Genomic DNA, 54,504 nt, shown 5'->3' with positions numbered 1-54,504 from the left:
AAACATTTCCTTGATACACAGTGATGTAGACTTCGAAAAAATGGTGAATTATACCCGTGCTCAACATCCTTGATGGTTTTCTGAAAAGAAGATTGAATTATACATATTTGGTTCTTCAACATCATATTCACTGCATCCCAGCTTTTACACAAATCACCAAAACTAGTTTGCTGCATGTTTTTCAATCTCAAATGGGCAAACTCAACTCTACAAATAAATTAAATAATATAAATTAAAATAAATCACATAAACTAGTAAATCATATTTTCTAAAACAAACAAATCAAATTTAAAAATACCTGTTAGATGTTGTGTTCCCCAAATGCATCACTCTATTGGTCCAAACATTGACAAACCTTTCTTTGTAAGGTGTGAACCACAAATCTTTTACATAATCAACAAAAAGAATAATATCGGCACACACTAGCTCAAAATGTTGCAGGTGATGATCATACTCCTCCACACTAGTCGAATATACAATTTTTTTTCATAAATCCATTACTTCTTCTTGTCTATCATTTTTCACATATTGTTTGCATCTTGCCCCAACATTTTTTTCAATATGAAAACGACATAGCAAATGTATTGAAGTAGGAAACACAACACTAATCGCATTCATCATGGCAAGATCTCTATCAGTCACAATAACTTTAGAAATTAAAGTCTCAGATTTGAACAACTTTCGTACCTTTTCAAATGCCGATATGAAGTTATCTTGTCGCTCTTGTTTCAAATAAGCAAACCCAACGGAAAATATCAAACTAGTAGATGTGACACCGACAATTTCAAGTAGTGGTAACCGATATCTATTTGTTTTGTATGTGCTATCACATATCAAAACAAAATGAAACGTGTTTAACAACTTTATACAATCAGTATGCGTCCAAAATATATCTCTCAAAACATCAGAATTCTCCCGTCTTCTTGTCCAATGCACATAATTTTCTTGTTGTATTAACTTCAACAGATGCTGCATTTCTGTATACGGACCTCTCAACGATTGTAACACCCCGTTTTTCAAAGCGAGGGTATATTTTTTTTTTTCTAAAGGTAATTAAAAACGAACAAAGAAATAAATCAGGAAATGCTTTTGGATAAACAATTGAGTCATTACAATTTACGCAGCGGAAAAGTTTCTCCAATTATAAATCCAAAACATTTACACAACATCAATTGGTACATGGAACCCGTCCAAAGATGATATCAAACTGATAATATTTGTATAAGTACAGTTTTCCAAACTAAAAATACTTCAAACCAAAAAGAAGGACCCCTAGTCCCTATACATCATCCTAATCTGATCATCCTACCAAAAAGCTATACACCCTGAGTAATCTCCACGCGCCCCGTGAGATCCTCCTAACGTAACAGCAGTCAAGCGTTCCCATCTCCATCCCTGTCCGTAGGGTACGAACCAGTAGGGCCGTCCTGACTCTCATCTGAGGGCAAAGCCCAGATTTCCACAATAGTGTAAAGGGTCACCAACCCTACAAAATATGTTTCAAATAAAACATCAAATATATAGTTATAATAAAAAATTTATCCATGATGGATTATCAGTAATATTAATACCTGATCAGTGATGAATTTGTCTGTAGAATCTATTCTATTTCTTGAGGCAGGAACCTCAACTCTACTCATACCTAATTTCAAAAATAGTAATAAATATAAATAATAATATATATAAATAATAATAAATTTAAAAAAAAAAATTGAAATTTTCAAAACTTTCGAACCTGTGTAACTTCGAAAGTTTCATATTGATGAAAACCTTTGAAAGTTCTGGAAACTTACGTTTCAGAACTTTCATCTTCAACAAAAGTTCTGAAAGTTTGTGTTTCGGAAGTTTCAAATTTAACGAAACCTTCGAAATTTTCATCAAACTAAAGCTTCGAAAGTTTCAACTTCAACCAAAGTTTCGAATGTTTTGGTTTTTCTGGAAAAATTGCATTTCGAGTCTTTGATTTTTTGACAAAAGTTTCGAAAATATTGTTGAAATCTCACCTCTAATTGTTTCGAAAGTTTGAAACTTTCGAATAGTAAATTTTTTTGGATAACTTTCGAAAGTGGTGGTGAGAAAAGAGTGTGGTAAATTTGTTGAGGAATTTTATATAAGATAAAAAAGGGTAGATTGGTCAATAAAAAAATATGGGGGGGTGGGAGGTAAAACTGTGGGGGTGCACGGTACATTCCTCTATTTTTTGTGAGTTTAAGGAATGGGCTCATAGACCCACTATTTTGTTAAATTTGAGATTTTTTTCTTAAAATTTTTTCGAAATTTAAATCATTTTTTCTCAAAAAATTTTGTGAGAAAAATAAAATAAAAAATTCTCAAGAAAAACTGAATCTTTTGTTTCTCAAATTAAAAAAAAAAATTCGAGAAAAAATTGTAAATTATTTTTTATCAGAAAAAAATCGAAACTTTGTTATCAAAAAAATTATTTCTTGAAAAAAAATAATTTTTTTTTAAATCGAAATTTCCTTTTGAAAAAGTGGGACGATAGACCACACTAATCACACAAAATTTTAGAGGCTTTTTTTTTTATGACTTTGTTAACTATAAATTTTTTTAACCTCTCTAATATGTGATCTGAGACAAATAATTAGTGGGTTTGTCAAATTGACAGTTCTAACCATTAGTATAGCATACAAGATCTCATTCGTAATTGAGCAAACGGATCGAACACAAAAGGAGGTTTTGGTTCTTTACAGAAAAATAATAAAAAATAAAAATAAAAAAAAAAAACAGGGAAAATTTGTTCTTAAAAATAGTAGTAAAATCATGAACTAGTTTGGTTTATTTCTTTGTTTAATTTTAATTTAAATATAATAAAAGTAAATGGTATCCATCAAAATGAATTTTAAACAAAAACTGATCTAATTATGTATATTAAGAAATTGCCTTAAGTTATCATCTATAACTAATAAATTGGATAATAATAATAAATAAAAACTTTTAATTAAATTAGGAATAATTTAAATAAACTATCATTAAGAAGGAAATATGAATTAATTTAGTTTATATTTTATTCAAGATGGAATAATATTTTTTATTTATATATAAGATAGTAAATATTACTAAAAATTCATACACATGTGTAAAATTTCAAATTTAAATTTAAAATATAATATAAAATTTACCAATACTGACATTTTTACAAATTGATCTATAACTTGTAGACAAATAAAGTGGTACTCATTAAAAAAGAAAACACTGTTGGTTTAAATCGAAATAATAATACTTTTATCAATGGGTGTTTTTTTATGCCATATTTGATTTTTTTTACTATTTTAAATGTTGATTAGGTGAGGAAAAATAGTAATAGACATATCTAATTTTATCAGCTTTAATTTTAACCTTTTGATTATGTGATTTTAATTAATAATTACTATTTAATTTGATATGAATATCAACTCCACGTTCATCGAATTTATAGATTCATCTCTGATAGAGATGTACTCTCTTTATGGTTCAAATTATAAAAAAAGAATTTAGAAATTTATTCATTACAATTTTTTTTTTAATATTTTTATAAATTTACGTCTCATAAAAATGTATCTCAAAAGTCAAACATTAATTATCAAGGATAAAACATTTAATAAACATAAAAAGTTCTTTTAAATAATAAATGTATCTTAAAAATTACAACTTTATCTTATAATCTTATAAACAATGACAAAAATATTTATACTTTGAGACTAGAGGTTTCTAAGTATTGGAGGTGTCTAATATATTCCTCTCTTCATGTTTATTTGATCGAAAAATTAAATTTACTCACCTATTTTGCAAAAAATTGCCCTTAGTTAGCCCAACAGAATGTGGATTAAAGAGAATCCCAGCTATATATATTGCTTTTCATCCCATTTTGGACTTGGATTTCACTTCTTTTTAATAAAAATTCTTTTTGTTTTTCTTTAAAAAAACAATATTTCAACAGGAAAAAAATAAACATGAAAAGCGTTAACTTTAAAGAGAAAGTAAAACATTGTGTAATTGTCAAGTTTCTTATTGAATAAAACGAGTTATAGTAATGTCAAAAGAGAATCCTAATTCACTATTATGATTGTATCATGTAGTTAGATAATAATTTTGATTATTAATATAAGATTGAACGATTCAAAATATACTCATAAACTCTATCGAGAATCCTATTTCATGAGATTGTACAATCATCTCTTCATTTAAATCAAATCTTCGTTGTTAAATTAATCAAACAACTAATTTTGCTAAAGAGAAGATGGAGGAATTGGTAATGATCCAAGTCCCAGTTAGATCTAGTGGAAGGATTTCTACTTTCTAAAAAGTAGTTGATTTTTCTAAAATTGTTTTTAATTTTATTCAATTATTACTTTCATTACAAAATCGTCATTTATTAATTTTTTTACTAAAACAAACCTATATGTATTCATACAAATTAATAGAATATATTGACTGATAAATTCAAAGTCGTTAAAATAAAAAATATAAATATGTAAATAAATTCAATACATCTAAATTAATAGTATAAATTAACAAAAATTTATAAAAATAATAAAATTAAAGTGTTTCGATTCTATATTTGTAACGTTGACAAAGTTAAAGTCTTTTGTTGAATTTATAATAGATCAAAACAAATATACAATCTAAATCAAACAAACACCACAATAAAATAAAAAATTAAATAATATCATACCGAAACAATAAATAAAATACTACACTTATATAATAAAATTAATCAAATATGCGTGAAAATCATTTATTTGAATAAAAAAAAATTGACATAGCGTTTAGGAATAAAAAAAAGTGTTATATAAAGAAAGAAGAAGATGTAAGGCTAGTTTTATTTATTTTTTCCCAGGAGTGGGCTGGTAGGGTTAAGTGCAATAGGCTAACATAAATAATTCATTTTTTTAATCCATAATAATTTTTATAAACAAAAAGAATAAAGGGTATAGGGGTTAGGCAAATTAAATGACGAAAACAAAGAAAGCATCGACATTAATCTCTGCTATAATACCCAGAATCCTGTTTTATCTGCGCCAAAGGAAAATTGCAAACGGCTCTTTCCATACATATCATTTTCCTATTCTTCTTTTATCAAATCATAATCGACTCATTCACCTTTTTTATTTTTTACTTTTTATTTTTGAGCCACATTCAATTTTCTCATCTTATATTATTATCTTCCGATTCTCATATCATCAAAACCATCGCCAATATTCATTAATCCACTCTTCCTCTATTACATGGTACACACTTTCTCATTTTCTCTTTTCTCTTTTATGTTTTTATATTCTCCTTTCTATTAATTTCTTTGTATATAAATTTGCGATTGAAATCAATAGGGATAATTGATTGAATAGAGGTTAGTTCTTTATTTAAATAAATTCTGGTTAGAATCTCGATTGAAAGAGTTTTTCGTTCTTAAATATAATTATTTTCAATAGAAAGATTATGAAGAAAAAAAAAATCTTGTGACCGGAAAGAAAGACCAAAAGCTGTACTCCGAAACCTTTGTGTTTTTTTTTTTTTCAGAACTTTTTTGTTTTGTTCATCGTAGTTATTGGTGGATCGTTATTTTATTTCATTATTATATACTCTACATGTTATGCTATTATAATAATGATTACTCACTTTAGCATACATAAATGTACATGTGAACGTCTTAGTACTTTAGACTTAAGTTGATTCCCCTTTCTCTTTTCGTGCACTTAACGCTTGGAAAAATAATTCAATAATATTTTAGATGAATTGTTAGCATTCTTGGCGCTAGAGTTGAGCAGGAAGAGAAATCCAATTAGAAAGAGGAATTATTGGCTTGTCATAATAATTTACCCATAAATTAACTTTTGTCAAAAACTAATCGAATAAGATTATCTTAAATAAATAAAGTAGCATGTGAAAAACTAAAAAAAGAACTTAAAATTTTATGAACACTATTTTTTCTTGAAAAATATTGTCCAATTAGATGATTAAGATCCTTTTTCTGTCACTGCAACAAATATTAGTTGTTGTATTAATCAAATGACATAAGATATTACAAAGTATTAAATTAACTTATCAACTATAAGAATAGGTTTATATAGGGATGAAGCCGCGAAGAAGAACCTTATCAAATGACAAATGCATTGTAAACGCAATTAATTCATTCTTGCTTCATTAGATATAATTGTACACATAATAAAGTAGTTATTATTATTATTTTGACAAAATACATAGCGCGTGAGATAATCAATTAATGGGAATTCATATATAATTATTAACCCTACGAAGGCTATAAATAAAATAATAGATGTATGAATTTGTGTGCACCAATACCCTAATCAAATTCAAAATATCATAAATTCAAATCTTAGGATTCCAATTTATATATTATGGAGATGCAGGAGATTACAAACATTGTATTGACGAAGCCGTTTTCATTAAGAGACGATTCAGATTCAGAGGAAAATTACTGTGCTCCTAATCTTTTACAGCGTTTATTAAGTCTCCTTAAGAATGTGCGGCCAGGATCTGATCTCTCACGTTTCCAGGCAAGTTTAATTTCACAGCCATATTTTCTAGGTTTTTTGTTTTTTTTTTCTTTTTTATTTATTTATTAAATTTCTCTGTTTCTTTCAATTTAGAGAAGAAATAAGAACCAAATAAAATAATAATGTATGAATATCTGATGATTATTTTTTAGTGAATAGAAAAGTTAATCATCCAAATTGTAAACATGAACTTTAAAAATTGATAAATATATTATTGAATTTTAAAGTATGGGTCAAAATTTATATGTAAACTTTTATTAATTACATGTGACACAATAAATAAACACTTGGTTTCTCGTTAATCTATGTCACCTAAATAAAGAATAATTTATTTAAAGACATATTTACTCCAAAGTTTGATAATTTTAGAGATACAATTGTGAATTTTAGGGATGTTTATAATTTCAATATTTAATCCAATATTTGATAAGTTTTAGAGACATATTCACTCCAAAGTTTTCTTTCAACTATTGAGAAGAAATTATGAAACAACTATTGTTGAGAAGAAATTATGAAATAACCATTATCTTTTTCCGATGGTAGCGGTATTTCCTACTATGAATTCCACTATCATTGTAACTTGCTATCGCACCCCGACCTACTATTCTATTTTTAGGGTTTAACGCTTCACACAACTATCGAAAACTGACAAAATAGAATTAAAATAATGTATATGATGGATCTATTATTAGATAATAAACACTTTAAATTATCTTTCTCTTTTCTTGTTTGAAATCTTTCTATTTTTTAATGATTTCTAAATAAGTTTAGTTTGAGAATATTTATTTAATTTTACATTAATATTTTTCTTGCTCACATTTTACACAATCAAATAAAAACCAACATGACACAAGTCGTAGATGTTTTGTTTTAGTTTATTTACTTTCATTTTTCTCTTGCAATCAATTAATTAGTGTATGTTTGGTTCAAAAACAATTTTAAAGGTGTAAATTGATTTTGACATGTTTGAGTGTTTTTGCCTCCAAAATTAATTTCAACTTGAAACTAGAATACTAGAATTTGTAGTTTTTAAATTCAAACATGATTTTTACACTAAAATTTATTTTTCAATTCAGTTTTACATAAATCATTTGACATTTAATCAACTTTTAATGAAAATTAATTTTTGTCACTACAAACCAAATATACACTAAAAAGAATTCGGCTCCTCTAAAGTGATAAATTAGTAAATTGAATAGATCAGTTGTTGATATTATAACCACCTATAATTATACATTTACACATAATATTAACCGATCATTAGTTTATATTACGTACTTTCTTCTCTAAAATGAATTATTCTATTTAGTGGAGCCAAATTGCACTAAAAAGTATCTAATTTTTTACTCTGTTTGTCTTACATTTCTTTGTTTCCTTTTACTCATCTTTCATTCTTTTTAAAACCAATATAGTGTGTGCTTTTTCACTCAAACCAAATATAGTGTTAGACTTTAGTGGAAATGTTTTTGAAATATAAGTGATTTGAAAAGAAATATTTTGGCACAAATTGTGGTTTAAATTTATTATACTTTTGATAATAATGTTTAGTTTAAAAGTGATTTTAAAATAATTTATTATTAATTGGATAGTAAATCAAGATTGGTTTTTAGGTGTATATGTTTTTTTTTTTAATTTCAATGTTAAATTTTAATGAATTTTTTTAGTTCATTGGAAATCGATTTTTGATAGGAACCCAAATCAAAGAAAACTAGTACAGAAGATAACTTCACCAAAGTTCTCTTCTTTCATGCATTTTTTCTTTGAAACAAATGAAGTGCATGCATATATGAATAAACATGGCTATAGATAAACAAAAAATTTAAATTAAGATTAAGTACTTCAAATTGTTGTTTAAGTAGGTAGTTTGATCAATCAAAATAACCAGTAATTTATTAATATTTGACTATAAAACAAAGAATTCAAATTTTTAGTCTTAGATTTTCCTTTATTTTATGAATAACTGCAGGGTACATAAAAATGTTAATATTGTGTTGTGCTGGTTCCTAAGTGCAGCTACCACCTCTATTCAATTTTCCAAAGTCACAACTTCAGTGTTATGGGGAATCAATATATTCCACAGCTTCATCAGATAGATTATTAAGCAAATGTAACACTGGACAGAGTCCAATTGATAGACTCATATCTGTTGTAGCATGGAGCATTTCCACCACACGCCCTCCAATGTTTGGTACTGCTCCTTATAATCCTATTCTTGGAGAGACACATCATGTTTCCAAGGGTAATCTCAATGTCTTACTAGAACAGGTTTGTGTTTTTTTCTATTATGCTACATGCTCTTTATCAAAAAAAAATTTATAAGTAGGAATCAAACTCAATATCCTCCTGATGTTTACAACACTTACACTTACACCATACTACGTATTAACCACTTGCACTAGACCGGTTAGTACTGCATGTTTAAAATTAACGAAATTTTAAAATAATGGAATTGATTTTTTTTTTTTTGAGATTATTTAGGATTTTCATCCATTTTTTTACATCAAAGTTACTTGATTTGTCATAGTCATTTATATCGCACCGACACTTTAGATTGAAGGTTTGTTATGTAGATTTATGTTTAGGCTATAAACAAGTTTTACAAGAAGTAATATATTATGATGGAGAAATATGATTGGATATCTGCATAAATTTTACAATGTTAGTTTATAATTAAACTAATTTTGCATAGATAATTGTATTCTTGTCTTTGATTGTTTGCAGGTATCTCATCACCCTGCTTTATCCGCCCTTCATGCAACTGATGAGAAAGAAAACATAGAAATCATATGGTGTCATTACCCTGTTGCAAAGTTCAATGGTAAAATTCTTTAATATGTCATCTGTTTTGTCATAAGAGAAAGTTAATTATTGTTAAATGAATTACTGCCTTTACTAAACCTGTAGCAGATTTATAGAAATTACGGTCTGTGGCCGTATTATAATAATTTTAGATGTTTCTGCAACAGCATGGCAACTACACTTGTGGCAGTATTTTTTCTATATTTTACTGCAATATAAAAATTTGTAGTGTAACCGCAACTGCAATTTCAAATCATGCACAAATTTATGATTATCATTTATCTTCTCTTCTAAGCCTATGTTTAGTTCCACTACTGCAAATTAGTTATGTTAAGCTTCCAACTCTGAAGTTGATTTCAGCCCTAAAACCAATTCTATCCAAAAGTGTAGATTTCTAACTTTTGCAATGACATTAAATAAATTCTCAAATTTATTAAAAGTTGTACATACATATACACTCTAAAAAGCAATTTTGATCTAAATTATCTAAATAGGAATCGACAAAAATCAATTTTTTTGTGTGGATGTATTAAAATATAAATCACTTTACATTTATCTCATTTTCGACCGTAATCAATTTTACAAAATAAATTCTTTCAAATATGTAGGACGCTCAGTGGAGGCTCAGGTGCATGGAAAAAGGCAGCTAAAGCTCCTGAATCATGGAGAAACATATGAAATGAATTCACCTAATCTGTTTATAAGAATTCTTCCTGTCCCTGGAATTGATTGGATTGGGAATGTCAATATCAAGTGTATAGAAACAGGCCTTGAGGCAGAATTGAGTTACATAAGTCAATCTTTTTTTGGATTTGGTGGAAATAGAAGACTCATAAAGGGGAAGATCATTGATTCTTTGACATCAAAGATTTTATATAAAGTTAATGGCCATTGGGATAGGTATCTCACTTTCAAGCTTTGAATTCCTATCTCAAAAATTCCCTATTCTTGTTCATAGATCAACCTAGTTCCCTTACATTATCAATATTCCACAATGATATTTGGAATTGAAAATTGTTGATCAAGTTATCCTTTCTGTCTGGATTTGTCATCAAATTCATGAATAACATTATTCACTTAGTTTCAAATTCATCCCTGATACTACCTACTTTCATTCTAGTCGTTGCAAATGCTAATAGAGAGGGACGGATTTGATTAAAATTATACAATTTCAAGGATCATTTTGATATATCTATAATGTGAGGGAATAAATTATACAATTTCAAGGATCATTTTGAAATATCAATTTGGGTATTTAGTCTATTAAAACATAGTGGAGTCATCAATTTGATATTTGTAATATTTCAATGATACTAATATACTATGTTTCTAATCCTATCATATGCTGCAGTACTGTAACAGTAAAGGATACAAATAATTCAGATGAAAGAGTAATATATGATGCAAAAGAAGTTATTACAAGGCTACAAGCTCCTGTTGTCAAGGATGCAGAGGTAATGCATAATATGTGTGTATGTGTGCGCAATGTGCTCATGTGTTCAAATGACCATGATGTTGAATAATCATGTTTTATGTTTAAATATACACCTGAAATAGTGGTTATTGCTGTTATAAATAGTGGTCAATTAAGTTCAGTGGATGATTAATGATTAACCATAAATTTGAACTGTACTAACTATCTAAATTGTTTTTAAAATTTGTTGTCAAACTTGTATGTTAAAATATTATTTATGATATTATTTTCCTTGCACAGATTTTGATTTCTGTTGTTCCAATCAAAGTATGAAGATTTAGAGAATGAAAAGCAATTAGGGGAGTAATGATGTTACATGCATATGATCTACGATCCATTGAAATAGATATAGACACCGCACACGACACTAACACTTACATGTAGTCTACCTAGACATCAGTAATAATTAAAAAAAATAAAAATTATTGAATGTAATTACAAGTGACAGTGCCAAACTGAAACAGTACTTCAATCCAAGGTGTCATGCTATATAGCATATGATAGCACAATAACACCAAAAGCATAGTATTTTTGAAGTAAACTATGATTGTGAATGTGTACATCTTCCTGAATTTAATCTGATATTTCTCTTGTGCTTTCTTCAACAGAGTGTGTGGCAAACTGAATCAGCACTTATTTGGAGTGAGTTAAGTCAAGCCATCTTGAACAAAGACTGGGAAAAAGCAAGAGAAGCAAAAAAAGTTGTGGAGGAAAGACAAAGGGAGGTTATGAGAGAAAGAGAGTCCAAAGGAGAAACTTGGGTTCCTAAACATTTCATAGTGTCTCAAAGCAAAGAAGGGGATTGGGACTGTTTACCTATTCAAAAGTGGGTCCCACCCTCTCCTATTGTAACCTTGTAGTTTGTTATATTGTTTACCATTTCACCGTTACTATAATAAATATATTCTATTTTACAAACTATCAGTTGGAGAAATTATTATCAAAGTCATCATTAGTTGGCAAACCAATCTATCTATGAATTAAAGCAATTTAAATCTACCTTGTGATAGACCTCATATTGATTGTTTCTCATAAGAAACCAATATTTTATTTTATAAAAATTGAGTTGTTCTCGTCTTTATCATAATTTAAACTTTTAACTTTTTTATCTTTACTTCAAACCAGTTGAATTATTCAACCTCATAAAAAGAACCAATTGTATCTTTGATTACAAGTTTGGCTACCTTATACTTAACAAACACAAATGTTGAGTTCAATACTCTTTTATCCCTTAATTAGACTTAAAATATCATACATGTACTTGAAGATTATAAATTGTTTGCATATTCTAATCATGCAATCTACAAACTTCTTATTGTACCCAAAAAAGTTACAGATTCCACTAGCAGAAATTTTTCTTGATCTGACTGCTCCACAAATTATAATTACAAAGCACATAATTAAGCAGAAGACTGCATTGCTTAAGAGTTGTGAAATAATTCATGTCTCGTAAATCACACTTCACTTGAATCCAATTCTAATTATATAACACTTATCATGAAATCTCCAAACTGAAAAATCAAGAGCTTACACATTTACATCATAGTCTATAGGAATATTCATTGGAGAATCATACAGAAAGAAATTTTCAAAATCAAATGTGCCAACATGTCTTCAAAATCAAATTTTAAGAAAGTCAATCCAAACAGATTCATCAAAACCACCTAACATGCCTTATTTTTTCTCTCATGTGTTACCTTAATCCAAGATCTTCAAAACTTCAATGATTTTCTTGCAAGTCAGATTCATTACTCCTATTGAATGACTTCTCTCTAATAGTATCCAACAAAGGTCTCCATAGCCGCCCCCGACACGTACTCCCTCCATATGCCATACCGATTCCCTCGGCCGCACCAACTCGGCTGGGACTCATCAAAGGCGAACTCCAAACACTCCTCAACTCATTTTTGTTTAACAAAGGACTACCTTTCATTGTCTTCTTTTTATCTTCAAATCTTCTTGTTTTAGCCTTTGCAGTTAGCCTCTTTGCAAGTGAAGCCAAGTCAACAGGTGAAACATCAGCTTGTAGAATTGAGTAAGGTAGCATGAAGTACACAATTCCTGGTTGAAGTTGTGTATCACCCTTCAATGGTTTTGATGAAGATGAAAGAAGTTGAAGAGAAGTGCAAACAAAGTGAGTTGGTGGATTTCCACATGTGACTTGGTTTACTGTTATTGGTTGCTCAAAATCTTCTACATAACCACTTAGATGAACTAAACGGATAGTTTTTGATGTACATGATGGTCTTGAAGAAAAACACCCTCCCATCTTAGCTTCTTTGATGGTTAATGATATGAAGTAAGAAAGAGTAGTATTTATATATATATATACTTATATATGCATATATTAACAATTTAATTAATATAATAGTATAAAAGGAATAGGGACTAAGAATGCTTAGATGATATGATTCAAGTCTCTTCAAGCTTAACCAGAGATTCTGGGGTAAAATTCAGATCTGAGAAGTTTTACTGCCGTTTGTGGTCCTACCTGACTCGAGGGATTAGTCTATGCAGTTGCACGTAGAGGATAGTTGGTTTAAAAAAAAATAAAGAATAGGCAACAGGGAATTGACTATTGATGCATAGATGAATAAGAATGGTTTTTTAAGCCTTAGAAGACTTTAAGAAAAGGAAATGGAAGCTTGTTGGTTACCTAAGATGTGTTTTTTTGTGATTAATTATTCCTTTGTGTATATCTTCTTACTTAGAAAGTTAACTGCAAGGACACAAAAGGGTCATTTCTATTTTGAAGTGCTTATATTTTGAAACACAAGATGAAACCTGATATGAACAACAGAGTTATTTATAAGTAAGAACTTTTGCAGCAATTCAATGACTTAAGCTTAACTAAAGTCAAAAGGTCAATTTCCATTCTTTTTCAGACACCAAAATTTCTTACCAAACCGTAGGGAATGGGTCACTGACCAAGTATACCTACCAGGCCTTTTATTTTTTCTTTTCATTTTTGCTAAGCTAATAATGCTAGCTTTGAACCATTGATTTAGTCCAAGCATTTTACTAATTATAATGTAATCATTAATAATAATCAAGCAAGGGGGACATTTAGATGTAAAACTTATCATTAATTATTAATGAGGGTAAACTTATAACAATAAACTATCTTCAAGAATTCATTAAAATAAACTAAAAATAACTATGTGCATATAAGTTATTTTGATAACCTCTTTCAAATAATTTAGCAATTACTTATATCATAAGATATCTTAAATTAGCTCTTCCAAATGCACCAAGATTCTACTACAAAGCACATGATATATAGACACAGTTAATCACAAACATTATGTTCATTAAGTTCACAACAATTATATTTTGGTATTATATACAAGGAGAACTCGATCCAAAAGACTAATTTATTAGGTGGAATAACTTCATGACTTCACTATCCTGATGAGTTTTTTTAAATGTGAGATTCATAACACTGTCACCTTTTAATCTCGTTGGTCTATTAATTATTGGTTTATCTAAAAATATGTTAAATTGTGTATTGAAAGATGTTAATATGAAATAAGTCTATAAAAGTAAGTCTGAATCATTTGGTTTATCTAAAGATCAGTAAAAAAAAATATAAGGAAGTAAAAATACGTGAATTATCTATTAATTCATTTTTTTTTCAAAAGATATGTTAAATTATGTATTTGAAAATATTAATATGAAATTATTATGTTTAAGTGTTCAATAAGCTCTAAAATCTTCTTTATCTTGAATGAGCCTCATCTCTTCGCTCTAAATTTTATTTATAAAAAAATTCACTCTAAATTTTATTTATTAAAAAATAAGTTTTAAAAGTATGATAAATTAATACCTAAAAAGGTAACAAATGATAGTTATTAAGCCTTAATCCTTAATTTGTATGATAAGAGCCGTGATAGTTGGGACAGAACAGAAGGAACAGTGCATATTAATATCATATGGTAGACCCATTGATTAATATGTGAATATATTCTTAAAGCTGGACTAAGAACACGAGGACTTGACTAAAGTATAGGAAACGCAAACTTATTACTTTCCATTCATCGTGGATATGAATGACTCTATCATTTTGTTTCTTATGTTTGTTATATATCTTGTTGATGTGGTGTTAGGTTTTGTTTTGGTCCAACTCGACCTTCCTAGTGGTAGGTGCTGCTACCATTAGAGTAAGATGTAGTACGCGTCTATTATTTTATTTAATAAATAAATACATTTATTATATGCTCAAATGTCTAATAAAATATTGCACCTATTGCAAAATGCGGCATTGTATAACTTATATTGACTTCTTGTACCAACAAATATAAATAAATTATATTGACTTCTTGTGAGTCATTAAATTGAAACTCATCGACACCCATAACTGACCGAAGCATATCACGTAAAGGCTATATATTCTAGTTGTTGAACTTACATTCCCTAGACATAAAAACCCACGTCAAAAGGCTCAATCCGCAACAAACTACGGGTGGTAAATTTAGGTCCATTCACTATCGATTTTGCACTCAGTTTTGGCGGGTTCGATTCATCGGTTAGGTTGGATAGACAATATGATTTAAACTATTTGGACCGCTTTATATTCGTCTGTGGTTTTGGACTAATTCTGATATATTCTTGTTAATTTTTTAAAATTGTTAAATTCTTTACTAAAAACTGAATTTTTATATTAAAGATTTAAATAAAAATCTTCTCATATTATGTTCAATTATATTGGACCTAAAATCAAACTATTTCAACAAAAAAATGGAAAAATATTATATTACCATATAGACAATAGATAAACACAATTTGCAAAACTTATATACTAAAGATAAAACATACATATCCTATGTTAATAATTTAACCCAACTAGCATCGCAAGGTGCCACAAGGAAAGGCTAAAACTGACATAATTGTAAATTCACTTAGTCTCAACAAGGACATAATATGCATCAGACTGAGGGAATTAAACAATCCTCATAAATAAGTGTCTCAATAAGGTAAACAAAAATTTGTTGGCAACAAGCATGATATGCATCATATAGGATCACAACATAGCCATTACACCTAAATGACATAAAGAGATACAATTGTAAATATTTTAAATTACAACCCAAAAAGCTAAATATTTAAATTGGACAACAAATTAATAAGGGACTGTAATTTAGAATGACCAACTTTCACAAGTAAGATGAACTTTATGCAAAAAAGAGGAGATCATATTAGGTGGCATAATTAAAACAATAACACTAAAAATATTTTCAAAGAGAACATTAGTATCCAAATTTTTTTTAGCTCATAAGTAAAAAACATCTCTAAGCAAACTGGTGGATCATAAACTCCATCCATATTTATGTTAAATTGGTGGGTGAAAAACATTATCTAGCACAACAACACAACATAAAAGCAAGATGAAGTACAGTTGTCATAATAGTGATATTAAAATTGAATATAGTCAAATAGAATTTTGTAATATTAAAAATCATGCCATAAATAAAATATCAAAACATAAAAATAAGGTGAACCTACCAAGTCTTTGGCTTGTAGTCAGGTATTTCAAACCATCTCCAAAACATTCCATCATGCCAGTAAACCAAAATGATGAAGGTATGTATTGGCCCAACTCCAAATAAGTATCATATTGGAGTTCAAAAAATAATATAATTTCAAAACTGTATGCAATTAAATGAAACATTTCATCAGTACACATTAAAAAATTATAAAATACAACAAGTAAATAAATTTATAGAATTAACCTACTATTGGTAATTAAAACATACTCAAACACAACCAAGTGGTTGTGATTAAATTGTTGCCCTTCTTGATGTAACTATGGACGTTCCTCAAGAACTAGTTGATCCTCCATGAAAATTTGCAGTTAATTGAAGAAGAAAAAATTACTTATAAAGTTGTAATGAATTATTTATCATTTTATTTTGTATTTGTGAGCAAAAAATGTCACCTGTTATAGAAATCTATGATAACTCAAATTCTTCACTCAAATTGAGTTTTTTCAATTGGAAAACGAAAGACTTTAACCAATTTTGAGCACAAATTAAAGCATTTGTCATTGTTGGGTTAAGATGGCTCCTGAAAGTCTTTAATACTATCCCACTACTGCTAAATGCACTTTCAAATGCAACAGTTGAAATTGGGGTAGCCATCAAATCTCTAACTATTTTTGACAAGATTGGAAAATAGACATAATTGAGTTTCCACCACAACAGAAGGTCAAATTTGTCATCCTCTTCATGATTTGCCTCAAACAAATACCCTTCAAGCTCATTCTTCCTATCAATTGATCGAGTCTTTTTTCCTTTAAATGTTGCTTAAAAACATTTGTCCTTCCATATTGAGACATAACTTCAATAGCTGAAGCAATTTGACTTTGAGAAACATGATCTAAATGTCCATATGATGATGGATCAAATGTGTTTTGTTGCTCAACTAATTATAATAATAAATACTTGTTTTTTTTTTACCTTATATTCTTAAACAATTTTATCTCTAGATTATTTAAAAAAGATTATATGTGCATTTAAAAAAGGATAAATAAATTTATATAAGTTAATATTAATTTTGCACAACTAATTATAGGTAACCATATTTTAACGGATGTCGTAGGGTGCTAATATCTTCCCTAAGCATAATCGACTTCCGAACTCAAAATTTGGTTTAAAAGACAACTCTTCATTTTTTTAAAGGTTTTCCAATGTTTTCTCTTTTTTAAATAAAATTTGGTAGTAATTCCATTGAATTCGAGAAACACTCGAAATTTTAGGTCATGACACAATTCATGTCTTCTCATGTTGTCACAAGATTTTTCCTTTTACTTATGGGAGTACTCTTATTTCGATTATCAAGTAAGTTTGTGTCTAAAAGTGAGAGGTTTTAGAGTTAGAATAATGTGTACATTCCACCTGAATCAGATGCCCTATTTATAGGACCTCTTTTGTAGGTTTTAGAAGTAGTCGGTTTGCGCTATGAGTTGTATTCCATGATTCGCAAATCATTTGATTTCGAACGCATGTCCTTGATAAATGATAATCACTGTCATCGTGTGGTCGCGAGATTATGATTGTCATTGTGTGGTCTTGGAAGGAGATCTAAGTGAGTTTTGGTGTTCATTCACCTCAGATTCCATTTGTTTCATTGTTATGATATGATTCTTAGATGCATGATAATTGGGCTGAAGTTGGAGTGGATTAAGCCTCAGTCCAAAACTAATTTGTTGTTAGGTTTCTACTTCTATCTCATATGTTCTCAAATACACGCTCAAATATTTCAATTTAGACATATAAAATCTAACTTCAGATTGATCAATTCAAATAAAAAATTGGTGACTTCAGAAAATATGGAGGACGTATGAATATAACTTTTATTTTTTTAATTTGGTGATAAAACATGTTGTGAAGTTTGGACCAGATCATATGACGAAATTGGAGGAAAAATTTATCATGTACCCCTATTTTTTAACCTATACCCCCACAATGTTATGAAAATGGCAAAATTATCTTTTTTTTTTACTATTTCAAATAAATCATAGTCACTTTTTATTTTTTTTTATTTTTATCATTTTTCGGAGCCGTAAAAAAGATTTACGGTAACTTTCGGAAAACTTTTTACAAGTTTTTTGGTACAGAAGGTTTTTATCGGAAAACTTTAAAAAAGATTTCAAGTACAGAATGGAAAAATGTGTATACTGAAAAACTTTCTTCAACTTTTTTGGTACATAAGGTGTTTTCAGAAAACTTCATTGACAAGTTTTCCGAGAGACACCTATTTTTTTTTTTTTGAATTTTATTAATTTTTTAAAATGTTAACAAATATGGATAAACCGCTACTATTATTAGATAAAACATGCGTCGATACTACAAATATTTTTGACACAGATCAGGTATGAATAATTATAATTAATATTTTAAAAATATATTATTGTGATTAATTGTAATTTATTTTATATTTTATTTAAGATATTTGATACAAGGGACGCTGTTGTGACAATTAAAGTAATTTAGGGAGTTCACAACCATGAATTACCTGATACTTTGGAGGGGCATGCAATTGTTGGACGCTTAGATGAAGAAGAAAAAAATATGTGTATTGGAATAGAAAATGTGAAGACTCAAATGTTATGAGAGATATTTTTTGGGCGCATCTAGATTCAGTGAAGTTGTTGAATTTGTTTCCGATTGTGTTGATTATGGACAGTACCTACAAAACCAATAAATACAAAATGTCATTATTTGAAATTGTTAGTATGACATCAATAGAGATGACATTTATAGTTGGATTTGCTTATTTGGAATATGATCGGGAAGGAAACTTTTTCTGGGCATTAAAGAGGCTAAGAAAATGGTTTGTTACATAAAACAAATTTTCTCAAGTAATTGTGACAGACAGAGATCTTGCGTTAATGAATGCAGTTGGTATTGTATTTCCACATGCTGTTAATTTGTTTTGTCGATTTCATATTGACAAAAATGTTGGAGCAAAATGCAAGTAATATGTCTTAAAGGATAGACAAGAGTCAGTATTGAATATGTGGAAAGACATGTATTGCAGTGATGAAAAAGAGTATATCATGCGCTTGCACATGTTTGAGCAATCATGTGTCTATAATAAAATGTTTGTTGACTATGTGAAAGAAACTTGTCTAACTCCTCACAAGGAAAAGTTTGTTGGAGCATGGACAAATCGAGTGATGCATTTGGAGAACACATCGACTAACAGGTATGTCATGTGACTCTAAAACTTTGATTTTATAATTTTATTATATATTGTTGAATTTCTCAATGGTGACAATTTATATGTAATGATAGGACTGAGTCAAATCATCGGAAACTGAAGTTAATGTTGGAACACAACATGAATGACATATGTAAATGTTGGGAGGCTATGAACAACATGATAAGGTTGCAACATAAAAAAATTAGGGGCTCGTTTCAGAAACGTTTCTATGATGAAGTGCATGAACACGGAAATCCATTTTATCATAGATTGAATACATTTGTACTAAGAGAAGCTCAAATACATATTATTGAAGAATACGAGAAAGTTGAGTGGGTGAGTACTGACAAATCTGTATGTGGGTGCTCTCTTAGAAGGACATACGAGTTACCTTGTGCTTGTGAATTAACACAATATAAATTGATAGGTGAATCAATTCCTTTAGATTATGTGCATATTCAATGGAGAAAATCAAGCATGGAATGTAAACTCACCCAAGACACAACAGATGGATTAGAGTTGGATATGTCTACTGAGATGAATGCCTTATGAAAATGCTTTCGATCACTTGATGTTATAGGAAAACGGGTGTTGAAGAGTAAGGTGCGCGAACTTGCTTTTCCAACTACAAGTTCAATGTGTCCACCACTTGAAAAAGTCAAAACCAAAGGACGAGTGAAGAAGAGTAAGGGTAAGAAGGCAGATGGATATGATGTATATCGAGACTCTTCTTACTTTGAATGAAACATATTGTGAAGATCTTGGTTCCCAACCATCTTAATCATCAAAGAAGAGACAAGCCTCTCAATCAAAGAAACAACCCTATCAATCATCTCAATCTTCAAAGCATTTGTTATGGAGACAATTTTTTGATGTTATTCAGCCATACATTTATGACATATTTGATGTGGTAGCATATAGAAATTGTGGTTTTCGCGCTATTACATTATTGCTTAGACACAGTGAGGAGTCTTGGTCTTTGGTCCGCAATAGTTTGTACTAGAAGATTGTTTCTCATATAACTCAATATGATAGACTGTTCCCATGACACATTAGAGAAGTAAGAGATTTGTTGAAGATATCCGACTTAGGTCTTCAACCCATAGATAAATGGATGTCCATACCTGATATGAGTTACGTGATAGCGACAACATATAATATTATTCTCGTCATGTTTGGTCAGACATTTTCAATGACTTTCTTTCTATAAAGGGTTCACATTCAGGATCGACAAAAAGTGATTGTATGATATGTATTGATTTTGTTGATGGAAATCACTGGGTTCTAGTAAAATTATCTAATTTTCTTCTGTTTTAATTTTTTTTAAATAATCAAATGAATTTTTAAAATAATCAAATGATATTATTTTGCAGTTAAAGATGAAAGATAGATTTTCAATGCTAGACATTGCACCAGGATGGAAGCAATATCACACAGATGAAGCAACTTCTTGGGCAATAACATATACAAAACATCTACAACATTGATGGTATTTATTAGGTCGTTTGCCACATGTTACCCAAAATCCACCTACATAATACGTAGATGCAATGTCATTAGATGAAGCTTAATTCTTTAAAACAGTTACAAAATCACTTGTTACTAATTAATTTTAGTTTACGGTCACTCGATTTCATCTTGTAATTTATTTATTTTATTTTCCTTATATTTCATCACAAACAATATAATGTAAACAACATAACAATAACGCATAAAAGATAAAGTGTCTATAAAAGTACAAACACAATGTTTATAAAAGTAAACGACATAACAATAAGGCATAAAGTGTTTATAAAAGTGTTACTACATAACAATAATGCATAAAGTGTTACTACTAACTAGTGTAACTACATGATAAATACAAAACTTTATAAAAGTGAATATACAACTCATCATCTGAATTAACTTGATGTTCATTCAACCTCCTGCTATATAAGATCACCGATCTGTTGTAGGATAAGTGGCGGCTGTGAACTAGAAGCATTTGCACCGATGGTCGGGACACTATAATGTGGGACCTAGGCTACACCATATGGTTGCACTAGCAGGGGATGAGACACCTGATAGAACCACTTCAAATATCGCTCTTGACACTCAGATGGATATGTAGCAAGACGTAGGCATGGCAACGAGACTGGTCAGGGGCGGGTTTTTCCCTCCACCCCGCTTTCGACTGATCCGGGAAAATCTGCACCCGTTTCATAGTGGGTGTGAAATTTAAGCCCCCATCCCCGTCCACAATGGGGTTTGGGTTTCCCCGCCCACACCTGCATCCATTTATATATATATATATATATATTATTGAGTTGAAGCTTTCAATAAATTATTAATTTTATATTTGTACTACCAGATTGAATTTTTTAGTACCAAATCCTAAAATCTGATAAACTATCAAGAATTGTGAGGTAACATCACCTAAAAAGTTTCTATGGTGGACTGGACTCGTTCTTATCCTCAAGATTCCCCTATTGGGTTGGCTTTTTCAAAAAAAAAAATATTAAGTAAATTTAATTTGTATGTATAAAAAATTAAAAAATTACTATAATATTACTTGCGGGGCGCGTTCGGGTGCAAGTGCGGGGTGGATATCATCATCCCAAAATCCGTCCCCGCCTCCGAAATTTAATTTCGGGAAAAATTCGCCCTCGCATCCAATCAAAGCGGGTTTTCCCCGTCTAAATCAAACGAGTTTGGGTGGGTATTCGCGGGTGCGAATTATATTGCCATCCCTAGCTGGACGGATCTTGTGAAATATCTTAGTGACAGACGTCACATATCCCAATCATTCCACATCTACATCAAATAATTAATTTAATATTTTTAATGCACTATAAATAATAATTATTTAACATACCTGACCAAACCACAGTCTAGCTGAAACATGGTGACAGTATCGTGTAAGGACGGACAAATCATATGGTCCTCCAGGATACCGTGTGAGTTCACCAAGTCCCTGAACTCCATCATGCCCCTCTTCCATTTGCTCTCCCTCATGAGCAGGTGCGACCTCCTCCTGCTCGTGTACCTCCACCTGCTTATGTACCTCATCCTCCTCATGCGTTATAAGAGACTCCTCATGTTGATGTAGTCACATATGGATAAATCGATGATCATGTTCTCTCTCATCATCGTCTTCAATTATCATCCGTCTTCTTCTCCTTGAAGCTATCGATCGAATACTCTTTGGAGGATTCATCATGGATGATGTAGAAGTATCAGCGTTACGTGTAATTCGTATGATTTTTCCGTCTTTTCCTCGTGAGGTTCAAGATTTCCAATAACTATCGAAAATGTTAAACAAAGTTTCCTGGTATGTATATAGTTTCCGGAGAACTTAAATTAAGTTTTCCGGTACTACTGAAAAAGTTGGAAAAAGATTTTCGAAAGATGCTTCTATATCGGAGAAGTTGAAAAAAGATTTTTCGGAACTAGCTTCTAGATCGAAAACCTTGTTTTCAAATTTTCCGAAGTATATTTTGTATACCGGAAATCTTAATACAATTTCGCTGAAAGATTGTTGAAAGGTGAAATGGTGAAATCTTTAGAGTTTTATTATTTAAACGAAGACAAATAAATCATTTCATTATTTAAATGGGGATATAGGTATAATTAGGGGGTATGGGTAAAAAAATTTAAATCGGAGGATTTGGGCAGGCCCAATATGGGGGAAGAGAGAGAGAGAGAAGACACATTTCTTCTCACTCACCACTCTTCACTTTGGTCTCCGACGTAGCACCACCATCCGATTTTCCAACAACGTTGTAATGCAAAACAACCAAACACAAAACTCCCTTCCTTTTCCATTCTATGTTGTTCCCCCCACCAACACCAACCATCTCTTCCTCACTCAAACGTGGTTTCACACCCACTCCCAATTCAATCAATACCTTCATCTTCTTCCTCTTCAACCTCCGCAAATTCAACTTAATCATCAACCTCTTCCACCAATTCACCACCAACAAAATCCCCACAAATCACAATACCCACAATTTCTTCACATGGGCACTCCTCAAATCTCACAATTTTGAACAAGCAGAAAAAATCATGAAGAAAAACTACAAAACCCCATCTCGCGCGTGGGACTCACTCATCCGTGGTTTTTGCTTCACGCGCCAAGACCCAGATAAGACACTCTCCGTTTTGCGACATTGTTTGGTAAACCGTAACGTTTTCCTCTCTTCCTCAGTTTTTTGTTGCGTAATTCAAAATCTTTGCTATTTGGGTCATGTGAGTAAGGCTATTCAGGTTCTTGAATTGATGGCTGAACATAGAAAGGAGTACCCTTTTGATGATTTTGTTTGTAGTTCGGTGATTTCGGCTTTTTGTAGGGTTGGAAAACCAGAACTTTCGCTGTGGTTCTTCGACAATGTCGCGCGCTCGAGAGGCGCGTGGCGGCCTAATCTTGTGACTTGTACTGCTATTGTGAATGCTCTTTGTAAGTTAGGGAGGGTTCATGAAGTTTATGATTTGGTTCGTAGGATGGAGGAAGATGGGTTGGGTTTGGATGTTGTTTTGTATAGTGTTTGGGTTTGTGGGTATGTTGAAGAAAAGGTTTTGGTTGAGGTTTTTAGGAAGATGAGAGAAATGGTTTTGGAAAAGGGTATATCTCATGATTCTGTTAGTTATACTATACTTATAGATGGGTTTTCTAAGTTAGGTGATGTTGATAAGTCTTTTACTTTTTTGGCTAAGATGATTAAAGAAGGGCATAGACCTAATAAGGTTACTTATACTGCTATAATGTCTGCATATTGTAAGAAGGGTAAAGTTGAGGAAGCATTTGGTGTTTTTGAGAGGATGAAAGATTTGGGAATTGAGCTTGATGAATTTGTGTTTGTTGTTTTGATTGATGGGTTTGGAAGGATAGGTGATTTTGATAGTGTGTTTCGATTGTTTGATGAAATGGAGAAGAGAGGGATTAGTCCGAGTGTTGTAACATACAATGCTGTTGTAAATGGTTTGTCAAAGTATGGAAGGACACAGGAGGCGGACAAGTTCTCGAAAAACGTGACTGCGGATGTGATTACGTATAGTACGTTGTTGCACGGGTATACAGAAGAGGAGAACGTTTTGGGGATTTTGGAAACGAAGAAGCGGCTTGAAGAAGCTGGTATCACTATGGATGTTGTAATGTGTAATGTATTGATTAGAGCATTGTTTATGATGGGTTCTTTTGAAGATGTTTATACACTTTACAAAGGAATGCCAGAAATGGATCTGGTTCCGAATTCTGTTACGTACTGCACGATGATTGATGGGTATTGCAAAGTTGGTAGAATTGATGAGGCACTTGAGGTATTTGATGACTTCAGAAAGACATCAATATCTTCGTATGCGTGCTACAATAGTATTATTGACGGACTTTGCAAGAAGGGTATGGTAGAAATGGCCATTGAAGCATTACTTGAACTCAATCACAAAGATCTCGTGTTGGATACAGGTACATATTGGTTTTTGATGAAGACGATTTTCAAAGAAAACAGTTCAAAAGTGATTTTAGATTTGATTTGCAGAATGGAAGGGTTGGGGCCAGATTTATATAATGTGGTATGTAACGATTCCATATTTTTATTGTGTAAAAGAGGATTACTCAATGATGCAAATCAATTGTGTGTGGCAATGAAAATGAAAGGGTTACCTGTCACATGCAAGTCTTATTATTCACTTTTGAGAAGGCTTCTTAGTGTTGGGAATAGGGAGCAAACTCTGCCTCTTTTGAATTTTTTTTTGAAAGAGTATGGTTTAGTAGAACCAAAGGTTCGAAAGTTACTTGCACGTTACCTTTGTCTGAAAGATGTTGATAGAGCTGTTCAATTTCTTGGAAAAATGTTGGACAATTCTTCAGCAGTCACTTTTCCTGCCTCCATTCTCAAGATACTCATAAAGGAAGGTAGAGCTTTAGATGCATATAAGCTTGTCGTGGGTGTTCAAGATGATTTACCGGTCACGTATGTTGATTATGCCATTGTGATTCATGGCTTATGCAAAGGAGGATATCTCAATAAAGCATTGGATCTTTGTGTTTTTATTGAAAAGAAGGGGATGAATTTGAACATAGTCATACATAATTCAATCATAAATGGATTATGCAATGAGGGTTGTCTTATTGAAGCGTTTCGGCTATTTGATTCTTTAGAGAAACTTAATTTGATGACCTCTGAAATAACTTATGCTACATTAATTTATGCTCTATGTCGGGAAGGTTATTTGCAAGATGCCGAACATGTTTTCAAGAAAATGCTCCTCAAGGGATTTCAACCAAAAACACAAGTCTACAATTCATTACTCGATGCTATATCTAAGTTCGGACAATTAGACAAGGCATTTGAGCTTCTAAATGATATGGAGAAAAATTGTATCGAGTTCAACAATTTTACAGTTAGTTCTGTAATAAATTGCTATTGCAAGAAGGGTGACATGGAAGGAGCCCTTGAATTCTATTATAAGTTCAAGGGAAAGGATATATTACCCGATTTTTTAGGGTTCTTGTATTTGATAAGAGGTCTATGTACCAAGGGAAGGATGGAAGAAGCCAGGAGTGTCTTGAGAGAAATGCTTCAGTCCGAGAATGTCACAGATACGATTAACATAGTCAACAGCGAGGTTGATACTGAGTCAATATATGATTTTCTTGCCACTTTGTGTGAGCAAGGAAGCATTCAAGAAGCTGTTACGGTTCTCAATGAAATCGCGTGCATGTTTTTTCCTGTTCAAAGGTTGTCTACTTATAATCAAGGATCTGATAAATCACAGAAGATTTACGAACCGAAGGGTTTTGGTTCAAATTCTTCCATGTCTCTACCTTCGTATTGCAAAAGTGGTTTGGATTCTGGATCTTGTGATACCGGGGATGTAAGGAATCAAATGACAAATAACGATAGTTATTTGAAAAGATCCAAACAGCGCGGCTTTGATTTCTATTATTCTAGAATTGCTGCACTTTGTACCAAAGGGGAGATGCATGAAGCTAATCAATTAGCAAAGGAAATCATTTCTGACCTGAAAGAGCCTATGAAATGAACATTTGGAATACAAAATTAACGGACTTTATTTAACATGGAAATGTCTCTCTTGTTTCTTGTAGTGCAAGCAAAGAGACCACACAGACGAAACCTGCAGGTATATATTTTCCATATAATTAAGTTTATATGGAGTTTGTTGTGCGTGCATGTGCTGCGCGCGTGTAATTATCTACCATCCCTTTGTCACTTTGTGTAACGAAACAGTCATATTTGACATGTCTTACATAACTGTATTAGTCTTTCATTATATTGTAGAAAAAAAATGATGCATTGAACTATGTCAAAAATTTATTTTGAGCACGAGGCAGCGAAAGCTGATTCAGTGGATTGCAAAAGATATCAAGACTTTTAGGTCTTGTGTCTTTACATTCAACATATCTTTATCTTTATTATTATATATAAAAGTTGATAAGTTTTCTGAAGCAAGTTTCCCTGCCTAAAATTGGGAATATTATTGTAATTTCAATTTTAGCACATTTTTAAATTTGTTTTTGTAGAATAGCAATAACTATTGTTGACATCTGTTTCAGATTCCGAGCACTAATATTTCGTGGAGGATTGCAATATTGGTGAATGGAGATATCCCTGGTTGAACAGTTTCACATTCACAATTACTGTTGTTTTGGACATTTTCCAAAATGTTTCAACAATCTCACTCAATCTTTCACTGTATATTGGTAATTAGTTTTTATTTATGGAACATTTTGGCCCTTCCGTTTACAGCAAAGGAATCTACACATTATTTGGGAGGAGATTGTTTACATTTAAGCATTTTACAGATGCAAAGTCTTCTCCTCTTTTGGACTGTGTTGTTTGCAGTGATACTTGACGACTGATGAAGCGAACAGGGAGAGCTTTGTGATGGTTTGCCACTTTGCCTGTGGCAGAGAAAAGGTGCGGAAGAGTCAGTTGCTAGAAGAACTGCGAGCACATTAAAGGCGCAGCAGCTTTTTTTTCTAACATCATTGGGGTGTGTTGTCCATTATATATTGTTTGTTTGTTTTAGGAGTGATAATATTCATGGTGGTCTCGGTGATGACAATAACTTAACGATAGAAAGGAAATACTAAATTAATTGTTAATCATTATAATTCTTTATTATGTATGCAGGGGATGGAAAATCGGAAGACCAAATTTTTGAGGACTCCACTGCAATTTTGGTTATGTTTGATCTAACAAGTTCATGCACATTAAGCAGGTATCTTAATTATGTTGCTCTTAATTTCATTCTGTAACATTGGTTTTTCAGTGAGGAGGGGTATGGTATGTTTCTGATAAAGCAAAATTGGACATTTGATTATTTTTTCTTTCATTGCTTGGAAGAACATATTTGGTAAAAAGTTGATTAAAACAAGTAATGCATCTTCCCTGTGTTACCTTTGGCATTACATGGTTGGTGTTTAATTATACATACATGTATAAGTAATCTATATCTATAATATTTGTGCTGAAAGTTTCAAATCTTCTGATATATGATTTTTATGTATTTATTATTTACTGTGTAAAAAAATGTATTTATTGTTTTGATAAGGAACTTCTAGCTAGCATATTGTTGATACTATTTCTTATTTCAAACCAAATTTTAAAGTATGAACTTACATAAGGATTTTTCAACTACAATTTTTTTTTACTGATTGTTGGTATTTTGATATATTGTTATAGGTACCATTTGTTTGGATGTACCATATTCATCAAGAATTTGCCAAAGAGCCATCTACTGACCATGCTGCTGTTTTGTTACAGTGTCTTATGTTATAAAAATGTTTGCAAACTTTTGTACTCCATTGTGTAACTTGGTAAAAATATTGTTTGTAAATTTTGATGGTTGTTGCATATTTCTGTGTAACTGTCTTTATGTTGTTAAGGGATTTTAGGGAAGGCTGAGAGAAGAAGTTGATTCTTAGAAAAGGGTAGTCGTATTATCTTGAGAAACACGTGATGCATTTGCATTGTAATTCTTTATTTAAGAAAAATGTGTCAATGATAACTCCCTACTATATTATTTAGTGTACTCCCTGTGTCAATGATAACTCCACCTTTTCCATTCTCTTTCATCTCAAAGCTATGTTAGGGCTTTTATCTCCTATACTTATGCCTTCCATTCTTACATAGTTTAAATCTATGATGTACTTGAAAATCACCAAAATAACAGTAGTAAAAATACTATATATAAACTGTACTTGTATATATTACTACCGAATAATATTTGTTTTACAAAGGAGAAAAAATTCAGTAAGTAGCTAAATCGAGAATCATTTCTTTGTTAAAAAAATAAGTGGATTGAATTTCTTTTGGAATTTTTTTATATGAGCTAATTTTATTATTTTTATTTTTTTAAAAATTGGTTATGGAAGCTACCCGGTTCTCATACGGGCTAATCCAGATGAGTAACGAGTTTATTCGAGCTGGAGTAAAAAGCCTTGAAAAAATTTGGACTGAAATTATTAGATCTAAATTTTATATTTTAACGGATTGAGCGGACTGACTTATTCGGGCTAACTTATTTTGATAGTTCTATAGATTTGCATGCATTTGTAAAAGAAATTATATCTCATTTTAAATTATAATAATTACACACAGCGATGATTTTAAAGTTATTTTACAAAGACATAGCCACATATTAAATTTTTTAATTGAATTTAAAAATTTCAAAAGAAAATATTTGTCCCACTGCATGACATGGATTATTACACCGTAAATGTTTAGTCCCTATAAATTTTTATTATTTTGTTTTTAATCTTTATAAAATTTTGTTGCCAAATTTTAGTGGCATAAAATTTTTGTTTTTATTTTTAGTCCCTGGTTTTAAACAACCTATTGTGTTTTCTTTTAATTTTTTTTAATGAAAATAAAATATTAAAATTTTCCTTTTAATTTTTTTAATGAAAATAAAATATTAAAATTTTATAAAAACTAAAGAACAAAATATTAAAATTTTATAAAAATTAAAAAACAAAATCTTAAAATTTTATAAAAACTAAAAACATATTTAATTATTTATTTTTTTACTATACTATTGCAGCATTCGTACAAAGTAACATTTTATTTAAGACAACTGCTAACATGTGGGTGCCTCCAACAGCACATGTTAATGATTCAACTTTTTAATAAAACATTTATACTTTTAGAATTTTAGTTCAATTGGAATTTTGATCCCTATTTTTACTAATTTATAAAATTATACCATCTATTTTAAAATTTAACAGTTTTTGTTCCTTTATCATAATTTTTAACCAGAAAATGATGATCTGACCTAATAAAAATGACATATCATACAATTTCATAATATAAATCCATCTAGATGTATTAATTATTTATATCTTATTAATTAAATTACAAAAATGTATAATTCTATAATTTTAAATTGACTTTTTTTAGAGAGTTTTATTGTAATATTTGTGGTACTATTCATTCCACATCATCTATTCTTAAGCCACATGATTTAAATCATGTCAAACCATCAAATTTTAGTTAAAAAATTAGAAGGAGGACTAAAAATACCGAATTTTAAAATAGATGAACCAATTTCATTCACTTATAAAAATAAGGACCAAAACTGCAATTAAACCTAAAATCTATTTAATAAATTAAATTATTTCTTATTTCAGTTTCATAATATCTGAACTATTTTAGTTTTAGCTTTAATTTTATATATTTTAAATTTAATGTTAAAAATAATTATGTTTTTTGATTGATTAAAAATAATTATATTATTAAATAGAAATTTGCATAAAAAAAATTGGTAGTTACTTTTGTGGTTTTTTTATTATAATATATCTTTAAAATTATTCAATTTAAATTAAATTAACATTTGAAAAAAATTGTGTTACTCATCAAAAAGGTATGGTCATCACTTTTTTCCTTAGAAAAAAGTATGATTTCATTTTGGCCAGTAAAAAATGATCAAGTTTCACATTAACTATTTTGAAGTATTATTATGGTATCTAGTAAAAAATTAATATTATGATATAGTATCATTATAAATTTAATTATAGATTAAAATAGAAAATATGTGTTAAAAAAAATGAAATTACACTTTTTAATCCTCTAAATTATTTTTATATTTCATTTCGTTCCCTTAAGTTTTAATTATTTCATTTTTATATAAACCTTAGATAAGTCTCTTAAGTTATAAGTTTTAAATATTTTTATCTTTAATTTCCAAAAAATAAATATTTAATTGCTTAAGTAACAATGTTAAGACTAAAGTAAAACTAAAATAATTTTAGGAATTAAAGTGATTGAAGTTTATAGCTTAAAAGATTAAAGCTAAATGAATAAAATTTAAAAGATCAAATAAAAACTAAAAATAATTTAAAGGATGAGAAATGTAATTTAAGTAAAAAAATTTAAAGCGACTGTTTCTTCGTCTTGGTCTGCCAACTAGCCACTGCCCACTGCCACTCGACTTTCTTCCTTTTTTCGCTTTTTTTGTTTTTTTGTTTTTTTTTTGTTAAGATTGAAAATAAAAAACACAGCAAAACAAACACCTCAAAAACAATACAAAACAAAACAAAACGTTTCGTTTTCTTAAGGAATCATCAAATCACAAACCAAACCCACACTCTCTCCCCCAACACCATACAGAAAACTTCACAACACAAACAGACACACTCTTCTCTCTCTCTCTCTGCACTATTCGCAAATAAACAAATGTACGTTGATTTTAATTCTGTTTATTTTATAATGTCGACAAATGTTTCATGTTTTTTGTTTTTGATTTATGATTTCTCAATGTTATTGTTGTATCGCATCCATTTATTTATGATGATTTATCTCTCTCAACAATGGAATTGTTATTCTTTTTATTTTACCAATTCTTAATTATTGTTTAAATGTTATCCAAGTATCTCTTTGTCGATAATATTAAACCTTACTTATTACTACCCCTTCACTCCTTCATGCTTTTTCAGCAAGATTATTTAATTTAATGGATAATAATTGGATAGTTCGATTTCTTCATCTATCAGTGATGTTTGGAATTCACAACCTGATTTTTATTTTTTATCTTTTTTACTGGAAATTATGTTTGGTTTAATGTATCAATGGTTTGGTTAGAAATTTGGTTTATGATAGAAAATTATGGCGACTTTCAATTTATGTCTCTATGCATGTTCACTTCACATTGAAGATGTGTGTCCAATATGTGTGGTTACATTCAATTACTTTCATTTTCTTCAATTATAACCTTTTATCATGTCAGTGTCAATGTCTTGTGTGAAATTTGGTTTATGGTAGAAAATATTTGCATGTTCACCTCAAATGGAAGACGTGTCTCGTGTCTAACACTTTATGGTCACATTCAATTACTTTCATTTTCTTAAATTATTACGGTGTCATCGAGTCAGTGTCAATGTCATGTCTGTGCCGGTGTTTTATAGATTGGTGTAGTGAACTCTATCTAGTGCGATTATAAGGTTTTGTTGTTGTTGAATTTATAGAAGTGTTTCTGATAGCATTTGAAATTATTGTTAGTGTACAAAACTGAGTGGATTTCTATGGTTGTTTTCCAATGTATTGACCTTTAGTGTTTTTATTTCAGAATTTTCGGCTTTTGAATATATTCAAGATTTCTTGTGAGGTACTGAATATGCATGAAAAGAATATTTTTTGGAGGTGAAAGCTGTGATTCATTTACATAGATGAAGACAGCGAAATTTTGGCGTCTAAACATGGGCGATATGCAGATCTTGCCTGGATCTCGCAACCGTCCTACCATGATGAAGCCAATGTGGATTATTCTCTTGGCTTCATTTGTAATCATGTTCATAACATGTGCTTATATCTACCGGTCAAAAAACAGTACAGCTTGTAATGTCTTCTCTTATAGACGGTGTAAACCTATGGCTAATTGGCTTCCTCCTGTTTCTGCAAGGGAATACACAGATGATGAGATTGCTTCACATGTTGTTTTTAGGGATATTTTGAACTCCCCAGTTGTTGTTCCGAAAAATCCGAAAATTGCCTTCATGTTTTTGACTCCTGGTTCTCTACCATTTGAAAAATTGTGGGATAACTTTTTCCAAGTAAGGATTTCTCACCTATCAATTTGGTATTTGTTTATTTATTTATTTATTTATTATTTAATCATTAGATGCATTTGTATTAGTTTGCGGTCTCTTATCTTATTTTTGCCAGTGTTGTCAATTGTGGATCTCAGATAATAGTTGTTTGTTCAAATTCCGCTATGCTACGGTGCTATAATGCGCCACTATAGCCTCTATTTGATAGCTCTTTGTACTAAATAGCATATCGTGGAAAAATAGTAATTTTTGTAAATTCCATTATGCTAGTGCTATAGTTGCTATTTGTCGACACCGATTTTTGTCAATAATCTCTTATACAAACAAACATTTGAGCATGAAAATTCTGAGTTTGAACAAGGATTGATGGCTTACTTATACATGGCTTAGGATGTGCAATATCTAGTGTTGCACTTAGCACTCAACTACTTTTTGTCCTTCAAGGGATAATGTCTATTTGTGTGTGATAATTGATACATCTAAAACTTGTTGGTATCTTGTATTTTTATTTTTATTTTTTTACTTTGGTCAGTTTGAGAGATAGGGAATGAAAACAAGTGTAGTGGTTTCTTGCCCCTTTAGCTTAGTAATGAGTTTTGTTAGTGATCTTTCACTCTTTCTCCCCCTAGGGAATTGTAAAAAATGTAATCAATTGTATGACTGAACTTTGATCAGAAGTCCATTTTCAAATTTATTAGTCTATAACATTGCATTTCAAAGAAATACAGAATGTGGTAGATATTGCAAAATAACTCACAATCCTCCCCATTGTTGAATGAGAGGTCTTCTTCGAAATTGTTGTGACAAAGATGTGGGAGCCTTGGGTGCTTAGTTGAAAACAATGCTGTCAAATAGTTGCTGTAGCGTAACGGATTTTGATCATATTTCTATTGTTTGTTTCGAGATACACTATTTAGTATAGTGTTGTAAACTACAGTACTATAGCAGCTTTATAGCACTGTAGTGTAGTAAAATTTGGACAAACCACTATTTCTTGCAAGCTACTATTGTCAACACTAGTTTGTTAATTTGCATGAAGAGACGACATGTTTTACTTGTAAATTCATGATAAATGTAGAACAGATTAATTAAATGTGATTTCATTTTATTAATGTTTCTCTCTTTTCTCGCAGGGTCATGAAGGGAAGTTCTCTGTTTATGTGCATGCATCTAAGACTAAACCAGTTCACCAGAGCCATTATTTTGTTAAACGAGATATACGCAGTGACCAGGTGCACAACCTGTCTTCTAATTGCTTGGTTTACTAATCATCAGTGAAATGAATCATCTCTTCTGTTTATATTCTTTTAGAAAAATGTTATTTAAATATGTACAACATCATTCTATTCCTCTTTAATCACCTTTTATTTCCACACCTTTAAATGTATGTGGCATCTTATTACCTTTGGCTAAAGTTTTGAACTTATGATCAAAATCAAGCTCCTACCTTAGTACCTAAGAGGAAACAAATATATAGGAAACTAAAACCTCCTTATGATTTATTGACATAGGGATAACCTGATGGTGTAATAATTACTACACGACCATTTGCGTAAACCTTAGGTTACTGAGTTCGATTCCTACTCATGAAGAAAAAAAAAGACTGGCCATTTGTGTTGCCAATTTTTGTGTTGGAAACTTGAAGCCTCAATTTCACACTTTACTTATTGTAAACTGGAAAAGAGATTCTTTATTCATCTTTTTTGTTTCAAACTTATTTGCCTATTTTCATAACCTTAGAAGTTTAACACAACTCTAGTAGTCAGCAAATTTAGTCTAGTCTGACCTTTGCCAGCTTAGTTGTTTCAAGAATGCTTCATAAACATATCTTGTTTTAGTTAGCTTTTGAATGTTTTTGAGTTCAGCTATTTCCTCTGAAAGTAGCAATGGTGGTAGCAAGTGTAAATTATTGGTTGTTTTCTAAGTAACACCTCTGAGAGCGAGACTAAGGCTCTGTTTTGCAAGGTCTAATTGCTAGCTTATCGCGAATAGCTTATAGCTTATTGTTTATAAGCTTGCATGATCAAAATAGAGTAGTTTGGGAACAGTCTTCTCTCACAAGCTTATTGCGTATAATATTTTCTCTCTTTTTTACACTTATTATCTTAATTGAAAAAACTTAAATATTAATTAAAAATATCTTTTTATATTTATCAGTTAGTTCAACTGCTAATTTCACCAAACACTTCAAATTCAATCTGTTAGCTTATCTGCTATAAACTCATCTGCTATCAGCTAGTTTATTCGCCATCTGTTATTTTTGACTAAACAGAGCCTAATTAGTTGTCTTTTGCAGGTGGTATGGGGTAAAATGTCCATGGTTGATGCAGAGAGACGACTTCTGTCAAATGCCCTACAAGATCCTAATAACCAGCACTTCATTTTACTTTCTGATAGGTAAGTTGCTTAGTATTTATTTATTTTTTTGCATTATTTATTAATTTATTTTAGTTTCTGATCTTTTTCTCATTTGATTTGCAGCTGTGTGCCACTGTATAATTTTGACTATATTTTTGATTATCTGATGTATACAAATATCAGCTTTGTGGACTGGTATGCCATGCTCTCTCTCCCAATAGAGTTGGTTGATATTTTCTTTCATGGTGTCATTGATTAATGCACCCTTTACTTTTCCATTTTAGTTTTAGGGATCCTGGTCCTGTTGGCAATGGCAGATACTCAGAACACATGTTACCTGAAGTTGAGATTAAGGACTTTAGAAAGGGTGCTCAGGTACATTTTTGTTTAAATCTTCTTGTTTTTAAGATTTTCCTGTATTTACTATACAAGGAATGTTTTATTATATGAGGACTAATTTCATGAAAATAAAATAAGGGGACTAAATTCGTGAATTTGAAAAAGTAGGGGAATCAGAATAGTATTTAAGTTTTTACTTTTATATGTATTGCTCAATTAAACGTAATCACATTGTTAAATATTTTATTTTATGCAGTGGTTCTCCATGAAGCGGAAGCATGCTCTTATTGTTATGGCTGACCACCTATATTACTCAAAATTTCATGCTCACTGTGAGGTGCAGTTTTTATATATTGTTGCCATCAAAATCTATAGCAATTTTTTTTTTTATATTTTAGTATTTTTCAAGTGTTTGGATTTAAACATATTAAATTTGCTGTTAACCGATGGTTATCAAACCTAGCATATGTATTCTAATTTTAGATTGACTTTGAGCCTTTTCCATATGGTTACTAAATAAATTTTTATGCAATATATGTATTCTGTATGAAGTTTTTCCTTCTCTTAATGTTGGTGTATTTCTTCATTTTTTATTACTCCAACATAATATGTAGAGAGTGCTTGATACAAAGTGTAATTTGAAAATTCAAAATGTTAGCTTTCTCATATATTCCATTTGAAAATGTCTACATGGAATCAGCAAATGAATGTTGTTTTGATTTTGCATTCTTTGTTTTAGCTAAATTCTTGTATCATCAAATACATATACCATAAAATTAAACTTTGGACCTATTGTAGGATTTCTTCACTTCAAAAAAGTGTTTATTTATTCTTTCTCTTTGAATATAAAGAATTGGATTCGTCTGATAAACTATAATTTTTTTTTATTGTAATTAAAATTAGTTGTAAACTTCATTCTATTTGAAAGCCATGAATGCTGCTGAACTTTTGTGCTTTAAGAAAATCCATTTTTAGGAATTGTTCTGATAAAAAGCTTAATTAAGTGCTTATTCATAATCTATTCTAAAGTCTTTATTGAAGAAAGCTGAAAACAGATTATGAACTGTCATAATAAGTTCTTTTTAGAAGTGTATCCAAAATGTAACAAGTGCTTATATCATAAAATAAACCCAAATAACTTATTCCAATGCCCCCTTAATATATTATGGTTTAAATGTAGTATTGAAGTGTTTTCAAAATCCTTATATTGTGTCTCATCGCTAAAATTGTATTCCCTCACCTCATAACTTGCATCACATGTACTTCTACTGATATTCAGATTGTTAAATTCAATCCCTGATATGTGCGATTCAAGCTAAAGAGTCAAATTTCTTTGGAAGAGTGTAATTTATAATATGCAAACATGGATAACTTGTTCATTTATTAATATATGAAAATTCTTAATATTGCAGCCCGGCGTGGATGGGAAGAATTGCATTCCAGATGAGCATTACTTACCGACCTTCTTCACGGTGAGTACTTCTCGTTCGTAACAAAAGTTTTTGTCTATAAACAATTTTAAACTGTCGGGTAATTGACTAATGTATATGTTATAGATTGTCGATCCGGGTGGAATTGCAAACTGGTCAGTAACTCATGTTGACTGGTCTGAGAGAAAATGGCATCCAAAATCATACAAGACTCAAGATATTACTTATGAGCTTTTGAAGAATATTACGGTTAGTGCTATTACTGTAACTATAACATATTTCGATTCTTTGTATTTAATCTCAGATTCTTTTGTAGTTCTTTCATTTCTGCATTATTGAAAAAAAATGATGATTAGATTCTTTACTAGTTGAATACCTTTTTCATATTATTTTTTAATTAGCCTCATCAATATTCATGTTAACTTTGTTATATTTGCAGTCGATTGATGTAAGCGTGCACGTCACCAGTGACGAGGAGGTATGCTGATTTCTATGAGCTCTCTCTTGATACTGATTTATATTCGAAAATACATTAAGCGACTTAACGATTTTCATCATTTGTTGATGCAGAAAGAAGTACAAAGATGGCCTTGCTTATGGAATGGAATTCAGAAGCCATGCTACCTTTTTGCGAGGAAATTCAGTCCGGAAACACTGGACAATTTGTTGCAGCTTTTTTCCAACTATTCATCCCCTTGAGCCGGGAAACTTTTCTATCGATTCTTTGGTCGGATCAGATGTTGATTTCGGCCGTCGTCTTGGTTTCTTCATATGGCACAAGAGTTGTAAATTGTAGCAGTATGTACTGGCAATGCAGTTATAGGGTGGTCTATAGAAAGGTTTTGCTGATTCATAGTTTGGATTATTTTTCCCTCCTTCCAATTTTGGTCTATTAAAGTTTTTCAATTGCATAGCATATAGTTTTGAAGGGGAAGGAGGGAATGGTACTCATTTTCTGTTTGGTCTTTTTGTAAAACTTGCAAAGTGATTAGTTGAAAAATACAAATGTTGGGTCCAGTTGTCATAGATAAAAATAAAAGTGTTTTTTACATAACTAATTTAGTAATTATTTTTTAAAAAGTAGAAGTTATTTTATGTAAATGATTTTGTAATTCTCTCTTCTCAATTAAAAATGATTTTGCTCAAAAGCTAAATCAAACTAGCTTTTCATTTTGAACATAAAAATAATTTTTTTTAAAAAAACTTACACAAACATACTGCAAGTGTAATTTTTTTTTACATTGTGAGCAGGTAACAATTGTCAGATTATTAGAAAAGTTTAACTTTTATCTTTATTACTTATAAATTAAAAAGCCACTCACATGATTAGTTGTAATGTGTTGGTAATTTATTTTTTTTTACACAAATGGTGCATGAAAATGAAACTCAAACATTAAAAATAATTTTTTTTTTATTTTTAAAAAGTAATTTTCTCTTTTAATAATCTTAAACAAAAACACTCATCGATGTATTCTTTTTAAAAAATGATTTTTATAGTAATATTTCTTACAACTTTTTTAAAAAGTAAAATTTCAAATTAAAAATTGCTTTAAATAAATTATTTTAAAATATCATTTTAAATATTTCATCAATATGTTGCAACTTTTATATTTTAGAGTAAAATTTTCAAAAATAATTAAAATGAAAAACTATGTTGTGAAAGTCTTCATAAAAATGATTTTTGAGAGATACTTTAAAAAAAAAAAATGATTTATATCATGTAAGAATCTCTATAATAAATATATAAATTATTGAATGTTAAATTTTTTTTAATCGTTAATAAATAAATCCGAAATAACTTCTATTATTTATAAGTAAATTTTTATAAATATCATTTTTAGAAATATAAGATTAAAAATCACTTTTAAAAAATCTAAAACAAATTTCCCCTCCATTAGTGACTTATTAGGGATTTGAAATATGGCTAAGGTTATTGCAGATTATCTGCACCTTACTTTTTTGAGTCATCTAATCTACAGAGTCATACTCTACACCTTTCACAGTAAATTATTTATCCTTCAACTATTCCCAACCCCTTTTCTTTCGATTTGACCACTATTGTAGCCACTGACCCCACCTCCCTTCAAGTTAGGATCACTCAATTTTCACTCTCTATATCTTCTCATTATTACTATAGCTTTAAAATGTTTTTAAAATGTATAAAAAATAAACAAAAATATACATGTGATTCTTTAAATTTAATCTAATTTTCGCGTATGTCTTTTAACTTTTTTTCTTCCTAATTTAGTCTTTTATTTTACATTTTGTTTGCACCATTAATCATTTCACTACGCCAGAAATGACATTTAACAGCGCCCATTTTACAGCGCTTTCTAAACACAAGCGCTGTTGTAATTATATTTTAAAAATAACGGAACCTATTACAGCGCTTTTTATGTAAAGCGCTGTAAAACAAGCGCTGTAGTAGGTCATATAACGTTTGCGCATCACGTTATAAGGATTTTACAGCGCTTGTCAAAAAAGCGCTGTAAACGGAAGCGCTTTCGCGAATCAGTTACATCGCTTTTTTCACAAGCGCTGTAAACACACATGCGCTTTCATTGAGTTTAACTACCTATTACAGCGCTTTTTTCACAAGCGCTGTAAAACACATGCACTTTCATTGAATTTAACTACTTATTACAGCGCTTTTTTCACAAGCGTTGTAAAACACATGCGCTTTCATTGAATTTAACTACCTATTATAGCGCTTTTTTCACAAGCGCTGTAAAACACATGCGCTTTCATTGAATTTAACTACCTATTACAGCGCTTTTTTCACAAGCGCTGTAAAACACATGCGCTTTCATTGAATTTAACTACCTATTACAGCGCTTTTTTCACAAGCGCTGTAAAATACATCTTTCAAATAATTATATACGTTGGAAACCCTCATATCCTCTACATCTTTCAAATAATTATATACGTTGGAAACCCTCATATCCTCTACATCTTTCAAATAATTATATACGTTGCGAACCCTAATATCCTCTACGTACTGTGCGGCCATCTACGTTGTCTAAGGTATTTTTTACACATGATCTGTTATGTTTTGAAATTGTCAAAAATTGTCAAAAACTCATACCACATGATCTGTTCTGTTTTGAAATTGTTAGTTGATATTGGTTTCTTTTTGAAACTTGTTGATATGTTTTGAAAGCTTATTATTTTTGTTACTGCATTTATATAGGTGGTATAATATGGATAGGAAATGGATTTCAGCCAATCGATTGTCAAAAGAGTATGAAATTGGAGTGAAGGAGTTTGTTGAGTTTGCAGTGAAGAATGCAAAAGATCCAAATAGAGTAGTTTGTCCTTGTTTAAAATGTTGTTTTGGAAAACGTGTTAGAGAAGATGAATTAGAAGGACATCTAGTATGTAATGGAATTGATCAAAGCTACACATGTTGGATAAGACATGGTGAGAAAAAAAAAGGAAACATTAATTTTGAGAATAGTTCTACATATGCTTCAACTGATTTCGATACAGATACATATGAGCCGGACCGAGTTGATGAGATTGCAAAAGCAGTTGAAGAAGATCTTCGAGATTGTCCTAAAATGTTTGAAAGTTTGTTGAGTGATGCAGAGAAAGAATTATATAATGGTTGTACTAAATTCACAAGACTGTCAGCGATATTAAAGTTGTACAACTTAAAAGCGAGTAATGGATGGTCTGATAAAAGCTTTACGGAATTATTAACACTCATAAAAGATATGTTGCCAGATGATAATGAACTTCCCAGTCGGACCTACGAGGCTAAACGGATTTTGTGTTCTATTGGAATGAGTTACGAAAGGATTCATGCGTGTCCTAACGATTGCATTTTATTTCGAAACGAATATGAACTACTTAAGGCGTGTCCGAAATGCAATGTCTCTCGATATAAGAAGAAAGAATCTACTCCAGCAAAAGTCGTGTGGTATTTTCCTATAATACCAAGATTTAGGCGCATGTATCGCAGTGAAGAAGATTCAAAACACTTGACATGGCATGCAGATGAAAGAATTAGAGATGGAATGTTTCGACACCCTGCAGATTCCCCACAATGGGCAAAAATTGATCACGAGTATCCTGAATTCGGGATAGAGTCAAGAAATCTAAGACTTGCACTTTCTACTGATGGAATGAATCCACATGGTCTTCAAAGCATCTCACATAGCACGTGGCCTGTGATTTTGGTAATATATAACCTACCTCCATGGTTATGTATGAAGCGTAAGTTTATGATGTTGTCTCTGTTAATTTCTGGACCCAAACAACCGGGGAATGATATCGACGTATACTTGACTCCTCTAATCGAAAATTTAAAAAGTATGTGGGAGACAGGTGTGGAAGTTTATGATGGGTATAAGAAAGAATGTTTCAATTTAAGGGTTATGTTGTTCGGCATAATTAATGATTTTCCAGCATATGGTAATTTATCAGGATATAGCATTAAAGGTCAGTGTGCATGTCCTATATGTGAAGAGAGTACAAATTGGATGCGGTTGAAACATTGTAAGAAGAATGTGTTTCTTGGACATCGTAGATTTTTACCTTATAGTCATCAGTATCGTGGGTGGAGAAATGCATTCAATGGAAAATCAGAGGAAGGTAAAGCTCCTTTAGCACCGACTGGATATCAAATACTTGAAAAAGTACAAGGTTTGACCAATAAATTTGGCAAACCTTTTGCGGGAGAGCTGGTGAAAACTGGGTGGAAGAAAAAGTCAATTTTCTTTGAATTGCCATATTGGAAGTCATTGTATGTAAGACATTTCCTCGATGTGATGCATATTGAAAAAAATGTATTTGAAAGTGTTATTGGTACGTTACTCAATGTTCCAGGAAAGTCTAAAGATGGCGTCAATGCAAGATTGGACTTGGTCGATATGGGAATAAGAAATGAACTGGCTCCAGTAAAGAAAGGAAATCGCACATATCTACCTCCAGCCGCTCATACTCTATCTAGAAAGGAAAAAATTGTTTTATGTAAATTTCTACACGAAGTTAAAGTTCCAGAAGGATACTCTTCGAACATTAAAAATTTGGTTTGTATGAAAGACCTCAAGTTAAAAGGTTTGAAGACCCATGATTGTCATATTATAATGGAGCATTTGCTACCAATAGGTATACGTTCCATTTTACCTGAAAAAGTTCGACTAGCCTTAACTAGATTATGTTTCTTCTTCAGGGAAATTTGTAGTAAAGTGATCGACCCTCAGAAATTACCGACATTGCAGAGGGAAATTGTTGTTACTTTGTGTGAGCTTGAAATGTATTTCCCACCATCGTTTTTTGATATAATGGTTCACCTTACTGTTCATCTGGTTAAGGAGACACAACTTTGTGGGCCAGCTTATATGAGATGGATGTATCCGATAGAACGATATATGAAAATATTAAAAGGGTACGTAAAAAGTAGAAGTCGACCAGAAGGTTGTATTGCTGAACGATACATTGTTGAAGAGGCTGCTGAATTTTGTACTGAATATCTGTCCAATGTTGAATCCATAGGGCTTCCCATGTCTCGTCATTCGGGAAGACTATCAGGAGAAGGGATAACTGGAAGGAGACTACTGACTATATCAAGGACAGAATGGGAGCAGGCACAATTGTATGTTCTGCACAATGATGATGAGGTTCAACCGTATGTTACAATACACATTGATCAGTTATCTCGTTTGAACATGAATAGGAATCAAAATTGGATAACTCGAGAGCACAATCGAAGTTTTGTAACATGGTTAAAAAATCACATAATGTCAAAATTTGATATAGACCCCGGATCAATTTCAAATAGATTGAGGTGGCTAGCAAATGGTCCGAGCTTACATGTCTTTTCTTACACTGGTTATGTTATTAACGGCTACACATTTTATACCAAAGAACAAGATGATCAGACCACTATGCAAAATAGTGGAGTCACTCTCGTAGCTGAAGCGATGCATGTCTCAAGTGCAAAAGACAAAAACCCAATATATGCAAATCTATCATATTTTGGGGTTATCGAGCGCATATGGGAGTTAGACTACACAATGTTTCGTGTTCCCATATTTGGTTGCAAGTGGGTCGATAATAATAATGGCGTTCGGATTGATGAGTCAGGATTCTTGCTTGTCGATTTTAATAGGGTGGGATACAAAGACGAGCCTTTTATTTTAGCGTCGCAAGCTCAACAAGTGTTTTATGTCACTGATCCTTCTAATGATAAATGGTCTGTTGTCCTATCGACCAATAAAATAAGTGATGATAACAATAATGATGAAGATGTTGGTAATGATCTTTTATTTGCAACATCACAACAACCACATGAAATTGATTCAACTGATGATGGTTTATATCTTAGAGATGATCATGATGAGGGAATTTGGATTAATCCATCGTTTCGTATTGTAAATGGACAAACAAATGTGAATGTCACCAGGAAAAGAAGAAGGGCATCTTAATGTATATATATGTTTAATTGTTTTATATAAGCTATGCATGTAATCTGAACTGTGTTATTGTAAATATGCATGTAATCTGAATTGAGTGTTTTATACTAAGTTCTGATTAATTTATTTTCTGATTAATTTATTTTCTGCTTATATTTAGCTTGATTTGAGTGTTTTATACCAAGTTCATGTAACAATGAGTGTTTTATATTTAGCTTGATTTACATGAACTGAACTGAATATAAATTAGTAATTTACATGAACTGAACTGAACTGAATAGAGAGATTCTCTTTTGCTCAGTGCATATATATATATAGATTCTTCAGAATACTCATTTCTAATAATTCATCATCTCCTAAAGTATTGTGATAAAGACAATGATAACAATATTTTTAATCCAATAAACAATGATAAAAATGTTTTTAATGTCATCCCAACCCAAATAAACCAAACACAAAAATAAAATAAAGAGACATTTTACAGCGCTTATCTTAAAAAGCGCTGTAAAAGATCCTTTTAAAAATAAAATAATGAGTGTTTTATACCTTTTACAGCGCTTTTCACACAAAGCGCTGTAAACGACTCTTTTGAAAGTGAGTAAAAAAGACATTTTACAGCGCTTATTTGACAAAGCGCTGTAAAAAAGCTTTAAAAATAATATTCATCAGACACCTAATTTCTTCAAACACCTTGTACGCATCATGGGAATCCAAAAAACATCAGACACAAACCCATTTCTTCAAACACCTTGTACGCATCATGGGAATCCAAAAAACATCAGACACAAACCCATTTCTTCAAACACCTTGTACGCATCATGGGAATCCCCAAAAACACCAGACACAAACCCATTTTTCGCAACATGGCAATGATCCTGAATACCAATTAAGTTTCGATTTAAGAAGGAAAGAGAATGTAAAGAGATAAAAAGGGTGTTGAGGTGGAGATTGAATTGTGAAAGAGTAAGCTTTGATGTTTGTGAAGAAGATGCATAAAAGGAGAAGAGTTTGGTGAAGAGGAAGGGATTTTTGTGGTGACCAGTTACTACTATGTGGGTTTTGCATGCATGTTGAGCTTGTTTAAAAAATAACATAACATAACAAAACACAAAAACAATAAGGCCTTTTACAGCGCTTATTTGGAAAAAGCGCTGTAAAAGAGCCTTTTAAAATTAACATAAAGAGACATTTTAGAGCGCTTATGTGGAAAAGCGCTGTAAAAGGCTTTAAAAAACATTCATATAACATAATAACACACGGAGGTCTTTTACAGCGCTTATTTGGGAAAAGCGCTGTAAAAGAGCCTCTTAAAATTAACATAAAGAGACATTTTAGAGCGCTTATGTGTAAAAGCGCTGTAAAAGGCATTCAAATAACATAATAACACACGGAGGTCTTTTACAGCGCTTATTTGAAAAAAGCGCTGTAAAAGAGCCTTTTAAAAATTTAACTAAAGAAGCCTTTTAGAGCGCTTATGTGTGAAAGCGCTGTAAAAGGCATTCATATAACATAATAACACACGGAGGTCTTTTACAGCGCTTATTTGAAAAAAGCGCTGTAAAAGAGCCTTTTAAAAATTTAACTAAAGAAGCCTTTTAGAGCGCTTATGTGTGAAAGCGCTGTAAAAGGCATTCATATAACATAATAACACACGGAGGTCTTTTACAGCGCTTATTTGAAAAAAGCGCTGTAAAAGGCATTCAAATAACATAATAACACACGGAGGTCTTTTACAGCGCTTATTTGAAAAAAGCGCTGTAAAAGGCATTCAAATAACATAATAACACACGGAGGTCTTTTACAGCGCTTATTTGAAAAAAGCGCTGTAAAAGAGCCTTTTAAAAATTTAACTAAAGAAGCCTTTTAGAGCGCTTTACAAAATAAGCGCTGTAAAAGGCTTATAAAAAGCGCTGTAAAAGTGTTACGTATATATAACAGTTACCTCTTCAGTTTCCTCTTCATTACGTAACCTTCATCTCAACCTTCATTTCTTCTCTTCTTTTGCAAACCCTATCATCCCGTCCTTTACGAACCTTATTTCCACGATCATCTCCTTCATTTCGAACCTTATTTCCATCCAAGATCATCTCTCCCATTTCACACAATATATTTTCATTGAAATACGTAACCCTCATTACGTATTTCTTCAAACCGTATTTCTGTGAACCATATTTCTGTGAACTTTCTGCAAACCCTCTTTTCTTTGCATTTCGTCTTTCTTCGAACCATCATTATTCAGGTATTGATGTTATTAAATTTTTGTAATCATTAGAATGCATGTTGAGCTTTTTTAAGATATACTGATACATGTTGAGTTTGTTTATAATAATGCATGATCCATGTTGAGCTTGTTGATGTTATACTAAAGTGCATGTTGAACTTGTTGTAGTTAAATGGATACAAACAAAGATTTAGAAGTTCAAAATGAAGAAGTTGGCACCTCTAAGACTTACGAAAAAGAAGTCAAACGTGGTGCAACTATCATGCAAAGGGTGATTAAAGCACGGAGCAGTGGCATTAAATTTGAGGTATACTATATATACTCTGTTTGCTGTGTGTTTTTTTATCTTTTTTTAGGGTTTAGGGCATGTACTTACTATATGAGTTTATTAGGTTGGCTGGAACGAGAGTGGTCAGCCAGTTGACCCCAACAGCTCCATGTTTGTAAGCTACATTGGGGCTGTTGTTCGTCAAAATGTCCCAATAACAATAGACAACTGGAGAGATAAGGCGTTGAAGGATGCCAAAGATATCATCTGGAATGACATTCAAGTAAATATTTTGATCTACTCTTTTGTCATTTATAATTTTTTTTCTGTAAAATACATTACTTATAATTGTTTTCATTGCAGACCACTTTTGTTCTTGATGAGGAACGAAAGTCATATGTTTTGAGAGTTGCTGGGAAAATCCATCGTGGATTTAGATCCCATCTCTCAAATTTCTATCTAAAAGATAGAGAAGGAAACACAAATGCTGAACCTCCAAAGATATATCAACATTATATATCAAAGGATGAATGGAGTGCATTTGTTTCCAAACGTTCTGACCCGGCGTTTGTCGTAAGTGATTAATTTATTAGCATTTGTGTTTTATTATTCATATTCGTAGCGTATTTTAAATTTTTACACAATTGCTATTTTTTTTTTATATAGAATATTAGTAAGGCAAATCGCGAACGGGCAAGCAACCCAAAACACCCATACAAGAAATCACGTATGGGATATGCACGCCTTGAACAAAAAATTGTAAGTAATTAAACATCACTTGTAATTTGTATTATAAACTATAGTGTGTAACTAATTTGTATTATTTTGTTTATGATTTTAACGAATAGAGAAAAGACACCCAAGCCGATCAACCCTTGGGTCGTCATATCTTATGGAAGGAAGCGCGTGTTAACAAAGAAGGAGTGGTTGATAATGAAAATGTCAAGAAAGTTGTAGAACTTTGTGTAAGTATATTATCACTTTAATATTTTTTAATATTGTATTTTAAAAATGCTATTGAACTTATCTTTTTAATGTTACATGTATTTTAGGAAACTATTGAACAAAGTTCTGAAACTCAAGAGGGCAACAAGGATACGTGCAGGGACATTCTTGGGAAAGTGTTTAATGTCCCTGAGTATTCCGGTCGAGTGAGGGGGAAAGGATTTGGCGTAACTCCCAAAAGCTTTTTTCCTCAAGAGAAGCGCCAAAAACCTTCCAACGAGGAAGTATTAGAGAAGCTCAGAATCTTATCGGAGCAAGTGGCACTCTTGGTGAATACGAATAAAGACAAGCAACTTCCGGTTCAGCTCCAACCTGAAATACAAATGGAGAGTGAAACCGGGAGTTGCAACGTCGGTTTGAAGAGTATTCCCGAGGTAATTAATTACTTACTACTTACTTGCTTATGTAATTACTTATGTATTAAACAAACTTATATATTAACTGTACTTATGTTTTAACTATTGATGTAGGGTGTCACTACATGTGTCCTATACTTGTCCTCGCCGACTCAACGGAAGGTGGGAAAAGGAATATTGCACAATACTTCGGGAGAAGTATTGCACAATATTCCGATCCCCGCGGGCCATGTCAAAGTATCGCCTACGGTTGCTTTCGAACCAACTGCACCGTTGCCCATACCGGACAACGATGGAGATATGAAGTTCTTAAGCGACGCTATTGGCAGTTACGTGGCATGGCCCACACACCTTGTTGCCCTCGAAAAAAAGATTCCCAAGGACAAATCAGTTACATCTCCCGAAAAGGTTTGTCACATTTATTGCCTAAGGTTTTTTATTTTTTCAGATTCAATAAACTAACATTTTACCTCATTTTTGTAGGTCCAAATAAATAAACCACCCCTACAGCCAAAAAAAGGCAGCAGACCTCAAAAATTGGAGGTTAATAGGGCTGCCAAACTACAAAGGCTGGAGGGTAATAAAGCTGCAAAACTTGCAGCAACAAAAAATCTGGATCGGGGAAAATCGGTCGCTGCTGCTGCTGCTCCTAATAAAAGTCAGCCACGCCTTGGTAAATACGGGGCGTGTCTTGACATCCAAATAAAAAGGAACATGGGCAGCAGCAACGATTCGCCCATTGTACAAATGAATCAAGACATCTTTGGAGATGAGTATATTGAATACCTCGAAAAGGAGCAAATGTACGATCTTCTCGAACATAAGGAGCTGAGTGTTACTGTAATCAGCTTGTACATAAGGTAAAAAATACTTTTAATTGCATTTATTTGTAATTAATTAAATGTATTGGTAATTAATCTAGTTTAAAATTTTCATTGAAGGTTTTTGTACGAGAAGGTCGTGTGCACGAGGAAACTGTCAAATAAATACTCATTCTTGTCTCCGCATAAGATGTCGATGTTCAAACTCGATCCAGACAATGTAAAACACTACATTGTAGATATGTTTTTAAGAAATAAAGAAAGTGATAAATTGTTCTTGGCACCATATAATTCAGGGTACGTAATTTTATCTTTTTTAATTGATGAGAATTTAATTTATTAGTTGTCTATAAACAAAATTGCTTAACCAATTTTTTGTTGTTGTAGGGCACATTGGGTGCTATTTGCAATCAATGCGGTCTCTGAAGTGATATACTATTTGGATCCCGTGCACGGCGATTACACCAATCACCCCGGAATAAAGAATATGCTCGACACGTAAGTAATATTCATTTATTTCTTACATATATATATTTATATATATATATATATAAATATATATATGTAAGAAATAAATGAATATTACTTACGTGTCGAGCATATTCTTTATTCCGGGGTGATTGGTGTAATCGCCGTGCACGGGATCCAAATAGTATATCACTTCAGAGACCGCATTGATTGCAAATAGCACCCAATGTGCCCTACAACAACAAAAAATTGGTTAAGCAATTTTGTTTATAGACAACTAATAAATTAAATTCTCATCAATTAAAAAAGATAAAATTACGTACCCTGAATTATATGGTGCCAAGAACAATTTATCACTTTCTTTATTTCTTAAAAACATATCTACAATGTAGTGTTTTACATTGTCTGGATCGAGTTTGAACATCGACATCTTATGCGGAGACAAGAATGAGTATTTATTTGACAGTTTCCTCGTGCACACGACCTTCTCGTACAAAAACCTTCAATGAAAATTTTAAACTAGATTAATTACCAATACATTTAATTAATGTTAGTTATTATATAATGGATCTGAATGTAGGTAATTAGGTTGTAAATTAGGTTGTATATATGTATCTGAATGTAGTTACTTAGGTTGTAAATTACAGAGTTACATATATGTTAAAAAAGTTACAGAGTTCTGATTTATGTTCTATTGATTGTGTGAACTGATTGTCTATAATATGTTCTGTTCTACTGATTGTCTGTAATATGTTCTGTTCTACTGATTGTGAAGTGATTTTGGATCAAAAATAATTTTGGGTACAAAGATAAAAGACAGCGCTTTTTAAAAAAAGTGCCATAAAAAGCTAAAAAGCATTTTTCATTTCAAATAATTAATTTACAGCGTTTAAAAAAAAAAAAAATAACACATTTTACAGCGCTTTTTTTGAAAAGCGCTGTAAAATGTTGTTCTAAAGCGCTTTAATGGTGCACCTTCTACAGCGCTTTCGTGAGAAAGCGCTGTAATATGTACAAGAAAAGCGCTGTAAAATGCAGACCCATAATATGAAATTATGGGTGGGCATATTACAGCGCTTTTTCGAGAAAGCGCTGTAAAATGCAGACCCATAATATGAAATTATGGGTAGGCATTTTACAGCGCTTTTTCGAGAAAGCGCTGTAATATGCACACAAAAGCGCTGTAATATGCCCACCCATAACTCATATGACGGGGTGCATATTACAGCGCTTTTTGTGAAGAAGCGCTGTAGTATGTACACCCATATATGAAATTATGGGTGGGCATATTACAGTGCTTTTGTGAGAAAGCGCTGTAATATGCACACCCATAACTCATATGACGGGGTGCATATTACAGCGCTTTTTGTGAAGAAGCGCTGTAAAATGTGCATAACAAGCGCGCGTTGTATTTACATGTTTTATAGCGCTTTTATAAAAGCGCTGTTGTATCATTTACAGCGCTCGTTTCCACAGCGCTTATTTTTTTGAAAAAGCGCTGTAAATGGCTTAAAAAAAGCGCTGTAAAAGCCGTTTTTTCGCGTAGTGTTTGTTTTACTTTCAACAACGACTAGAACAATTGAAAATGTATGATTATTAGAACTCTATCAAATATGTCACTTTGTGATGTTACTCAAAAAGACTATTTAGTTTTGAGCAAGAGTAGAAACGATGTATTTAGTGTTCGGTCAACATATTACAATATTATGGAAGAATTGATAGACACCATAGAATTTAGAAAAGAAGGGGATTGGATAGAGTTATGGAAGTTAAAAGTTCCAAAATAAATAAAGTTAATGTTGTGGAGAATGTTACGCAGTTGTTTTCTGACCAGAACCAATTTGGTTAGGAAGATTGTTCCTTGCAGTAGTAATTGACCTTTTTGTGAGTTTTTTTATGAGTCTAAATGGCACACCTTTATTGGTTTCAAACACGTTGAGGAAATCTAGAAAATAGTTAGGCTGTGGAAGTAGGTTGTTAATGTGAAGCATAGTGTGACAAATCTAAACGAATTGGTTTTTAAGCTGTTACACACATGAACTTGGGATCGAGACAACAATTCGTGATGATACTTTGGTGTATTTGGCACAAGAGGAATGAGAATGTATGAGATGATATTGAGAAGTCGATTCCAATCTCTATCACAATTGTCAAATATCACATTCTCGAGTGGCTTGAGGTTTAGAAAAAACCCTAGTTGGAACAACAACAACAATGCACATTTGCATGATCCAGTCAATTCGGAATAAGCTGATTTCAAGGGAATTTAAGTGCAACATTGACGCTGCAATGTTTCAAGAGCAGAGGCAGTTCGAGATTGGTATGTCTATGCAGAATGATAGAGGCGAACTCGTCAAAGCAAAAACTTTGTGAAGGACACCATTTTATTACCAAAAGAGGCTAAAACTTTTGGTGTTTTAGAAGCTATTTCTTGATTGCATGAACTAGGATTATAAAGAGTTGTCATCGAAACCGAATGTAAGTTAGTAGTTGATGAGATCAATGGAAGACTACAAGATGTAACTGAGTTCGGTTTGTTGTTGACATGTTGTAAAGCCTTGTTATCTTTTCGTCAAAACTACAAGATTAGTTTTATTAGGAGACAAGCGAACCTGTTGCTCATCCACTTGCTTGGGTGTCAAGGTACCTTGCTAGCTCCCAAACTTTGTTTTGAGTCAAACTTGTATTACTCATATTATTCATGCTAAAATAAAACAAATTTATTCTTGTAAAAAAAAAAGCTAATGATGTAAACTAAAGTTAACCTAAAAAAAGCAAATTGGAAGAAAACACTTAAAAGAGCTAAGTGAAATTGAATTGAACTTAAAGCACTACAAGCATACTTTTACTCTAAAAATATTTCAACCAACCAAATATTCTTCTGTTATCCTCTACGATCTCATAGTTATCAAATCAAAATTTAAATTGGAAAAACCTATTTTATTATTATTATTAATATTATTATTATTATTATTATTATTATTATTATTATTATTATTATTATTATTTTTATTTTTTTTTCTTTTGAATGGGAAGACTGACTTTTTGAATAGTGAATTAAATAGTAAGATCTATTACTAATAAAAATATAGATAACACTTCTAAGAAAAACAATTTGTTGGAACCAAATTAATTTTCTTCTTGTGATTTTGATGTTGACAAACGTATTTTATGAGAACAATTTTTTTTTTTTGAATAACAGATTCATTAAGTGTACATGAATTAGAACAATAATTTCAAAGAATGGTACCAGAGAAAGCGACCAAAGGAAGCTATCAGAGGAAATCATCAAAAGAAATGACTAGAGAAACACAAAAGCATACACATCTGTCTGATGACTCTTCATCATATGTATAATTTTCATTGTTTTTAGTCTTAGTTATCTTTTATTAATTAGTTAATTTAAGGAGTTATTTGATATATTTTGTTGATTTTGGTGAGATTGTGTGAAGAGAGAGTTGAACTTGATGAATGTATGCTAAAGTGTACAAATTGTGTGTGTATTTTTTTATTTTTTTTTTTTGTAAACAACCATGGAGCATGATGAATGTTTTGTAATAGTTGGGACTTTGAGAATTGAGTTTGATTTGATTTGAGAAATTGAGTTTAAATTTGCTTTTAACTGTACCAAATTTGAAATTAATTGTTGCTTGGGGACAAACAATATATTAAGTTTGGGGTGTGATGACTCTTCATCATATGCATATTTTTCATTGTTTTTAGTCTTAGTTATCTTTTATTCATTAGTTAATATATTTTGTTGATTTTAGTTCTTTGATTTAATGAAATGTTTAAGTTCTTATTTCCTTTATTAAGTAGAGATTTTCCGTAGTTTTGCGTTGTTTCCTTGTTTTAATACAGTGCTGAATTTTGGTGAAAAATAAACATGATCTATGTGGAGTATTTCGGCTATATCTGGTGTTGTAGATGTCCAATTGGAGTCAAACCAAGTGAAAATGAAAGCTAAGATCCATAACTACAACTTTCATGAAGACACCGGAACCCCATTCAGACTCAAAAGAGGAGAAAAATGTAGGACACGCCAAATAGAAGAAGTTGTGCGCCTGAAGCACAACAGCTGCGCCTGGGGTGCATTTCCCCCCTTTTGAATCAGCCAAGTTGCGCTTGAAGTGCAAATTCCGCGCCTGAGGCACGCGGCTAAATGTTTAAAAACACATTTTTTCACTTTTTAGGGATCTTTTTGACTATTGGGAAGTTGGGAGACTTGTGCCCTAACAAAGAAACTCAAAGACTGCCGTTTCTAACAACAATAGAGTAGTTTTATTAAGAATCATTCATGAGTTTTTCTTATAATTCTTCTCTAATCTCTATCTTTTTTATCTCTATCACGAGTAACTAAATCCTATTTGTTAGGGATGAGGGTAACAAGATGAAACCCTTATTTTTCTGATTTGATTTCTAGTTATATGAATGAGTTTATTGAATTATTTTTCTCATCTATGAGCTTAATGCTTTTTATTGATTGATCAACATTAAAATGTTCTACTATTCATATTTTGAAACGAAATTGGACTTTACGAATGCTTGAGATGAGAAATTCATGAATTTATAGTCTAGGAATAGATGCAGGTCATGAAATCAATTAAATTAGTCGTAGAGACAATAGTTTAAAAAGAGAATTCTTGTACGATAATGTTTAATTCTAATCTTAAATTCACTAAGGAATTAGGGGTTACTTTGGAATTAAAGGTTTTGTCACTAAGACATTAGGGCAAGAATAATAAAGAGAATTCGGTAATAATTCAATAAAGGAATTCAATAACTAGGATCAAATTAGACACCAATGTTGGATTCGAAGTGAAACTCATCCCTGACATTTTTCTTATTATAAATGATCAATTTTATTATTTTTGTTAATTTTAAATATTATTTCAATTAATTTGGGAACTTTTTGTTCAATTTTAGTAATTAAATATAATTCGATAGTAAAACCAATCATTGAGTTCGACACTCGGTACTACCATTTTAATTATTACTTGCAACAATTCAGTACACTTGCTGAAACGCTATCAAACCCGAATCTATTCCTGCTCCAATCAATCAAGAGTATGAATGAAAATTCGGGTGAATAAATTTTTGAACCTAATCTGAAATTAGATACGATTCATAATTATAATTAAAGGAAATCTTTGACCAAGGTGAAAAAAAGATATAGTCAAAATTTTGTTCACTAGAAGATATGGTCAAAATATTGTTCATAAGAAGATATGGTCAAAATATTATTCACAAGAAAAAATGGTAAAAATATTATTCATAATCCGTTCCAAACTTGTGTAACCCAGTCCAATTGTGGCTTTAGTGTTCCTCAAGCAATCTGTGGTTTTTAAGTTATGTTAAGAAGACTTGACTTGTAGGGTCAAGGTGTAGTGCCTTCAACAATATTTGGTTTTCAGGTTGTATGGAGAAGACTTGATTTGTAGGGCCAATATGTTTGTTTGCTTCAAAAAGTCTGTAGGTGTCGGATTATTTTGAGAAGACTAACTTGTAGGGTCAGATGTTGTGTAATTCAATGATTTTAAGTTAGTGATTAAATCCTTCTAAGTGAAGGGATTGAATGTAGCTACCAAGTTGATGGTGAACGAGGATAAATCTGTTTGTGTCACTTTCGGGTTCAAACTCGAGATATCGCAATTGTGTGTGAATTTCTTTACCACTTTATCTACAGACAAAAATATGTTTTACTTCTATAAAATTTTACAATTTTGTTTTTAATCTTAATTAAAAAATTTCTTCGACTTTTAGTCTCTCTAAAATATTTTTATGTGAATAGTTTTAGGTTCTAGTGATGAATATACCCTTCAATAATTTACAAATAGGAACACTAAAAACATGTCTCCCACCAAAATTTATAATATTTTAACAAGAGATAAATTAAATATAATTTTTAAGCATCAAAAGTTCAAGAAACCAAAATAATATAAATCTAAATTTAGAAATCAAATTTTGAATTATTTTTTTGAAAGACTTTTATCATAATACATGAAGTGTATACACAAAGTTTGATTTATAAAATTATAATAAAACATCGATTTATTTTGAATTTATTGGAATTAAAATTATTGATAGAAAAAAATGGTTTAATGGTTATGCACAATTTTACACTCACAGTTAACATAAACCATTGATATGTGATTATTGATTGATATGAATTATAATTATGTGGTTACCATACAATTAACTAGTTTGTAACCCGTGCAGCCGCACGGAAATAATGATTTTAATAAATAAATGGTTATATTTTATATATATATATATATATATATAT

At 31.1% G+C, this 54,504-nt stretch overlaps 5 protein-coding genes across 12 annotated transcripts; 4 read left to right on the top strand and 1 right to left on the bottom strand.

Annotated features, from left to right (window-relative positions):
- Window positions 1-4,934: 4,934 nt before the first annotated feature.
- Window positions 4,935-11,703, top strand: LOC101505822 (oxysterol-binding protein-related protein 4B-like). Of its 3 annotated transcripts, none has more exons than XM_004487919.4 (7): window positions 4,935-5,228; window positions 6,360-6,512; window positions 8,526-8,777; window positions 9,234-9,330; window positions 9,920-10,211; window positions 10,663-10,765; window positions 11,394-11,703. In XM_004487919.4, the coding sequence occupies exons 1-7, from the start codon at window positions 5,226-5,228 to the stop codon at window positions 11,643-11,645; spliced, it is 1,152 nt and encodes a 383-aa protein (XP_004487976.1). In that variant the 5' UTR covers window positions 4,935-5,225; the 3' UTR covers window positions 11,646-11,703. The 3 variants fall into 3 exon arrangements, with proteins under 3 accessions (XP_004487976.1, XP_027188439.1, XP_004487977.1); XM_027332638.2 differs by having other exon boundaries at window positions 6,336-6,512; XM_004487920.4 differs by having other exon boundaries at window positions 4,936-5,228; window positions 6,366-6,512.
- Window positions 11,704-12,182: 479 nt separating this feature from the next.
- LOC101506352 (uncharacterized) lies at window positions 12,183-13,566 on the bottom strand. Its single transcript, XM_004487921.4, has one exon. It carries the CDS (start codon window positions 13,052-13,054, stop codon window positions 12,506-12,508), a length of 549 nt encoding a protein of 182 aa, XP_004487978.1. The 5' UTR covers window positions 13,055-13,566; the 3' UTR covers window positions 12,183-12,505.
- Window positions 13,567-19,300: 5,734 nt separating this feature from the next.
- Window positions 19,301-20,975, top strand: LOC140921048 (uncharacterized). Its single transcript, XM_073370789.1, has 5 exons — window positions 19,301-19,491; window positions 19,695-19,915; window positions 20,069-20,202; window positions 20,372-20,470; window positions 20,862-20,975. Exons 1-5 carry the CDS (start codon window positions 19,301-19,303, stop codon window positions 20,973-20,975), a joined length of 759 nt encoding a protein of 252 aa, XP_073226890.1.
- Window positions 20,976-23,120: 2,145 nt separating this feature from the next.
- Window positions 23,121-28,521, top strand: LOC101504413 (pentatricopeptide repeat-containing protein At5g57250, mitochondrial). 6 transcript variants are annotated; one of them, XM_027332632.2, is made up of 5 exons: window positions 23,121-26,607; window positions 27,041-27,187; window positions 27,330-27,404; window positions 27,621-27,708; window positions 28,173-28,521. In XM_027332632.2, exon 1 carries the CDS (start codon window positions 23,296-23,298, stop codon window positions 26,506-26,508), a length of 3,213 nt encoding a protein of 1,070 aa, XP_027188433.1. In that variant the 5' UTR covers window positions 23,121-23,295; the 3' UTR covers window positions 26,509-26,607; window positions 27,041-27,187; window positions 27,330-27,404; window positions 27,621-27,708; window positions 28,173-28,521. The 6 variants fall into 6 exon arrangements, with proteins under 6 accessions (XP_027188433.1, XP_004487975.1, XP_073226430.1 ...); XM_004487918.4 differs by having other exon boundaries at window positions 27,330-27,480; XM_073370329.1 differs by having other exon boundaries at window positions 27,290-27,404.
- Window positions 28,522-31,023: 2,502 nt separating this feature from the next.
- LOC101503889 (glycosyltransferase BC10-like) lies at window positions 31,024-37,525 on the top strand. The gene is made up of 11 exons (XM_004487911.3): window positions 31,024-31,165; window positions 32,053-32,536; window positions 33,667-33,765; window positions 34,830-34,930; window positions 35,015-35,086; window positions 35,176-35,266; window positions 35,487-35,567; window positions 36,643-36,702; window positions 36,787-36,909; window positions 37,100-37,138; window positions 37,231-37,525. The coding sequence occupies exons 2-11, from the start codon at window positions 32,153-32,155 to the stop codon at window positions 37,357-37,359; spliced, it is 1,179 nt and encodes a 392-aa protein (XP_004487968.1). The 5' UTR covers window positions 31,024-31,165; window positions 32,053-32,152; the 3' UTR covers window positions 37,360-37,525.
- Window positions 37,526-54,504: the final 16,979 nt, after the last annotated feature.

This window comes from Cicer arietinum, chromosome 1 (genome assembly GCF_000331145.2).
Source record: "Cicer arietinum cultivar CDC Frontier isolate Library 1 chromosome 1, Cicar.CDCFrontier_v2.0, whole genome shotgun sequence".
Classification (NCBI taxonomy): domain Eukaryota; kingdom Viridiplantae; phylum Streptophyta; class Magnoliopsida; order Fabales; family Fabaceae; genus Cicer; species Cicer arietinum.
The sequence above is the reverse complement of the archived record's forward strand: the minus strand, read 5'-3'. Positions and strand labels throughout refer to the sequence as shown.

What these genes read in the sequence shown, in the direction of transcription:
- LOC101505822 (XM_027332638.2), top strand. An exon ending in GTTAATGGCCATTGGGATAG is followed by an intron (nt 10,212 to 10,662) that starts GTATCTCACTTT and finishes CATATGCTGCAG; the next exon opens with TACTGTAACAGTAAAGGATA. An exon ending in CTGTTGTCAAGGATGCAGAG is followed by an intron (nt 10,766 to 11,393) that starts GTAATGCATAAT and finishes TTTCTTCAACAG; the next exon opens with AGTGTGTGGCAAACTGAATC.
- LOC101506352 (XM_004487921.4), bottom strand. Translation starts at nt 13,054, where the DNA reads ATGGGAGGGTGTTTTTCTTCAAGACCATCATGTACATCAAAAACTATC.
- LOC140921048 (XM_073370789.1), top strand. Translation starts at nt 19,301, where the DNA reads ATGTGGAAAGACATGTATTGCAGTGATGAAAAAGAGTATATCATGCGC. An exon ending in GAGAACACATCGACTAACAG is followed by an intron (nt 19,492 to 19,694) that starts GTATGTCATGTG and finishes TAAAAAAATTAG; the next exon opens with GGGCTCGTTTCAGAAACGTT. An exon ending in AGAAGGCAGATGGATATGAT is followed by an intron (nt 20,203 to 20,371) that starts GTATATCGAGAC and finishes GATGTTATTCAG; the next exon opens with CCATACATTTATGACATATT.
- LOC101504413 (XM_027332632.2), top strand. Translation starts at nt 23,296, where the DNA reads ATGTTGTTCCCCCCACCAACACCAACCATCTCTTCCTCACTCAAACGT.
- LOC101503889 (XM_004487911.3), top strand. Translation starts at nt 32,153, where the DNA reads ATGAAGACAGCGAAATTTTGGCGTCTAAACATGGGCGATATGCAGATC. An exon ending in GAGATATACGCAGTGACCAG is followed by an intron (nt 33,766 to 34,829) that starts GTGCACAACCTG and finishes TGTCTTTTGCAG; the next exon opens with GTGGTATGGGGTAAAATGTC. An exon ending in ACGTCACCAGTGACGAGGAG is followed by an intron (nt 37,139 to 37,230) that starts GTATGCTGATTT and finishes TTGTTGATGCAG; the next exon opens with AAAGAAGTACAAAGATGGCC.